Source organism: Aotus nancymaae, unplaced genomic scaffold (assembly GCF_030222135.1).
Source record: "Aotus nancymaae isolate 86718 unplaced genomic scaffold, 86718_ANA_hifiasm-v0.15.2.pri h1tg000004l, whole genome shotgun sequence".
Taxonomy (NCBI): Eukaryota; Metazoa; Chordata; class Mammalia; order Primates; family Aotidae; genus Aotus; species Aotus nancymaae.
The window spans coordinates 26,888,301-26,960,389 of record NW_026988415.1 but is presented as its reverse complement, the minus strand read 5'-3'; the positions used below and the strand labels follow the sequence as shown (position 1 = coordinate 26,960,389).

The window sequence follows — 72,089 nt, the reverse complement described above, 5'->3', positions numbered from 1 at the left end:
ATATCTGAGGCTGGGTAATTTAAAAAAAGTTTTATTTGGCTCACAGTTCTGCAGGCTATACACATATGGCACCGACATCTGCATCTATTCAGCTTCTGGTGAGGCCTTAGAAAGCCTTTACTCAGGGTGGAAGGTAAGAAAGGGAAAGAGAAAAAGGAGGAGATTCCAGGTTATTAGGAAACAGCTCTTATGTAAACTAATAGTGTGAGATCTCATGAAGACAGCACCAAACTATTCATGAGGGATCTACCCCCATGACCCAAACACCGCCCACTAGGTCCGCCTCCAACACTAGAAATCACATTTCAATGTAAGATTTGGAAGGGACACACCTTCAAACCATATCAGGGATTTTTTTTTTTAAACATCTCTTCATTTTTGAGTACATATGGTTTAAGTCTTTTGTACAATGGATCTAAATATGCATGTTCATTACTATAATTATTTTTTTTTTGGCCTATGGTCTCAATTTAAAACATTTAAGTAAAATATTTATAATTTTTATTTTACTATTTATTGTATTCTGAATTGACCAAATTATATTTTCTGATAATTTTAAAATGTGCAAACCTGTAATAATGACTTGAAGCAAATAGTCAGATTATGCATACTAAATGTCTTAAATGACATTTGAATTTCTTCAAGATTTTTGTTGGAAAAAATGCTACATTCGTATATTTTGCAGCAAGATGGATGGAACTGGAGGCCGTTATCCAAAGTGAAATGACTCAAAACAGAAAGTAATTAACAACATGTTCTCACTTATAAGTGGGAGCTAAACAATGGGTATATGTGGAAATAAAGATGGAAATAATAGACACTGGAGACTACAGAAGATGGGAGAGTGGGAGGGGGTGAGACACGAAATACTACCTATTGGTTACAATGTATACTATTCAGGTGTTGGGTACACTAACAGCCCAGACTTATGCCATCCATCTATATAACACACTTGTGCCCTTAAATCTATAAAAATAATGATAAAAGGAAATTATCAGAAAAAAGTGACATAAAATTCTAATGTTAATTTTTTTTAAAGTTAAGAAAAAACGGAAACAACGCTACATTCTATATGTCATTCTCTTCTTCAGTATGTACAGCCACTTGAATATTTCTATTTATTTCTGGAAATCAGCAGGGTGCTATCGACTTGAATTTTCTTATGACCTTGATCATAGTGTAAGTTGAGGGTTTAAGTTATTCAACAGAGTCCTTATTGATTTAGCCTTTCATCAAATCCTGTCATGAAACATGGTAGGATACCTACCCTTAGTAAAGAATGTTTTCCTTGTTTCTTTTAGTTTGTGGAAAAGCCTTATACATTTTTTTTTAATACATATAATCAGTGATTTGGTGGAGGAAGAAAGAAACTAAAATTAGTGAAATAATTTATGGAGTAATTTGTGTATGTGTGTGTGTTTTGGGATCAGCTCACAATACCATTTTTTTCTTATTCTTGATTGACAAACAATAGTTTTATATATTCATGGGGTACAATGTGATGTTTTGATCTCTGTATACATTATAAAAAGATTCAAGCAAATTAACATATTGATCACCTCACCAACTTATTTTCATGCAATCGATAAAGATAAAGTGGTTATTAAAGGAATATATTTTCCCATTTTCCATGAATATTGAGTATACCATATGTACCATATATCTACAAATTCCTTTCTTTTTAAGTATATACCTAGTACCAGTGGGTATCATGCCAGCCCATATTCTCATATTTACATATTCCTTAATAGTGCCTCTGAATTAATGAGAAGCTCTGCTTGTTTGTTTTGTATATACTATAAAATTTTAAAAAAATGTTTCCATTAGAATTCCATTTGCATGAAGAGAAAAATCAAGGTCCTATATGAAGCATACTTGTCTACTTAAGAATATGTTATAGCCTTTGACATTAGGAATTAGAACTTGGGTATTTGTAGATTAATTGATCTCTCCAAGGATTTTATTGGTATCTTATGTGGTATTTTGTCCTCTTACTTGAAAATAGTTACACTAAGTGACTTAAGTTTCTCAACAGGTCTTTCTAGTATTTTTCCCATTTATATGCAAACAATGCTGTTTGCTTATTTTGTGGGAGTATAACTGTCACAGGATGAAATTAAATATATGTTCAATGTGTTTGTGATCCATCACTCTATTATAATAACTATTTATTGAAAAAATGCTAATGAATCAGAGACCGAACCCAAAAATGGAAGCTACAGATTAGCTTCAAAAGTACAGTCTTTAGGTAACTGAGTCATTCAGAAACCAAGTTTAGATCCAATCCTCTTATTAACATACAGCTTTAAATAAATGGTGCAAAAGCTGAAAATGACTAATGGTTCTTGTCATTTTTTAAGTCTCCTTTAACTTAAGCCTTGGTATATAATTATATCAATGCTAAAAATCTCAGGTGGACATCATATTATTTGTTTATGTTTGTTGCCTGGAAAATGAAAATAGTTTTATTTTTTCACTTGTAAATGCAATATATTTTCAATTGAAAACAAAACAAATAATGACAGTCACATGAATAAATACAAATAATAACTTAATGTATAAATATCACCTATATTTCTACCATGCAAATAGAAATATGAAGACATTTTGATTGACATTCTTCCAGACAATTCTACTTTTTGCTTTGACCATTTTCATTTATTCAACAAATATTTATTGAAGATCAAATGGAATGCAAGGTAATAACATCTGCTTTTTTCTGTTGTTGTTTATATCTCAAGTACATAAAATTTAGTTGCTCATACTGCTCAATTCCTGTCATGTTGTCAGCATGAGCCTTGGCTATACTTCTATTTTATTTTATATTTATTTTTTATTTTTCTATTCTCCAAAAGTATGCCTCTTTCCTTCTCTCCATAATTGATACCTACTTTACTAGATTTAAATTATGTGATTCTAGTGTACATTTTATATAATTATTTGGATATATGTGTATTGTAAAAATTATACAGTGCTGCTTTATGTATGTCTTTTAATTTACGGAAAAGGTATTGTGCTTTAAATATATAAATCTATTTTTTTAACTTTTTACTACTGCATAGCATTTCATCATAATCCTATTACATTTTGCATAGCCATTTTCCTGGTGATGGACAATTTAATTTCCACTATTTTGCTTCCAAACAACACTGTGATTAACCTCTATTATATATCCCATGGTCCTATACTCAAGTTTATTTGGAATCTCTGGCTTATAAGTCATACACATAGTAAACATTATTAAATAATTACAGAATGCCTTCTTTTTTTTTTTAGTATAGACCAACATAACAGGACATGAGTGCTCCTACATCCCCACCAGGTCTTAATCTTATCTGACTTTCTAAATTTGCTAATCTGATTGATAAAAGGCAGTATTACATAGATTTTTCATTATGCATTTTTATGGTTATGTAAAAGGCTAAGCACTTATTAGTTTATTTACTAGACATTTGTTTTCTCACTCTAAACCTTGTCTTCCTATATTCCTTGTCCTTTTTTTCTACTTGACTTTCTGTCTTTGTCCTATAGGTTTGTAGGAATTCCTTGTGTATTCTAGATGTAAATCCATTTTTGGCTTATGATATTGCATATGTCTACTCCTAGTCTGTCACCTGCATGTTAACTTTTGGATGGTGTTAACTTTGGCTTCATTTGAACTGAAATTCTTATTTTGGGAGCCGGAGGCATATTCATGTTTCTTATGTTCCCATCATTATTTATTTATTTTTAAATTGTTTAAGAAGTTCTTTAAACCACCTCAGCATTAGGTGCTGGAATTGTGCTCTCCCCCATTGCAAGCCTGGGGCAAGAGGAGGGCTGCTACAGCAACAGTTTATCTTGGGTGATGAAACTTGCTTTCAGGGCTAACTTGATGACCTGGAACTCGTCTGCATATGCTATTGCTGCATGTCCCAGCTTGCTCCCCTAAGATGATCATGCAGCAGGGCTCTCTTTACTCCACCTCCAGGCAGAAACTTGCCTGGACCAGCAGCCTGAGCCACCGCACCCTTCATGGACATACATCATTGTGTATCATGGCCTTCTCTGCTCAATGCCTAAGCAGATCTGCAGACGTTCAGAACACCTGCTCACATGGATCAGCAGCTTTACCCACCACCACCATTCCTGTGCAGAGATCATGTTTCACTAAGGCCCTCTCCACTTCATGCCCAAGAACATCTCTAGGCATTCAGACAACCAACTCCCCTGGATCAGCAACCTGAGCCACCCACCCTTCCTGTGAAGAGATTCTGGTACAAGAATACCGTTTAAGCTATACACCCAGACATATCTCCAGGCATTCAGATCACCTGCTTGCCTTGTTTAGCAACCTGAACCCCACCCTTTCTATGCAGAGATTCTGGTGAAGGGGAACCCTTTCACCTACATACTGAGGTGGATGTTCAGTCATTCAGAACATCTGCTTGCCTGGCTCAGCAGGCAGAATCACTGCACTCTTCCTATGCGGAGATCATGGTGGAGAGTCTCTGATCCATGATTTAATGTAAAGTCTCCAGGAGCCAAGATTGCATCATTGCAATTGAACACCAGCCTGGACGACTGAGGGAGACTTCCTCTCAAAAAAAAAAAAAAAAAAAAAAAGGGATATTACAACATATCCCACAGGAATACAGAAGATTTTTAGAGACTATTATGAACACCTCTACACACAAAAACTAGAAAATCAGGAAGAAGTGAGTAAATTCATGGAAACACACAATCACCTAAGATTGAATCAGGAAGAAATTGAAACCCTGAACAGACCAATATAGAATTCACAAATTGATTAAGTAATTAAAAAATCTACCAACCATAAAAGCCACAGGTCAGATGGATTTACAGCTGATTCTATACTTTGAAATTCCTAAAGACTCCACTGAAGGGCTCCTGTAACTGATAAACAACTTCAGTAAAGTTTCAGGATACAAAATCAATGTAAAACATCAGTGGCATTTCTATACACCAATAATGTTTAAACTGAGAGCCATATCAAGAACTCAATTCCATTTAAAATAGCCACAAAAAATAACCTAGTAATACATCTACCCCTGAAGGGGAAGGATCTCTACAAGGAGAACTACAAAACACCGTTAGAAGAAATCATAGATGACACTAAAAAATGGGGAAAAAAAATTTCATGCTCATGGATTGGAAAAGTCAGTATCATTAAAATGGTCATGCTGCCTAAAACAATACACAGATTAAACACTATTCACATCATGCTACCAGCATCATTTTTCACCAAACTGGAAAAAAACTATTCTAAAATTGATATGGAACCAAAAAAGAGCCTGATAAGCCACAGAAATCCAAAACAAAAAGAACAAAACAAGAGGCATCACATTACCCAGCTTCAAACTGTACTGTAAGGCTACTGTTAAACACAAAAGCATAGTACTCATACAAAAATGACACATAGACCAGCGGAAGAGATTATAGAACACAGAAACAATGCCAAACACTTACAACCATCTGATCTTTGACTAAGTGAAGAAAAATAAGCAATAAAGAAAGGTCTCTCTATTCATTAAATTATGCTGGCTAGCCATATGCAGAATGGAACTGGACCCTTACCTTTTAACATGTGAAACATAAAAATTACCTCAAGATTAATTATAGTTTTAAATGTAAGAACTCAAACCATAAAATATTAGAAGAAAACCTAGGAAACACCATCTGGACACTGGCCTTAGGAGAGAATTTATGACTAAGTCCTCAAAAGCAATTGCAACTAACAAAGATTGAAAACTGGAACCAGATTAAAGTGCTTCCTCACAGCAAAAGAAACTATCAGCAGAGTAAACAGTCAGTCTATGGAATGGGAGAAAATATTTGCAATCTCTGCATCTGACAAAGATCTAATATACAGAATCTGTAAGGAACTTAAGCGAACAAGCAAGAAACAAGTAATTCCATTCAAAAGTGTGCAAAAGACATGAACAGACACTTCTCAAAAGAAGACATACATGCAGCCAACAAATACATGAAAATAAAGTTCCACATCACTTATCATCTTGATCTCACATTAGTCAGAATGGCTATTATAAAAAATTCATAAAAGAACATATGCTGGAGAGGCCGTGAAAAAAAGGTAACACTTATGCACTATTGGTGGGAGTGTAAATGAGTTCAGCCGCTGTGGAAAGCAGTATAGAGATTTCTCAAAGAACTCAAAACAGAACGACTGTTTAATTCAGCAGTCTCATTACTGTGTATATATCGAAAAGGAAGCAAATCAGTCTACCAAAAAGATACATTTACTCTCATGTTCGTTGCAGCAACATTTACAATTTCTAAGACATGGAATAAACCTAAGTGCCCAGAAATGGTGGATTGGATAAAGAAAATGTGGTACGTCTATACCATACAATACTACACGGCCATAAAAAATAATGAGATAATGTCCTTTGCAGAAACATGGATGCAGCTGGTGGCCCTTATCCTAAGTGAATTTATGCTGAAACAGAGAACCAAATATTACATGTTGTCACTTATAAGTGGAGGCTAAACATTTGGTATTCATGGACATAAAGATATATACATTAGAAACTGTGGACTACTTGAGGGGAGAAATACGATGGTAGAGGTTGAAAAACTAACTAGTGGGCACTATCCTCAGTATCTGAGTCACAAAACCATTCATACCCCAAACCTCAGCATAACACAATATACCCAGATCAAAAACCTGTACATGTACTGACTGAATCCAAAATACAAATGGGTAAAAAAGAAACCTGGGGGGAAAAAAAAAGAGCCAAGGATTTGGAAGGGCCATTCTCTCCCAAACCACAAATGATCTTTTCCTATTTTTCACAAGTTGGCAGGTATTCCTGACCTTATATGTAAGATGGTTTTATTTTTGGAAGAGATAGATGAGTTAGAGGCAGGAAAAAAAAGTAGTCTTTCCATTCACAGAGATACTCTTTTATTATTTTTCTTTACTGGGTTACAGTTCCATTTTTTTCTTGTCTTCTTGTTTCACCCCTTTACACTTTTTTATACCTTGTGAGGCAGAGATCACCCTCTTTTTTCTCCATAAACTACATTTGCTAAGACATTTACTAAATAATTCATTTTTTTGCTGATTTGTTATACAACCTCTGTTCTGCTGGTTTGTTAGTTACTAAAACAAAACACTGCTTTTATAATAAGTTCTTAATATTTATCAAAGAAAATACCTCACCCTACTTTTATTTTTTATTGTACATTTTCTTACTTGCAGACTTTCTCATTTCATATGATTTTAGATCAGATGATCAGCTTTTAAGTAAAATATTACTGGGATTTTCTTGAAATTAAACTAAGCTTACATGTTAATATGGAGAGCACCAATATTTTAATATTGCTATGTTATCACAGTTAGAAACATGGCAAATCTCTTGTTTTCTTCCAAGATTTTCTTCAGTGAAAATATATCAAAATTATTAATATTTTAAACTATTCTGTGTGTTTTGGCAGGAGTAAACTGGAGAAATAAGAGTGGAACTGAGAGAACTCTAAGAAATTTATTGCAGTATTCTTAGAAAGTGATGGTAATTAGTTCTTTGGACTAATGTGACAGTAGTAATGGAGTAAAAAGGACAGATTCAGGACATATTTTGGTGGTCAAAACAGTATAGTGTTTCAGTAATCAGTATGGGTGAACTAACTGTAATAAAAATTTCAGGCCGGGCGCAGTGGCTCATGCCTGTAATCCCAGCACTTTGGGAGGCTGAGACGGGTGGATCATAAAGTCAAGACATCGAGACCAGCCTGGTCAACATGGTGAAACCCCGTCTCTACTAAAAGTACAAAAATTAGCTGGGCGTGGTGTCGCATGCCTGTAGTCCCAGCTACTCGGGAGGCTGAGGCAGGAGAATTGCTTGAACCCAGGAGACGGAGGTTGTGTTGAGCCGAGATCGCGCCATTTCACTCCAGCCTGGGTAACGAGTGAAACTCCGTCTTAAAAAAAAAAAAAAAAATTCAAAACATTTCTAATTTGGGCAACTGATGCCATTACTAATTAGGGTCAACTTTGCAGGGGCTAGGGCTTATGGGAGGGATATCAAAAGTCTCATCCAGACTGATTTTTTGAAAGGTGGTGTGAGAAATCTGTGTTTACCATTACTAGACAAATGGCACCCATGTATATATATATGTATATAAAACTAGGACTGTTGTAACTTGTAAATTACAGGGCAATAACCCTGTGATTACTAATATGTCACTTCTTTTACACTGATGGACTTCATTTTATAAAATTGATATATAATGTGTATTTTTCCTAGATTCATTTTCAAATGTATTAAAAATATGGTAATTTTAAGGAATCCTATTATGAACCATCGTGTAAAATGAAACACCACTTGCACTTACTTTTTTCTTTTTCCCCAATTGTCATGTAGTTGTTATTTCATGAATGTAGTTTTTATTTTAAGTAACTCTCTTTATTTTAAAAGCTAAGTATAAGCAAACCAGAAACATACCTCAAAGCACACTATTCCTTATGGAAAAATAAAAAGTAAATACTAACACACAAAAGTTGAAGAAAGCACTGTTGTAGATTTTAATTTAGGACTTGTGGAGAAAGGAAGAATGTGTTTACTTATTATAGGTATTTATTGTGACAGATACCATCATACAGCAGCAGTGTTTTAAGTCGCTTATTCCATGCTGTGCTGTCAGCTGTGATAACTAGAAATGCATATTGCTCCATGACAATTTTTAAAAATGGACGACCATTATGTTGAGTGACAGTTGTTATCAAATTGTGTGTGAAGTTAAATCTCTAAGTGAGAATTTGTTGTAGTAAAAGAAGCTTATGGGAATAGAAAATGTCAAATGTAAGAGGATTATTTAAGAGCATTTTTTGTTTTGTAAAACTAACAAATTTTAGGAAGTTTTAGAAACTTTGGAAGTAGAAATATGCATAACAAATAAGACAAAACATAAGGAGTCAATATCAATTAATATTTTACTTGTTCTTGCACTTTTTCTATGAATTATGTAATTAAGATAATACTGTATATACATTTTTGCATCGTACTAGTTGTTTTTGAAGTTACATAAATGGTATTTATCTGAATTGTTAAAAACTCCTTTTAGATATTTCTTTTAATGGCATCAGCGATTCTGTTGAATATATGTATTCTAATTTAACAAATCAGGAGTTATTGGTCATTAGAGTTGGTTACAGTCTTTACAAATTTACAAGTTACCTATTATTGTTCTGTCTAGTATCTCTCACCTCTTCTCCTGAGATTGCTGACAAACCTACTCCAGCCACATCCTTCCTAAAGGTTCAGTCATGTTCTAGCAAGACCTTAAGCTTCAGGGCATAGTTGAAATGTCAAAGTGTTAGCATTTGACCCCAAACTTAACTATTTTCTCCCCTAGAAAGTTGTTGGACTTGCAATTCAAGAGAGCACCCTCCCTCTGTGGTTAAATGTATAATTACAGTCGCTGGAAGCTGTGGGAAGCTATAAATAGTGCCACATAGCTAGAGCTGATTTGTGGTGAAAGTCAATTAAACAGCTATTCAGAGAAAAATAGTTCTAAGAGAAAATATTTGAATTCCTCTTCCAGTTGCTCCTGAAGTGAAGTGGCCCCTGTAGATTGCACAACTCAGCTTTTCAATCCTTCTTTGAGTCAATGAAGTAATAATCTCTTCATATTAAAAGCTTGTTTTAGTTGAGTTTCTAAAACTTTCAACAAAAACAGCCTTATTTTAAACACTATTGAATATCTTTGAGCATAAACATGGTCTAAATTTGAAATTAATTTCTTACAATAGAGTATCCAAAAATTCTGGAAACTACTGTATATTTTAAAGTCTCTAAATGGGATTTGTATATCACAATGTTTAAGTAAACTGAAGGGGACATCTTGATGAGACATAGTTTTAGCTTATTCCTAAAGAAAAGTCATTGTGAGAAAGATGGACAAGGAATTACAATAAGGTAAAGAAGCAATTAAATCTCATGAAAAAAATCTGAAACATGGCCACGTGGTGGCTCACACCTGTAATCCCAGCACTTAGGGAGACTGAGGCGGGCAGATCACCTGAGGTCAGGAGTTTGAGACCAGCCTGGCCAACATGATGAAATCTCGTCTCTACTAAAAATACAAAAACATTAGTTGGGCGTAGTGGTGATTGCCTGTAATCCTAGCTACCTAGGAGGCTGAGGCAAGAGAATTGCTTGAACCTGGGAGTTGGAGGTTGCAGTGAGCTGAGGTTGCACCATTGCACTCCAGCCTGGGCGACAGAGCAGGACTCTCTGTCTCAGGAAAAAAAAAAATCTGGAACATTATTAAAGTTTCTATGGAAAAGGACATATATTATAAGGAATACACAGAACCAGCAGATATTCAGTATTTGGTATGTGTTCTATTAATATGAAGTGAAGCTAGATAACATTAATGAGTTTTGAGGAAAATAGATTATGTAATATTATGTTTTTAGAATGACATAAAAATAATGCAACAGTGTCTAGTATGGCCAAGTCTCTATTATTTAAGGATTTTTTCATCACTTAACCACAAAGTAGACATAAAGAAACTTGTTTTAAGTGTATAATCAATGACAATTTTTCATCAAAACTTTTAATAAGATTGTGTTCTATCAATATTATTGTGTAATAACTATCTGACAATGGATTAATAACCAGAATATATAAGGAGTTCAAACAACTCCATAGAAAAAAAATCTAATAATGCAATTAAAAATGGGCAAAATATTTAAATAGACATTTCTCCAAAACGGACATACAAATGGCAAACAGGCATATGAAAAGGTGCTCAACATCATTGGTCATTGGAGAAATGCAGGTGAAAACTGCAATGAGGTATCATCTCACTTCGATTAAAATGGTTTATATCCAAAAGACAGGCAACAACAAATGCTGGTGAGGATGTGGAGAAAAGAGAATGCTCATGCTCTGTTGGTGGGTATGTAAATTAGTATAACCAATATGGAGAACAGTTTGGAGGTTCCTCAAAAATCTAAAAATAGATCTACCATACAATCCAGCAATCCCACTGCTGGGTATATAATCAAAAGAAAGGAAATCAGTATATGAAAGAGATAGCTGCACTCTCAGGTTTGTTACAGCACTGTCCACAATAGCTGTGATTCAGAAGCCATCTAAATGTTCATCAACAAATGATTGAATAAAGAAAATGTGGTACATATACACAATGGAGTACTATGCAACCACACAATAGGATCCTGTCATTTGCAACAACATGAACAGAACTGGAGCTTATTAGGTTAAATAAGTCAGATACAGAAAGACAAAATTTGCATATTTTCATTCATTTGTGGGAGCTAAAAATTAAAGCAATTGAACTCATGGATTGAGAGAGTAGAAGGATGTTTACGAGAGGCTGGAAAGGTAGTAAGGGTTGGGAGGGAAGTAGGGATGGTTAATGGGTACAAAGATTCATATAATAAGAAAGAATGAAGAAGACCTAGTATTTGGTGGACTAGTAGAGTGATTATGGTCTATAATAATTTAATTGCACATTTTTAAAATAAATAAAAAGTTTGTAACACAAAGGATAAATCCTTGTGGGGATGGATACCCCATTTCCCATGATGTCATGATGTGGTTATTATTTGTTTCATGTCTGTATCAAAGTATCTAAAGAACCCCATAAATATATACACCTATGGACCCACAAAATTGGAGAAAAATAAATAAAAATATTAGTAGGATTTTTAGTCTTGTAACTGTTTTTCACCATTATATGCTCTGGCTCAGAGAATATCTTTGAAATGATGTAGATCAAAATAGATATTCATCAAATTGATCACTCATTTCCTTTACCATATGATGTTTTCTATAACTTTATAGTTTTTCCCAACAATGAAATCCATCTTCAAAGGATGAAGATTTGTTACATTTGAGTATAAATAAAGACTAAAATGTCTAAAGTTTCCAGAAACCTTTTCAAATATGTTTTTGAGTAGTAGTTGTGCTACTATAATAATTACATTACTTATGATAGTGACTAGTTTGAAGTGAATGTCACTTCTTTAGTTACCTGTGGAGAAAGGTGTGTCATTTCCTTGTGTTCATGTTTTTAAAGCAATTTATCCCATTCTGAAGTTACCTTATCAACCAAAGGCAAATCTTAATTGGTGGCAAAAGCTTCTGTGATAGCACAGTGCCTTGCTTGTAAAATGCCCTTTGCAAATATTTATTGAATAAATGGGAAGACTTCTCCAGTCTTACCCATCCCTCAGCCTTCAGACTACATACTTCATTCAGATGTCAAGGTATTGTTCTTTTTTCAGGCATGAAAACTTTTTAAAATTTAGTTAAATGGCCCCAAACTCCATATATTAATTAACATGTTTCTACCTCAGCAAAAGATTTTTTAAGAATTTAGTTCAGTGACATTGCAAACAATGTCAGAATTCCCTTACTAAGTAGAATAAAAAATATATAAATAGGCTAATCATCTGTGTATAAGGCTTCATTATTATCTACCATCCAGAGAGCTTTTCCCTGCCTACATCATGCAAAAATATAGAAAGTTTTTTTGTGGGAAAGAATCAAGTTGGATCAGCTGGTCACATTTGCTTCCATTACGTTCTTGGTAAGCCCTTTAATACTGGATCCTAGATTGAATGGAAGTGTCTGAGATGCTCTCTTCTCTTGGTAAGGTTCCCAAGCTTCATTCCATCTATTCTAGTTTCCTTTTCCACTCCAGCAAACTCTAATACTGGAAACCTAGGAAGTTTATGCTTGAACACACAGACTTACTGTATATAAGGGGTTTATGAGGTAGCTATCTGCTTGGAAGGTTGACTGAAAGATTTGTCTTGCAGCTGCATTCACATGGGACTCATATCATTTTTTGCTCATTCTTTCTATTTGAAATACCTTTAGGAGGCACTGACGGAGATTTTGGAATACTTAACACTTATCCCCAACCACTCCTTGGCTTTACCACTGTATAAAACCATCAAATTTTAATAGCTATAAAATATATATTTAATCTTCTTATTAGAACTAATGAAAATCTCTTGGTAATAGAGATGAATTTCTAAGTCCAGATTGTGTATGCAATTAGAGTAGACCTTCATCAGATTGAGTTCCAATAAACTAAAAATATCAGGCACTCTGGAAAGAGTAGGAAGGAAAGAGAGAGCAACTCTGCCAGGAATAGTGAGGGAAACCCACTAAGGGAACAGTGAATCTAAGGATCATAAATTCTGGTTTTTAAAATTTTGATAGGAAAGATAACTTGTATAATTTTTATTTTGCTATAGTCACATATATTCAATATTAGAGTTAAAGCAACAAAGAGATATGTTAAGGCATGATAGAGAACTTTGAGGACTTTGAACACATATTAGAATATGCCTAAATTTATTTTCTTTTTAGCTGGAACTAGTTTATAAAATTAATACATATCCTTCAAAATATGAGGGAATAGAAGAAAGAATAAGTAAATTTGGATTTTGAAAAATGGCAAATATTTCTTGAAGCCCTTGAACACCTGCATTTTCTAACATGGGTAGAAAGATATTTAAATCAGTAGTAGACTATTTTCTAGCAGAAAAATTTTATGTAGAGATATTGCATGACTCTGGAACAGAGTTTGTTTCCTGTTATTAATGAAACCTGAAAGAAAAAGGCTCATTGAAGGAGAAAGGTTTCCAGAGAGGCTCACAAAAAGCAGTGGGAAACAAGACTAGGGAGGGCCATTTAATATATAATGACTGACTAAGACTGTCCTAGGTTGCTCAACTAAGGTCTTTCCTCACCATCAACTTCTGTCCTCCTCCCTGTCTAACAGCACTAAGTACTCAGTAAGATGACTGGCTAAACCCTAGCCAACACATTGGCTTACTGTGATCTCTTATTCCTATGTTTGTTTATCTGTGAACTTGTAGTTGACCCTACTACACACCCTCACTTTTCGTATCAAAGAAATTCCCTTTATATTTGCTGCATGCTGGAATTGGGGGCAGGATTCAGCAGGACAGAGTACCCACCCTATGCCCAACCATGGCATTGTAAATGAAGTATGTTATAAACTAGAAAAGAAATTTTCATATAAATTCAGCTTTTTGAGTTCAGTAATCTCTTGTATCAGCTGTAATTTCCTAAAAATCTTTCAGACAATATCTCTGCGTTATTGATGTAGAATTTCTTATCCACTGCAAAAAATACTCAAAGTTAGTCTATCCATGTTACATCTGCTCAGAACTACTGCAACTGAGTCCTAAGTATTGCCCTTCTCTCTCTTCTTAATTTTGTTTTATTAGTCTCTATATCGCCTTGTGCAGAAATTTCACAGTTAAAATGGAGGGACAGGGGTAGAAATCATACATACACTCACCAAGGAAAGACTGAAAATATTTTTCTGAGTCACTGCAGCACAGCTGAAACAGATAGATGGCATCTCTGCCTTTTTTCCCTCAGGAGTTTCCTTTGCTCCAGGGAATGTCAACTCCTCTGTGATTGAATGGCTCACCTCTAATGTTCTCTGCCATCAGCAGAAAGCTATGCCCCATTGCTTGGCACAGAGTCTCCCTCTGTTCTTTAGGCACTTCTTCCCAGCAGCTGGGAAGGCATCTTGCTTTTGTCAGCTGTTTCTTTGAAACTTGTCAAGTGGAGCTCAGCTGCCTATTAGAGCAGTAGTGATGTCATTTTGTATTCTTTCAAGAGTCTCTAGTTTGCGTTTGGGAGGTGGGAAGTGGCTGAGTATTATTTGGATACTTGTAGCTATGCCAAAGAAGAACAGGTAAAGACCAGGCAGAATCTTTCTTCAATAGAGATAACAATAAATAACTCCACTCTGATGGCAACTGCAACATGAGAATTTCTTTCCTTGTTCTCATAACAATTTATTCTCTTTTGCTGTATAGAACCAAAGAAAAGTCTTGTAGACAATAATTTTTAAATATTTTTTATCTGATGTGTAGTGATACAGTTTATATTTCAACACATATATAAACATATAACTGAAAATATTTTAATATCAGGCTTTCTGATAATTTATATTCTATCTTATTCTATTAAAACTCTGCTTGTGACCGAACTTATTTTATTTTATAGCTGTATAAGGGGGTTCCACCTACAAATGAAATAAATTGATCTAGTCCAATAATGACTTGATTGATGATTTTTTCTTTTGTTTGTATTTATCATCTTGTTTTTCTTGATTTAAAACTGAATTACTTCAATCCCTGTGAAGACAACTAGGCTCTACATTTTACAGTTTAAAATCCAGGAACAAAAAAGAGAATCGCCTATTATTGGTATTTGCTACATGTATGATCCGTAGTATAGTAAAACAAAAAGAGCACCAGATTGGGAGTGTCAGTCCTGGATCTGACATTATTTATCTTAAAGAACTTTGGCCAGGCGCGGTGGCTCATGCTTATAATCCCAGCACTTTGGGAGGCCGAGGTGGGCAAATCACGAGGTCAAGAGATCGAGATCATCCTGGCCAACGTGGTGAAACTCCATCTCTACTAAAAGTACAAAAAATTAGCCGGGCAGGGTGGTGCGTGCCTGATGTCCCAGCTACTCGGGAGGCTGAGGCAGGAGAATTGCTTGAAAACCAGAAAACGGAAGTTGCAGTGAGCCAGGATAGTGCCACCGCACTCCAGCCTGGCGACAGAGTGAGACTCTGTTTCAAAAAAAAAAAAAAAAAAAAAAAAAAATTAAGAAATCTCTTTCCTTTCTTAGATCTGAATTTCCTCAAGTGTACTATGAGAAGACTGGATTATAATTGACTTATAAGGCGTATTTCAGAGACAGTGATTTTATGTCATTTCTTTTAAGGAATTGCTACTGTGATGATGAGAGATAATCTGAGTAATAACACTCTGCAAGATTTTTTACCCCTCATTTGCTTATAACAAGTGGTGTATTTTATAACTACATCATGCCCCAGTACTGTGCCAAATAGGTGCAGGACAAGGAAAATATAGTGAGCTAATATGCTTCCAGAAATAACAGCATCTGAGCTCATAGAACTCTGCTATATTAATCTAAGTTGGAAGGACCCATCTTTGAGTATCACGTTTCTTAGTAATAAAAAATCGTTTGGGAGGCCGAAGCAGGTGGATCACTTGAGGTTAAAAGTTCGAGAGCAGTCGGGCCAACATGGTGATTTTGCATACCCACCAGGAGTGAATAAGAATTTCTGTTGTGTTCACAACTAGTCAGTTTTTGTTTGTAGTGTTCTCAGTTTTTTGCCATTCTATTTAATAGGTGTGTTCTAGTATCTCATTGCTGTCTTGACTGTCAATTCTCCAATGGCATATATTGGTGAATTTCTTTTCATATGCTTTTTTGGTCATCATTATATTGTAACTAGATTAGATGAAACTGGATTCTCCAGAACTCAGGTTCTTGGCCTCTCCAACCCCAATGAATGGGGAAGGGGGACTCAGTGTCGCAGTGAGTATTACTACTCAAATAGAACTCATGGACTCAAAGAGTGTGAGTTTGTGCAGTTTATTAGGCAGAGCGAAAGGACAGCTTTCATGCCGTGGAAGGGGACCTGGAGGGGGTGCCACTGCAGGCTTGGGCGGCTCGAGATTATACACCTGAGTTATTCCCTCCCTATTTTTTTTCTCATCAAATGAGAGGGTTTTTTTTTTCAAACTTTCTCTGGATCAGTTGATCTTTGAATCCTTCACGGGAAGCCCCTTCAGGCAGAGGCTCAGTGACTCAGGGTTTTAAAACAGTAACCAATCTGGTAAAGAAGTCAAAGATCAATTAATCTAGAGAAAGGTTGAAAGGTTTTAAGACCCTGAGTCACTGAGCCTCTGCCTGCAGTGGCCAGAGGCGGGAAAAGTCCCTGCCCTTGAACAAAGCCCCTAGGTGCCAGAGGTGGGAAAAGTCCTGCACTGGAAACAAAGGCCTAGCCAGCCAGAGGTGGGAAAATTTCTGCGCTTCAAACAAAGCCTCTAGCTGACCAGGGAAGTTCCTCTAACACAGTCTCTCAATATCTTCTTTGGTAGGGGTCTCTTAAGGTTTTTTGTTTTGCCAGTTTTAATTGGACTGCTTGAGTTTTTATTATGGTTGTAAGTGTCTTTTGTATATTTCAGATAAAAGTTCTTTATCATATATGTGTTTTCCAAATATTTTCTTGTAGTCGGTGGCTTGTCTTTTTCATTCTCTTAAGAGTGTCTTTCACAGAACAGATTTTTAAATTTTTTAATATTAATGAAGCTCAAATTGTCAACATTTTTATGGATTTTGCTTATAATGTTTTATTTAAGAAGTCATGTTTAAACCCAGGATCACCTGGATTTTCCCCTACCTTATCTTCTAGAAGCTTTGCAGTTTTTCATCTTACATTTAGGTCACTAACATATGTTGAGTTAATTTTGTGAAAAGTTTAAGGTCTGTGTCTATATTCATTTTTTAAAATGTGGATGTTCACTTGTTCTAGTACTTTGAGAACAAGGTCCACTCTTCTTCCTCCAGAATCACAAACCCACACTGGGAACACTAACTGCTTCTTTAGGCCAGCCACAATACTAGGGGCTGAGGTGTGAGGTAAAGTAAGATAAAGTTTTACAAAGCTCTTCTGAGTTTCAGTCTTATTTTTCTTGATTAAGCATTTACTTGGTTTTTGTAAGCCTTTGATTATTTTTCAGAGTTCTAACAGTTTCTTGTGACAGTTTTGCTAGATGTTTTAGTGTTCCTTTGAAACAACGGACCCTTGGAATTCCCTAGTCTGACATTTTCATGCCTTCTGGTACCTGCTGACTATTTCGTAAATAATGTTTTATTGTCCCACTTATTTGTTTACATATTGTCTATGGCTACTTTTGCACTACAGTGGCAGAGTTGAGTAGTTGTAAGAGAAACCTTATGACTACAAAGCCAAAAGTAATGTTTTCCTTTCCCACTGAATTAGAATACCACTTTAATTTCAGTTAAATACAGACTCTGGTTTCTGTGCCTTCTATTTTTTTTTTTATGGTCAGTGAGTCTATTCTAGTAAGATTAGCACAATGCTTTAATTATTCCACTTTTATAGGTAATATCAGTAAAATCTCATTTCACTAATTTTTAAAATAATTTTTCATTATAGTTTCTTGTCTCTGCTTTATATGATTGTTAGAATTATTTTATCGAGACTTGTGGAGACTTTTCCTACTCTCCACAATCCCTATGAAAATTTGAATAGCATGTATTACATAATCTTTGCATTTTTCTTTCTAAGAAAATAAGGGATGTCAATTTCTTTATTTCTTATACTATATGTTTCTCATTTAAATTGAACTGGTATATTTTTATTCTATTCAGTCCACAGAATTTAATATTTTAGCATGATTTTGTATGGGTTAATTAATTCATTGTTCAATAACATTTGTGATATACAAGCACCATTTTGCTCCATATTTTGTTAGGAATGCTTTTGGTGCTCTGATAGATGAAATACATTTCATCTCGTGTGGCAAATGTTGTATACTGGTTATATCTATTTAACATACTAAATTTAGAGGAATTTTTAGGCCTGTTGTAACTCAGCTGTAAAGGTAAATTTGTTAGTTGAATTAAGTTAGTAAATGTGCATAGAAAATGGCAACACATGTCTGAATTTTGCATACCTGTTCTTCCATTTTACCACTGTGACAAATAGCTACTAATTTCACTTATACATTCTTAACATGATAAAGAAGTTTTCTCCAATTTTCACTTCACTAGGGATATTTTTTTGTCAGAAATTGTTGAAGTTTATCAAATGTCCTTTAGCAACTGTCAAGACTCATATGGCTCTTTATTAAAATACAGTAATATAAAGAGTAGGTTAAAGATTTTCTAATTATCTCTCATCTATTATTTCCTGTGATAAAATCAGTTTGGCTAAGATGTTTGATTTTTTGTTGTTGTTGTTAATATGTGGCTTGATTGATTTGTTAGATATTTGGGATTTTCATGTTATATTTATTAGTGAAATTTATCAGTATTTTGATTCTTTTTGTGACAGTGTACATCAAATATACCAACTTGTTAAAAATAATTTTAAGCCCTCTTTTTGTCCTATACTCTGTAACATTTTGGATGAAATAAGAGTGTCTCTTAGTTTGAGGTTTGAAACAGCCTGTTTAACACTGTTGTAATCTAGTGTCATTCTTAGAGGTAATTCTTTGGGAAAACATTCAATTGCTTTCATGGATCCTTGTGTAATTTTATACTTTTTTAAGGTTAATTTAGTCATATATATTTCCCAGTAAAATAATTTATTAAATCAGTTGTTTTTATTAGAATGGAGTTGAGCACTTCTATTTTCTCCCCTAATTTTATTAATTAGCATTCATTTTGTTGTAATAATACATAAATATTGATTTTTTTAAAATTACATGACACTAAAAGGGTTTCAGGTAATAACAACAGTAGCCTGCATCAAACCTCCCCACTCCTCAACTCTGTTCTCTAGATATAACAACTTCAAATTGTTTCAGACTTTTCTCCTAGTATTACTTTTATATTCCAAAGTAATATGTTTATATTATTTTTATTTCATAACTTTAGAAATTATATATACTTGCTTCCTTGTGATAGTATAGAAACATTTAACTCTATAATACAATTCAAATATTTTTTTTCTTCCATCTTCCAAATACGATTATAATTTTGAATAAAATTTGTGTTTATATTATGTCTATGTCAATATCATTAACTGCTAATCCAGCCAGTATGTTATAAATGTTTTTCTTTTATACAGCTTTTAAATTTTCATGCAACTAATAATTCCTTGTTTTCTCACCAATGAATTTTCACTAATTGTTCCAACAGGTATGTGAAATGCATATCAATATTATCTTCTTAAAAATCAAATAAATAGTTTAATGTGGCATTTCCATTTTTTTCCCTGGAGACCATTATTTTCCTCTTAAATTCTGCATTCTTCTACACTATTCCACAATCATTTATCTTGGGGTATACTGAAGACTCATCATTCTAGCAGTACTTTCATTCACCTCCTATGTTGTACCTCAAGTTTTCTGAATCTCAGGCCTATTCTGTTGTTATTCCCTCATTTTCTTGGAGCAAATTTAACAGTAGATTTCTGTGAAAGGACATAGAGAAGGTAAAGTTTAGAGTCATTGCACATTTGAAAATCTCCTTATACTATTCTGAAACTTGAACTAGAGGAATGGTACTCTCAGAAGTTTAATGGCAATATTTCATTTTCTTCTAGTTTGTAATATTACACTTGAGAACTTTGATGTATTGTGCCTCCCATTCCTTTTAGGATAGTCTTTTTCTATCTAGTGTTCTGAAATTTTACAATATTGAGATTTTGGTGTAGACCTCTTCCCAGTCGTTTTGTTAGATATTTCCTTTAGGTGACTAATGTCTTTTAAGTATATGAAATATTTTCATGTTATTTATTTGATAATTTTCAACCATTTTCTTAGTTTTTAAAAAATATGAGGTAATTCTAATAGGATGTTGTACTTCCTGAATTAATCTTTTAACTTAAAAGAATTTGATATTGCTTATTGTCCAATTTTTATTGTTTTTGTTTTCATTGGTATTTAAACTTCTAGGAAATATCCTTGACTTTTCTTCTAACATATTTAACTTTTAAGATTGTGAGTTTATTTTTAAATTCCAGGAACTCTATTTTTCCATGAGTTTTTTTTTCCATTTTGTAACACCCTATTCTGATTTCAAAGACAAAGTATATTTTCTGAAGATAGTGATTGACTTTTCTGAAGTTTGATGTGCTTACTGTATTTTCTGTTTTCACCATGCTTCCTTTTCTCTTATTGTTTTTTTTGGGGGCAGTATTTCATATTGGAGAATTTCCTGAACTTCTTAGTGTCTTTCACTGTCTGTTTATATGTATGGGTGAAACATTAAAGAATTTCTTGAAAGTTTTGTCTGAACAGGGCTTTTCAAACAGCAAACTCCAATGTCCAGTGATTGTACAGCAGTGTAGCTCTTTGGATGAGAGAACTCGCAAATGTCTTTTTTCTAATTCTCTTAAATTCTTCCATACATAAATAACTGCCTTGCATGTATAAGCGTAGCTGCTGAAATTCTAGATCACAAAGTGAGCCTGGAATTTCAAAAGTTCAATATGTGTATTTTATTTGATACTGCATATGGACCTTTGTTCTCCATCCTCTCCTCTGTTGTGCCTGATCATGCACACATAGAAAGGCAAATCCTTTACTCATTTGTGATGGTGTTGTTGTTTTTGTGTTTGCTATTGTGATGGTTACTAGTGAGTGTCAACTTGATTGGATTGAAGAATGCAAATAATTGATTCTGGGTGTTTCTTTGAGGGTGTTTCCAAGGGAGATTAAATTTGAGTCAGTGGACTGGGAGAGGCAGATCTACTTTGAATCTGGGTGGGCACCATCTAATCAGCTGCCAGCATGACTAGAATAAAACAGGCAGAAAAAGTTGGAAGGACTAGACTGCCTGAGTCTTCCAGTCTTCATCTTTCTCCCATGCTGGATGCTTCCTGCCCTTGAGCATTGGACTCCCAACTTCTTCAGCTTTTGGACTCTTGGACTTACGCCAGTGGTTTGCCAGAGTCTCTTGGGCCTTCGGCCACACACTGAAGGCTGTGCTATCTGCTTTTCTACTTTTGCAGTTTTGGGACTCAGACTGGCTCCCTTGCTCTTCAGCTTGCAGATGGCCTATTGTGGGACTTCACCTTGTGATTGTGTGAGTCAAAACTTCCTAATAACTTCCCTATCATATATACATCTATTCTGTTCGTCCTGTCCCTCTAGAGAACCCTGACTAATACAGCTATTTAATGTCATTCCATGTAAAGTAGAATTACAATCTTATTACCATAAATATTAATGGTTATCTTTATATTGCAAAATACCAGTTTTAAATGCAAATATAAGCATTTAAACCATATGTGAAATCACTAAAATTATACAATGTATATTTTTTAGCTCATTCCTGCATATCCCAATAGTGAAAATGCTCCACAAACTAACTGAACTATTTTTGTTTCAGGTTTTTGACATATGAACTTTCTACAGACACTCTCTACCCGTGACTTACTGATTAGTAGAAAGGAATAAGTGAAAAATAATATGTTGCTTTATATTTTCCTTTCTTTCTTTCATAATGTTCAGTGTATTTGGCTCACACAAAGAAGTAACACAAGCAGGATCCTTTGGCTATTTTTTGTTTTCAGAATTCCATTTTTTTTTTTCTGCAATTGGAGTAAGTTCTGGTTGACACCAAAATCCTGGCCTCTGGGGACTATTAGCTCCTGTGTTTACTTAGTCACAGGTGTGACACACTTAGCTTATACTCACTTGGAGGCTTGCTGAAATGTCATACATCATGGATTCACTGGATTTCTGTACTCATAGATCAATCATTATAAATACTGTGAGGTGGCAGGAAATAGTAGGGGAAATGCATATTGCATATCTCATGCATATACTCCATTGTCACACAGGGTTTCAGGTATCAAATCCAGGTTCACAGGTATAATTAAGAACATCCAGATAGCAGCAGCAGAAACTTAAAATGTTTTGCGCATAAGTCTCTGTGCAATTGGACAAGTCACATACCTATGCCTGTCCTGATTGCATGGGATCTTACACTTTTTGCTGTGTTCTTTCAATTGAATGTCTAATTTAATTATTTTTATTCCTGTTTATTTGACAAGAACATATTTCAGTCTATAGATTTTGAGTACATTAGCTGTACCTCATACATTTTGATGTCTAACAGTCACTATTTTTCTGCTCTATAATTTTTATTTCCTATTTAACCTAAGAGTTACTTAGCAGTATAACTTTGGGTTCTATAATGACATGTCTTATTCTATAAATATAAGTCTTCAGAAAAGTCACATAATTTATTTCCCTTAAATAAAATTTAAATCAAAGTATATTGTTGATTGAATTGTATTCTCTAAATATATGTGTTTAAATCTTAACTCCTAATATCTGTGATTGTAACCTTATTTGGTCTTTGTATGTGTAATCAAATTAAGACGGGGCATAATGGATTAGGATGGGCCCTTATCCAGTGATTGGTATGTTATGAAATAAAGAAGGAGGAGATTTGCACAGGAAGACACAGGAAGGAAGGGCATGGAAAGATGGAAGTAGAGATGGAATTTATGCTACCACCAGCTAAGGAATGCTATAGATTGCTAGCAACCACCGGAAGCTAGATGAGGCAAGTAAGGTATCTCCGCTAGGACCCTCAGAGGAAATATGGCCCTGAAACGACTTGATATCAGACTTCTAATCTCTAGAACTAGAAAAAGACTGATTTCTGTTGTTTTAAGCCAACCTTTTTTTGCTGATTTGTTATGGAAGCTCTAAGAAACTAACATAGATTTTGGTACCAAGAAATGGAGTGCTGCTATGACAAATACTTAAAAATGCAGAAGTGGCTTTGGATTTGGGTAAAGAGTAGAGACTGGAAAAAATTTGAGGCACGTAATAGAAATGCCTCTATATTTGTTGAAAATGTGGAGGTTGAAAAGTTTCTCGTTAAGTTTTCAAATGGAAATGAGAAACATGCGATTAGACATTGGAGAAAAGGTAATCCTTGTTATAAAAAGGCACAAAACGTGACTGAATTATCTTCTTCTGTTGGATGGAAAGTAAAACTTGTAATTGATAAACTTGAATATTTACCTGAGGAAATTTCCAAGTAGAAGGTAGAAGGTAGGGTGTGTTTTCTTCTTGCTGCTTGTAGTAAAATCTCAGAGGAAAGAAAAAATTGAGGAAAAAAGCAAGTAGAATTTGAGGATTTAAACAATTTTCAGCCATTTATATTGCAAAAGCTTTTAAGACATGCTCTTTTGAGAACAACAGTGTGGTGTGATAACTTTCTACTGGAGAGATTAGGCATGTGACACCTAGATCCAATTAACCACCTCTGCAGAAAGCCAAGAAAAGAAATTGGGTTATCCGGGAAAGATATGTGGAGAATGCTCATGTCTAATGGCATGGGATCTTTTGACATACATGAAAGATGTACATGGAATATTAGAATGTTATACCACTACATACACTGCCAGCTTGGACTGAAGGGAACAGAGATGCATTAAATAAAGGAAGGTTGTGGGACCTCTGAAATCCTGCATGACGGAAACAGACTGATAAAGCTACTTGGCTCCAAACATTTCTCATCTTTCAAGAAAAGGGATGAATGATTCCAAGTGTGGTTCAGAGATCAATGAATCTTATCCCCATTGACCTCTGCTTAAGGGGATGGATACTCCATTCACCATGATGTGTTTATTTCACTTAACATGCCTATATCCAAACTTATCATGTACCCCATAAATATATGCACCAATTATGTACACTCAAAAAATATAAATTAATAAAAAGAAACTTTAAAAAAGGTCAGTGGGGAGAATGGGGCATCTGTAGGCCCAGAGTATGGAGATTCAAACCACAGAGGATTATTCTCAGATTGGAAAACCTATTGGAGTTTGCCTTACTTAGATTTATATTTCATAGGACCCATAATCACTTTATTCCTTTTGGATTTCTCCCTTTTTTAGTGGGGACATTTATTATATTTTTTCCCGCTATTGTATTTTGGAAGCAGATAACTTGTTTACACAGCTGCACAGAAAAAGAGGAAATTTACCCTAGCATGTATCACACCGAGTGTATTACTAATACCTGATTTAGAAAATGAGATTTAAGTCTTTCTGAGTTGATAATATTTAGATGAGATTTTGGAATTAGGGTTATACTGGAATGGTTTAAGGCATTTAAGAAAGATAAAAATTTGTGTGGGGGTTTAAGGGTTGACTGTTAGGTGTTGAATTTTGCCCCTCCCTAAAAGGGATATGCTGAAAGTTCTATTTTCCAGTTTTCTGTGAATGTGACCTTCTTTGGAAATAAAGTCTTTTGTAGATGTTATCCAGTTATGATTACATCCCCCAGATGCACATCCAGTGAATAGTATCTTTATAAGATACTAGAGAGGAATATTTGGACACTGAGACACAGAGGAGACATAAGGGAAAGAAAGCAATTAGAAGATGGAGGCAGAGACTGGAGTTACACTACCACAAGCAAGGAATGCCAAGGATTGCAGGCAACTATCAAAAGCTAGAAGAGACAATGAAGAAATCTTCCCTGGAGTTTTTAGAGGGAGCATGGTTATGCTGATACCTTGATTTCAGATTCCTGGAATGGTGAAATAACATATTCCTGCTGTTTTAAGCTATCTAGTTTGCAGTACTTTGATATGACAGCCCTAGGGAACTGATATAAAATCCAAACCTAAATTTTGTTGAATTTAAGAGAGATTACAAAATCAGTCTTAATCAGGGCTAATACTCCCAAATCCATCCTGAGTTATGAAAGGTGCCAGCGATACATCAAATGAGACATTTGTGAAGGCCCTTCTGGAGTTTGGCTCATGCTACTTAATTGTTGAAATCTCTATGATTCCATGTATACTCGTGGCTTTCTTGATTCAGTGCACTTTTTAAAAACAAGATTCTTTTCCATGTCTAAAAACCATTGCTTTAGATGTCTTGCAATCTTCATAGGTGCTAATGATTCATAAAACCAAAAACTTCTCAGTCCTTCTGAGTCTAGGAAAATCTTCACTCTCTCTAGCACTTATCATGTCTTTTTTTAAAATCAGGTTTGTGCGCGCGCGCGCTCTCTCTCTCTCTCACCCCTCTACCACCTCTTTCTTCTCTCCTTGCCTCCTCCTCCTCTTCTTCTCCTTCTTCTCCTTCTTCTTCTCCTCTTCCTCCTCCTCCTCTTTCTCTTCTCTTTCTCACTCTCCCTAGTACCTTCTCCTAAAGGATATTTAGAAAAATCTATAATCTAAACTGTCTTTAAGTGACTTATATTTTGGATGCATCAAACGTATGAGAAAAGGGAGCCAAGGCTTTACTAGCTTCTTAGAGGAAGAAAAAATCTACCAAACTAGAATTCTTTTACTTTTTTAACAGCTACAAATATAAAATGGAGATTAACATAATAATAGACTACCCTGTCATAGTTCCATTTATTTTTAAATTTAAAAACAATACCCCTACTTCCACAGTTTTATTGCACCGTCGTTAAATAATGTAACACATATGATTTTTTGCCCAATGGGAATTTATTTGTATTTCTTAGCATCTTTGTGTGTTTTGGTGTCAGTGATGTGATTGACAGAAAAATGTTAACAGATACTCTAATGGATATAGAACATATTTGAAGAAAAAGGGTCCACAAGCTTACCAAGACACTTACACAAATAAGAAAATCCAACGTTTTGTGAAACAGAGCTAAAGGATTTTAATGTCCCTGAGTCACCATGAGAATTTACAGCTGCAAATGATACAGTCATCTATTCCAAGTGCAAGAATCTTTTGCCTTATCCCACTAACTTTCTAACTGGTTGGACTGTTGCTCCTTCCCAATTCACTTTCCATACTAGAGTTATCTTCTTAAAAGGAAAATATACTTATGCCACCCTTATATATAGATATTTTCCGTTCTTTTCCATTACCCTTAGGATAAAGTCTGAAATTCTAAACATTGTTTACCAATACCTCCACTTTCTCTCCAGTTTCATTTCTTGCCACAGTTCCTCCAGAATTCTTATTCATTATACTATAAACTCCTTCCTTTTTGATGGAATACACGGTGTTTCTCTCTTTGAATATTTCATATTGGCTGATTCTTCTACTGGTGTTCTTTTCATAATCTACTATCTTGATAATTTTTACCTTTTTGCCTTTTGGGAAATTCTTCTGGATTCTTAGACTAGATTATATTATTTATATATTTATTTTCTCCCACCCCAATAGTTTATTGCATGTTATCATAACACTTTCATTTATTTTTCTCCTTGTTCTGAATATATGCATTAATTACTCTTTAAAATTAATGGATTTTATTTTTTGAGCAGCTTTAGGTTTACAGAAAAAATCAGTGGAAGATACAGAATTTCTCCCTATGCCTCTCAACTTTCATCTTTCCCGATTTTACCTGTCATTAACAGCTTGCATTAGTATAGTAAATTTGTCAAAACTGATGAGACAATACAGATAAATTATTACTAACTAAAGTCCATGGGTTACATTAGAGTTTACTCTTCAAGTTGTACATTCTATAGGTTTTGATAAATGTATGAGATGTCATGTATTCACCATTATGGTATCATACAGAATAGTTTCACTGTCCTAGAAGTCTCCTCTGTTCCACTTATTTATTCCTCCCCCCTTCCCTCCCCACAAATGCCTGGTAACACCTGTTCTTTTTACTCTCTCTATAGTCTTGCAGTTTTCTGAGTATCATGTAGTTGAAATAATATAGCATGTTTGCTTTTCCGATTGGCTTATTTCCTTTTTTAATATCCATTTAAGTTTCCTTCATGTCTTTTTGTGGCTTGTTAGCCCTTTTTATCACTGAATAATTATTTATTTTATGGATATACCAGTTTATTTATCCATTTGACGATAGAAAGGCATCTTACTGCTTCTAAGTTTTGGCAATTATGAATAAAGTGGCTGTAAATATGCTAGTGCAGAGCTTTATGTGGGCATAATCTTTTCAACTCATTTGGATATTTACCAAGGAACATGATTGATTTGGTAAAGATATGTTTACTTTTTTTTTTTTTTTTTTTTTGAGACAGATTCTTATTTTGTTGCCAGACTGGAGTGTGCAGTGACACAATCTCAGCTCATTGCAACCTCCACCTCCTGGGTTCAAGTGATTCTCCTGCCTCAGCCTTCTGAGTAGCTGGGACTACAGGTACACACCACCATGCCCAGCTAACTTTTGTATATTTAATAGAGACGGGGTTTCATCATGTTGGCCAGGATGGTCTCGATCTCTTGACCTTGTGATCCACCTGCCTCGGCCTCCCAGAGTGCTAGGATTACAGGCGTGCGCCACCGTGCCCAGCCAATATGTTTACTTTTTAAAGAAACTTTCAAGCTGTCTTGCAAAATGACTTTACAATTTTGCATTCCCACCAGTAATAAATGCTACTTCATGTTGTACCACATCGTTATCAGCATTTGGTGTTGCCAGTGCATTTTATTGCAGCCATTCTAACAGGTATGTCATTACTAAATTTTCTGTTCTATGGATAATACTTTTTTATCTTCTTGTCTTCAGCTTCTATATTTATTAATTTTTCAGCTGGATCCATGTTCATTTCTCCGTTCTCTTTCTAGTTTTATATTCCAATACTTAATTCATTATTTTTAATATTTATATTCCAATACATTACCTTCTTAATATTACATTGACTACATCAGACAGGAAGAGTTTTTGTTGTTTACTTCTAAATGAATTTTTAAAATAAATCTTCTTCAATTTATCTTTGATGAAAGAATATTTTAGAAGTGCCTTCTTTTAGTTTTTAAGTTGTATGGAATTTACGGACCACCTTTTTTAAAATGATTGCTAAATTTATTGAATTGTGAGTGGATATGGTTGGTACAATGTGATTATTTCTAATTTATCAAGACATCTTATGTGAATTTCTGCAAGTGTTCCAAATATGTTTTTACTTTACCTTCAAATCAAGGATATGTTTTATTTTAAATGCATTCATTCAATTACTCAAACTCTCTATAAATTTATTTGATTAATTTATTGGTTTCTAAGAAAGATCTTAGAAACATCTCAAGTACCTTATTATATTGCATACTTTTTCAAATTCGCCATGAGAATCAATCAATATTTGCTTTCTTTCATATAAATATTTTGATAATGTAAATAAATGTTCATGACTTTTACATATTTTATTTTAATTTTCTTTACCAATATATAATATCAAATTTTGTTTCTCTTAATGCTTTCTATTATAAAAACTATTTGGTCTGCACCTACTTTTATTTTTATCTTTTACCTGGTATTTTTAAAAATTCATTTATTTTTGACATTTTTGTGTCATTTTAGTTAGTGCCACACTCACAGGAAGCCATTCTTGAACTTTTTAGAAAACCAATTTGAAGATCTTTGACTTTTAATAGATGAGATGAACCATGTATCATTTATCTGAATACTGACTAATTTGGCTTTATTTCTTCCATCTTATTTTGTACTTCCCTTTAATAATTTTAATCTATTTTTATGTTGGGTTATCAAATTTATTTGTATTATTTATGCCTTAAGGAGGTTCTATTTTGGTGTATTTTGAGGATTTGTTTCAAGATTTAGAATTCCTTTTAGTAGTTCTTATAGTGCTAGCTTGAGATTGGTAAATTCTCTCAGCATTTTTTTGGGAGGGAGGGCATCTGGAAATACTTTATCTTTCTTTCATTTATGAAGCTTAGTTTTGCCGGATAGAAAATTCTTGGTGAATAATTGTTTTGTTTCAGGATGTGAAAAATAGGACCTCAATCTCTTCTAGCTTGTAGGGTTTCTGCTGAGAAATCTGTTAATCTGATAGGTTTTCCTTTATAGGTTACCTGATGCATTAGCTTCACAGCTCTTAAGATTCTTTCCTTCCTCTTGACTTTGAATAACTTGATGACTGTGTGCCCAGGTGATGATCTTTTTGTGATGAATTTCTCAGGGGTTCTTTGAGCTTCTTGTGTTTTGATGTCTAAATCTCAAACAAGGCCAGGGAAGTTTTCCTCAATTCTTCCCTCAAATATGTTTTCCAAACTTTTGGATTTCTCTTCTTCCTCAGGAATACCAATTACTCTTAAGTTTGAACATTTAACATAGTCCCAAACTTCTTGGAGGCTTTGTTAATTTTTGAAAATTCTTTATTCTTTGTCTTGATGGATTTGGTTAATTTGAAAGCCTTGTCTTTGAGCTATGAAGTTCTTTGTTCTGTTTGTTCTATTTTACTTCTGAGTTTCCAGTGCATTTTGCATTTCTCTAAGTGTATCCTTGATTTCCAGAAGTTGTGGTTATTTTTTATTTATGCTCACTATTTCACTAAAGAGTTTTCCTCATATCCTGTATCATGTTAACTTCATGCTTCTCTGGTGCCTTCTTGATTAGCTTAATAATTGACCCCTTGAATTCTTTTTCTGGCAATTCAGAGATTTCATCTTGGTTTGGATCCATTGCTGACGAGCTGGTATGATCTTTTGGGGGTGGTAAAAAACCTTGTTTTGTCATATTACCAGAATTGTTTTTCTGGTTTCTTTTAATTTGAGTAGACTATGTTAGAAGGAAGATCTGGAATTCAAGAGCTGCTGTTCAGATTCTTTTGTTCCATGGGGTGCTCCCTTGATGTGTATTCTCCTTTTTCCCCTATAAATGGGGCTTTCTTGGAGCTATACTGTAGTAATTGTTTTTGGTCTTCTAGGTCTAGCCATCCAGTGGAGCTACTGGGCTCCAGGTTAGTACTGAGGAGTGTCTGCAAAGGGTCCTGTGATGTAATCCATCTTCAGGTCTTGTAGCCATGGATACCAGCACCTGCTCCAGTGGAAGTAGCAAGGGAGTGAAGTGGACTCTGTGAGGGTGCTTGGCTATGTTTTTGTTTAGTGTGCTGGTTTGCGTTGGTTGGCCTCCAGCCAGCAGATGGCACTTTTCAAGAACACATCAGCTGCGGTTCTTTAGGGAGCATACAAATTTGCCCTATGGATACCTGGTTAAGTGTTCAGGTTTCTCAGGTGGTGGGCAGGGCCATACAGCTCCCAAGAAATTAGGACCTTTGTCTTCAGCTACCAGAGCAGGTAGAGAAAGACCACTGGGTGTGGGTAGGGATGGGTGTGTCTGAACTCAGCCTCTCCTTGGGACGGGTTCACTGCAGCTGCTGTGGGCATGGGAGTGTGGATCCCAGTCCAATGGAGATATATTCCCAGGAGCATTATGGCTGACTCTTCTGAGTCATACAGGTTGCCATGGAAGTGGGAGAAAGCTTGCAGTCACAGGCTTCACCCTGCTCCCACACAGCTCACAATCCCAAAGGCCCGTCTCACTCCCACTATCCCCTATCAACAGCACCAAGTCTATTTCCAGGTAGCCAGTGACCAGGGTTGAGAACTTAGACCCTAAGTTCTTAGAACCCCAGACCATAAGCCTCCCAGTTGAGAAAGCAAACAGACTCAGAGATTTCCAGCATCTCAGGGAGCTTACAGGGGTGATCCAGTTCCTTCAAATAGTCTGTGGATTCTCTTAGCTTTCCTGGTATGTTCTTGGGGTAGTTCTTGGAACAAAAATCCACAGTCTGAATCTCCACATGCTGCTCTGTCCATCCAAGCAGATGCTGCAAGCTAGTCCTGCCTCCTATTTGCCATCTTAATCTCTCTAAATCATAAGCTTGAGAATAATCATCTATGACTTATGTCCTCATATTTGGATATGCTAGGGGTGGAAGCTGAGCTTCCAAGGCTCTGAGAAGCCCCAGGTTTTGCTGAGTGTAACCCATGCAGTAGTTGTTATGCTTGGAGGTGTATGCTTGTGGCTCTCTCAGGATGAAACTGCACACTGGTGACTTTACTGATTTGAGGCCTTTGAGGTGACTCTCTTTTCATGGCTCCTCTAGACATTGCCCTAATGGAGGCTCTCTGCAGTGATGCAGCCCCAGTGGCCTGTATTCCAAGGCTCTTAAGGCATGCTTTGAAATGTAGGTGGAGGCAGTAATATCCCCATAGCTCATGCACTGTGTGCCCCCATGGAGATGGCACTGTGCCAGTGTTATGGTTAACCATGAGTGCCTTCTCCAGGGGCAGCATGAGCCACACCCGGCTTGCTTGAGCCACAGCTGGAATGGCCAAGGAGTGCTGTACTGGAATAAGAGGAGCAGAGACTTGAAATCATTCTGTTCCTAAGACCCTGCCATTCTGGGCCTGTAATAGGTGGGGCAGTCCCAAAGATCTCTGAAATGTTTTCAGGGTTATTCTTTCATTGTCTTGATGAATAGTATCTGCTATTAATCTAATACTAATCTTATCAAACTAATCTACTTATTAAATAGTTGCTTAGCCATAGTCTTGGTAGGCTCTCCTGAACACACTTTTTAATTATATGGCCAGGCTGATAATTTTCCAAATTTTTATATTGTGTTTCTCTTTTGATTATAAAGTCTATCTTTAACTTTTTTTCTTTCTTCTTGCATTTTACTATAATCAGTTAAGAAAAGTCATGCAGCACCCTCAACACTTTGCTTAGATATTTCTTCTGTCAAATATCCTAGTTCATCATTCTTAAATTCCACCTTACACAAAAGTGGTAGGATAGCAATACAATTCAGCCAAGTTTTTTTTTTTTTTCACTTTGTAACAAGGATGGCCTTTCCCACAGTTTTCAATAAGATATTCCTCATTTTCATCTAAGGCTTCATCAGAATGGCCTTTATTATCCATGTTTTTACCAACATTTTGTTCATAACCACTTTGATAATTTATAAGACTGAGGCATTTTGTTTAGCTCTCTTCTTCTTATGAGCTTTCACCAGAATTGTCCTTAATTCTCCATTTATGGCAATATAAGCTTTTTCCAGCATTAATTTCGCAAGTGTTTCTGCCCCTACCCATTACCCACTTCCAAGGCTGCTTTCACATCTTTAGGTATTTGTGACAGCAGTGCCTCTACTTCTTAGTACCCATATCTGTCTTTGTGCTACTATAAGATGGTAACACAAACTGGGTTATTTATAAAGAACATACATCTATTTCTCACAGTTCTAGAGGCTAGGAATTCCAAGATCAAGGTGCCAACAGGTTTATTGTCTGAAGAGAGCCTGTTCTTGGCTTCCAAGATGGCATCTTATTGCCACATCTTCCACTGGGGATGAACACTGTCCTTACATGCTGAAAGGGGAGAAGGGAGTGAAGCCACTCCCAGAAGTCCTTTTATAAGGGCCACAATCCATTCATAAGGGTGGAGCCTTCATGATTTAATAACTTTTCCATAGCTCTTGCCTTTTAATACCATCACTTTAGGGGGCAGGTTTCAACACATGAATTTTGAGGCCACATACATTCAGAAAAACATTTGTAAAAGAAATACCAATTATCCACAAACACTTAAAGATAAAGGAACATTTCCAAGTTCATTCTGTAATGCCAGCAGTGCCTTTGTATCAATCCAGATAATGAAATCACAAGAAAATAAATCTATAGACCAATATCCCCTTTAAATATAGATGCAAAATCCTCAACAAAATACTAACAAGCTGAAACCAATAATATATAAAAAGTATTAAACATCATAGGCAAGTGGTATTTATCCCGTAACTGCAAGTTTAGTTTAACATCCACAAATAATGTAATATTCCTTATCAATATAATAAAGGAAGGAAAATTTATTATCTCCATAGATGATGGAGAAAGGGCTTTTGAAAAATTCAACACTGCTTAATGATTTAAAAAAACCACACACACACCTTTAAACATATGAAAGAGAAGGAGCTTCCTCTGCCTGGTAAGGAACATCTATAAAAGCACCCATTACTACCATCATCATTATACTTAATAGCGAAAGTCTGGATGCTCTCCCTGTAATATCAGGAATAAGATGAAGATTTTGGCTCTAACTACTTGGATTTATCATTGTACTGGAGGTGCCAGCCGGGGCAACTAGGCAGGAAATGAAATTGAAAGCATCCATATTAGAAAGGAAAAGGTAGAACTACCACTGTTTAGAATTAATAAAATAGTTCAGCAAGGTTGAAGGATACAAGACCAATATACAAAAATTCATCACATTTCTGTACATTTGCAATGAACACCCAAAACTGTAGTTAAGAAAATCATTCCATTTATAATAACATGAAAATAAATAAAATATCTAAGAATAAATTTAAACAACTTGTGGGTTTATTTTTTTTAGCAGCATACTCTGGAAATGACAACATGCATTCTTAGTTTAGTAAACTTAATATAAATTCGAATTTTTCAACTTCCTGGACCATTAAAAAGTTTAGAAAATGTTAATTTAACACCCTGTGTATTTTGTTCTATTTTTGTCACATATTTTAATCATAACCTGCAAATATTTTATATTCCATAGGATATAATTATTATTCCCTTTAATGATGGCCTACTGATAATGAATTTTCTGGTTTTTTGCTTTAGAAAGTTATTAGGTTGACATAATTTTAGAAACTGGCTGGGTGTGGTGGCTTACAATTGTAATCTCAGCACTTTGAGAGGGTGAGGCAGGAGGATTGCTTGAGCCAAAGAGTTTGAGAACAGCCTGGGCTACAGAGTGAGACCCCATCTCTACAAAAAGTTTAGAAAAAGAAATTAGCTGGGCATGGTGGATCACTACTGTAGTCCCAGCTTCTCAGGAGGTTCAGGCAGGAGGAGTGCTTGAGTCCAGTAGTTCCAGACTGTAGTGAGCCATGATCATACCACTGTACACTAGACTTGATGACAGAGTGAGATTCTGTGTCTACAAAAAAAACAAAAACAAAACAATTTGGTTTTCAAAATTGACAATACATTTAATAAGATGCAAAAAATTAAATGTACAATTTGATGGGTTTTAACAAATACACCCATGTAACCACTACTAAATCAAGATGTGAAACATTTCTAGGACTCAAGAAAATGATCTCATGCCCCTTTGTAGCAATCACCCCAATCTTCCAGAGTAACCTCTACTCTTTTTTTTCAACTGAATTCATCTCTTTTTATTCTTTTAATTCATCTCTTTTCATTCCATCATCTACAATGGAAGTAGTTAATTCTTCCAAAGTTAACTACTTCCATTGTAGGTGATGAAATGTATAGGACCTCATTTCAAATGTTGGCACTGCTATAAGCATGATCTTTCCTTTTACTGCAACTCAAAACTTTAGATTCTTGTTTTTTTTCATATTCCAGTCCTAGAAGTAATTTCCACTGAAGAAGTTATCTGATGATAGTCTTTCTTTTTTTAGTAGTGCCTTACAACCAGGCTCTGGCTTCTCCAGGAACACTACAGGATGTATTTAGCTTAAATATATATATTAAACTAAAAGGTATTCTCTGAAATGAGATTAAATGCATTTTATTTTTAGACAACCTACATGACATGTTTTTCCTAAAAATGCCTCCACTCCAAATAAGTCACAAAGTAAAGGAAGAGCTCAAGATGACATCAGTTCCATTTGTCTTAAGTCCTGGTGTTGAGTGGATGACAAAAAGCAGCTAGTTTTGATGACAGTTGATAAATGTAAAATAATAGCCAAATTTGCTAATATTTTTTCATTGCTAAACCATCCTTAAAGAAAAGCATCTGTAGGGTCACAGTGTCCTCACGGTAGTCCAGTAGAGCAACTATGCTGTCAAGATTCTTGTTTTCACCAATAAAGAACTAGTAGTTTTTGAAATTAGCAAGGATGTGCTTGATTTGTTCAGCAACCCCTATCATGAAAGGTTTTACTCTTTCTGATCTCTGTTCAAGTTTGCCTTTGATTGATTTCAGGTAATATTTTATGTACTTCTTACAGGCTTCTTTTGTGAAGCTTGTTTCCTGTAAGTGATAGTGCATGACATCAACACTAGTTACAACTGTGCTTTGGGTTTCTTCACCCTGGGAGACTTCAGTGGAGGTGTTTCTACCAATGAGGGAGCCATCAATGTTTCCCTCTGTCCTCCACCTTCCCCTCCACCTCCAGGCATGGCCCTTCGGTGATCTCCCCATTCTCCTAAATCTAATCATGGCTGATGAGGTCTGGATAGATAATCACAATGGTGGCTGAAGGGAGAAAATGGTGGCGCCAGCTTAGCAGTGGCCTGGAGCTCAGAGCTAATGCAAAGCAGTAGAGCAGTGCTGAGGTAAGTAGGGGAGTGGGGGAAAAGTCCTGGTAACCAGTGTTTTGATGTGTATCCACAGCTAATTTTTGTCTATTTTAATCATTTATATGCATGGGAACATGCAGTAACTAGTCTTTTGTGTCTGGCTTTCTTAACATAAAATATTTTTGTTACTCATCCATGTTGAATGTTCGAATAGTTTGTGATTTTCATTAATGAGTGGTCTTCAAGCATATAAATACATACAGTTCATACATTATCTTCTTAATGGGTATTTGTATTAGTTTCAGATTTTAGCTATCATAATAGAAAAGTGTACAATTTTTATCTAAGTCTTTCTTTAGACATATGTTTTTATTTCTTTTGGAGAAACAACTGAGTGGGATTGCTGGGTAATAGGTTAGGTATATGTTTAACTTATATGAAAAATTGCTAGATCTGTTTTCCAAAGTGGTTTATACATTTTACACTCACACTAGAAATGTATGTGACTTCAAGCTACATTGCATTTCACTCATACTTGGGATTGCCATTCATTTTAACTTTTTCTGTCCTAGGGTGAAGGACTGTTTTGTGGTTTAATATGCAATTCCCAGATGACTAGTGAGGCTGAGAATGCTTTTATGTTTTAATTGGGCATTATTATCTATTCTGCTAGGTTTCTAATAACATATGCTTTGTATTTTTTAATTAAGGTTCTGTTTATTTTATTACTGAGTTGTAGTAATTCTTCATATATACTGGTTGCAACTTCTTGGTAAGGTTTATGTATCATAAATATTATCTCCAAGTCTATGGACTGCCTTTTCGTTTATGTAATAATGCCTTCTGAACAGCAAGATGTTTTAACTTTTATAGATAATTTCAAGTTTTGCTTTAATGATTACTGCCTTTGTGTTCTGTTTAGAAATCATTGCCTACCCCAAAATCATAATGGTATTGTCTTTTTCTTTCTTGTACAATGGTCATATTTTTAGTTTTTACATTTCTGGCTGTGATCCCTCTCAATTTAATATTTGTGTATGGTGTGAAGGCTTGGGTTCAGTTTTTAAAAATAAAGCCAGGCTGATCATCTGTCAACATTTGTTGAAAAAATACTCCTTGCATTATTTTGGCATTATTCTCATTTCTGTATAATGAACAGCTGCTAGTTGTATTATTACTCTTTTTCTTTTTTCTTTTAATTTTTCTTTTCTTTTTTATTAAAAAGTCTCTCTCTCTCTCCCTCACGCTGGAGTGCAGTGGCACAATCCCAGCTCACTGCAACCTCTGCCTCCCAGATTTAAGCAATTCTCCTGCCTCATCCTCCTGAGTAGCCGGGATTACAGGCACGTACCATGACACCCAGCTAATTTTTGTATTTTTAGTAGAAACAAGGTTTCACCATGTTGGCCAGGCTGGTCTTGACCTCTTGACTTCAAGTAATCCACCCACCTAGGTCTCCCAAAGTGCTAAGATTACATGCATGAGCCACCGCGCCTGGCTGTATTATTACTATCTTTCTGATCATGTTTTTTATCCTTGATTGTTTTTGTTTTAGAAGTTTTGCTGTGATCTTCCAAGATCTGATTTTCCTTGTATTTATTCTATTTTGGGTTCATAATACTCTTGAATTATGCTTTCTGTTTTTCCTTCTTTGAGAAATTTTTTTTATTGCGTTTTAGGTTTGGGGGTACATGTGAAGAACATGCAAGATTGTTGCATAGGTGCATACGTGGCAGTGTGATTTGCTGCCTTCCTCCCCTTCACCTATATCTGGCATTTTTCCCCATGCTATCTCTCCCCAACTCCCCACCCCCCACTGTCCCTCCCCTATTTCCCCCCAACAGACCGCAGTGTATAGTGCTTCCCTCCCTGTGTCCATGTGTTCTCATTGTTCAACACCCACCTATGAGTGAGAACATGTGGTGCTTGATTTTCTGTTCTTGTGTCAGTTTGCTGAGAATGATGTTTTCCAGGTTTATCCCTACAAAGGACACAAACTCATCGTTTTTGAAATATTTTTGAATATCATTTACTGAAATATTGCTTCCTCTCTGTTATTTTTTCACATATCTTTGTAGGTTGCCAATTAAATATATGTCAAGAAGACATTCCCTGTTTCTCCTATACTCTTTTCTAAATGTTCCACCTGTTTTTTTCCTCTTTGTCACTGCTTATATTTTACTCACTTATCAATTTGATTGTCCTCACTTGAACTGTGTTTAACATGCCATTTTACAGATCTATTGAATTAACTGCAGTTGTATTTTTCTCTAATTCTAGAGTTTCCATGTATTTTTATAAATTTAAAATGTATATTCAATTTCGTCATATTTTTCTTATATTTTTTAACATGCTATTTTATTTAATTAGTATTGTATTACAAAAACTCAAAATAGAAAACAAATGCAAGTTTATTACACAGATGTTCTTACAACCTTCACATAAATCCATCAATGATTTACATTTTGCCACTTTTGCTTTGGTGCTCTGTGTGTGTGTGTGTGTGATTATTATTATTTATTTTGCTGAACCTTTTAAGAGTGTGTTGTATGTATGACCCTCTATAGTGGATTGAATAGTGGATCTCCTTAATATATGTTCACTTAGAACCTCAGAATTATGACTTTATTTGGAATTAGTTATTTGCCGATACAATTAAGGTAAGGAGCTTTAAGTGAGTTTATCTTTGATCAGGGTGGGCCCTTAAAGTAAATGAAGGATGTACTTATAAGAAACAGAAAAGGAGAAAATACAAAAACACAGAAGGAAACCATGGTGTGATGGAGGTAGAGATTGTAATTATGCTGCAACAAACCAAAGGACACCAGGATACACCAGAAGCTGGAAGAGGCAAGGAAGAATTCTTCCATAGGGACTCCAGGAGGATCATGGTCCTGTTGACATCTTGATTTCAGGCGTCTGGCCTCCAAAACTGAGAGAATAAATTTCTGTTGTCTTAAGCTGCCACCATATTTGTATAGTAGTCCTCCTTGCCTGTGGTTTCATTTTCTGTGGTGTCAGTTACCTCCTGCAGTCAACTGTGGCTTGAAAAAATTAGAAATGACAGAAATAAAAAACTCGTAAGTTTTAAATTGAATGTCATACAGAGTATTGTGATGAAATCTGATCATCCCACCACATGTTGCACTGGAATCATCCATTTGTCTAGTGTATCTGCAGTGTATAAGCTACCCAGCTTTCAGTCATTTAATAGCCAACTCAGTTATCAGATCGACTGTGGCAATATTGCATTGCTTCTTTTCAAGTAACCCTTATTTTACTTACTAATGCCCCTCAAATGCAAGGGTAGCGAGGCTGGCATATTATAATTGTTTAATTTTATTATTATAGTTGTTAGTCTTTTACTGTGCTGAATTTACAAATTAAACTTTATTATAGGCATGTATGTATAAGAAAAAAATATTGTATATATAATATTTGATACTATCTGCAGTTTTGGGCATCCACTGGCAGTCTTGGAACATATACCTCATGTAGAATAGGGGACTACTTTAATAATTTCTTACAGCAGTCATAGGAAACTAATTCAATGCCTAAATATTTTGCCATGTATATCCTGGAGCAAAGATATTCTTTAATATACATACAGTATCATTATCGAATAAGAGCAGTTAACATTGTTATGGCATTGTTATCTAATATACATTTCTTATCTAGTTTCTCCATTTTCCTGAATAATATGATTTGTAGAATTTAATTTACTCCATTCAGGATCTAATTCAGAATTAAACGTTGTATTTACATGTCTTTAGGCTACTTGAATCTGAAATAGCACCTCAGTTTTTGTTTTTCAAACATTGATAATTTTTAAGAATATAGATCAATTGTTTTGTAAAATGTCCTGCAATGCTAGTCTGCTCATTTGCAGTTTCAAAATATGTGTTAGAAGAAATATTACATGAATGATACTATTTTTTTTTCAGTGAATCACATCAAGAAGCACATGATGTTAAGCTGTCTCATCATTGGTGGTGGTAACTTGGATCACTTGATTAAGCTGATGCCTTCCATATTTATATAATACAAAGTTACCCCTTTTAAATCAATAAATAATCTATTGAGAGATAAATGAGAACTGCATAAATATCTTGGTAACAAACAAGTTTCACCCGGTTGTGTTTTCATCCATTGATGAATCTTGCCTTAATCAGTTATTATTACCATGACTGTAGCAAAATAGTGATATTTTAGTTATCATTTCATGTACATTTATTAGTTTTACAGAGTAAACGAAAGCTTTTCCTCCTCTCAGTTTCTCTTTCTCTGCTGTCTTTCCATCTGCTCTTCCTTCCTTTCTATTTCTGTCTTTGTCTCTGTCTCCTTTCCCCTTCTCATTGTCTGTTTTTATTAATGTGTGGATTCATAAATTATTCTTTCAACTGCATTATAATCTGATACTGATATTTTTCATTTTTTATTGAACCAGATTTAGCCAGTATGAGCTAGCAGTTTCTAATTTTAATCCAACATTTAAGATCACATGGTCTTCTTTATCTTCTCTGCTTACATATTTGTATCTACTTTTTTTCATGATCATAATCTTGCCTCCCTCCCACAAAAGAATATATCTTCTATGGGACAACAAAGATAATAGATAGAGAATAGTTTCACCCATACCACTACCATAAGCAAACCTACTGAATGAAGTAGATTTCATTCCATTTCTTTCCATGTTTAACCTGAAAGTGCATGTCTAAAATTTGCTTGTGTTCTTCTCCTTGTGCCATTATTCTATGCATTTGATATAAGAATAAATACATATTTTATATTTTAATTTAGTTTTAGAGTTTCCAAAATGTTTGTGATTTAATTTTATTTTTGATTATGTATTAATTCAATATGCTTCTAGTTTTCAAAATTATATAAAATGGCATATATAGAGAATTGCCACTCAGTCTTCTCTTTTCCCATATTATTCTCACTTCTTGCCTGTGGTTAACCAATTTCACTGGATTCTGGTTATCCTTATGTTTATTTTTAGAAACTATATAAGTTATGTAAGTTATATATTATAAGAATAACTTGAGTTTTCCTTTTAAAATTTTTCCTGATAATCCATATTGGGCCATAGAGATCACCTTTATTACTTCCTGCATAGTAATTCATTGTGTATATATATTAGGTTGGTGCAAAAGTTATTGCAGTTTTTGCAATTACTTTTAATGGCAAAACAGCAATTACTTTTGCACCAACATACATAGTTTAACCCAGGAACTACTCACTTTGGGCCTCCTCTCCACTGAGGGCTTCACACTCAACAGGACAACCTGCCTGCAGGGAGGAGATACCCACTTCAGGTCTCCTCTCAGCTGAGGGCTCCACAGATGCCAGGATGACCTGCTTGTGGAAAGCAGCTACCACTTCAGCTCTCCTGAGAGCTATAGGTAAGTTAGTTTTGCATAGTTTATTCAAGCAGTTTTCTATGTATGGACTTTTACATGGTATCCAATAATTTGTTATAACATAATATCCCAATGCATGAAGGCACAAATATGTATTTTCTTGCCGTTGGTGGTATAGCTTGGAGCTGAATTCCTAAAGTGATATTGTTTGGTCAAAAGTTGAATGTATATGTAGTTTGGGGTTAATATTGGTAACTTTCCTTCTATAGGTGTTGTACCATTTTGCTTTCCCATTAGCAATGTGCAAGAATGCCAGTTTCCCTGTAGCCTCCACAACAGCTTGTGTTACCAAGATTTTGGATATTTAACAAACTTGAAGGTGAGAAATTACATTTCTTAATTTATATCTTATTTTCAGTAATGTTTAATAATTTATATGCTTCAGATGATTTTATATCTGTGATTTACCTATTAATGATTCTTGCCCCATTTTCTATCAATTTTTGGTCTTAATGTATTTTTCTTTTCATAATGTGATTTTCCTTGATTATGTGTTACAAATATGTTTGTGTTTTTTATTGACATTGTTTACAGTTGCCATTGCTTTCATTTTTACTATGAAGGTTTGCTAAATTAATTCATTTTTATTTTAGAGTTAAAATTTTCAATGTTTTCTTTTATTGTGTTGCAATTTTGGATCATTATTATAAAACATTGCTTTTTAGACCCAGATTACAAATTATCCCACATTTTCTTCTAGTGCATGTGATGGCAGCAGTGGCCATCTGGAACAGCTGCTGCAAAGGTGGTAGCTGCAGTGGGGTATGCACGACTGGGGCTGCTAACTCCACAAGGAGCTGGCAGGAGCTGGGAACAGGTGGGAGCCCCATCCCCTTCCATGTGGGTTGGGCATGAGCTCTGCTCTCCTGGGTACAACTGCTGCTGCAGACCCAGGCATCCCTGTGATCTTGGGGGCCCAGGAAGTTCCCCTGACCCTGCAGGCTCAGAAGTGCCTGCTCCTGCTGCCTGGCCTCTCTCCACTCCCAGTGTTCACTCTGATTTTGGAGCAAAGCTGTGGCCATGCTCAGGCTCTGCCATGACCTGGCTGGGTGTGCACACACTGAAGACAGCACTAACACACCAGCCCCCTGCCATCTCAGACCCGCTCCATAATTTGGGCACTGACGAACGTTGAAGGGAGGTCAAGAGGGGGCTGAGGGTGGCTTGGTATGGTCCTGCAGGCACTCCTTGGCATGAACATCCTGGGCTCCATGAATGGCAGCAGGAGGCAGACAGGCTCCTGGGCAGAAAGGGGCATGTCCCTGGTGAAACCCCACATTCAAGCCAGGGAGGGCCTGAAGCCTGGGGTCTGGGCTGCTAGTTCCACAGACCAGAGTAAGAACTTACAGTGCCTTTTCTGGGCCCACCCATGGCCGCCCATAGACCAATCAGCACACTCGTCTTCCCCTATGAAATTGAACAGATGACAAGACAACCTGACTGCAAAGAGGAGCTACCCATTCTTGGTTTCATCCAGGATTGAGCAGATGACAAGACAACCTGACTGCAGAGAGGAGCTACCCATTCTAAGTCTCCTCTCCAGTAAGAGTTGCACAGATGTTGGGGCAACTTGCCTGCAGATGGGAGCTACCCATGTGGGATCTCCTGTCCGCTGAGAACTACACACTTGATTGGATGACCTGCTTGTAGAGAAGAGCTACCCACTGTGGGTGTCCTGTCAGCTGAGAGCTGGGCAGATGTTGGATGACGTGCCTGCAGAGAGAAGCTACCCACTCTGGGTCTCCTCTCAGCTGAGGGTTGCACAGATGCTGGGTCCACCAACCTGTGGAAAGAAGATACCCACTTTGGGTCTCCTGAGAGCAGTACTGTCACTCAATAAAGCACTGCTTCACCTTGCTAACCTTCCAGTTGTCTGCATACCTCATGTTTCCTGGATATAAGACAAGAACTTGGGACCAGCCAAATGGCAGGACTAAGAGAGCTGTAACACAGACAAGGTTGTAACATGCTCCACCCCCCAACACCACTTCATACATTGTGGGAGAGGAGGAGAGAAGTAGAGAAAAGCTGCAGCCCTTTGGGGACTGCAAACCTAGGAACTCCTTGAATCAGGGCTGTGAAACCTTCTTTGGGACTCTGAAGTTCCTGAACATCTCCAAGCTTCCAAATGCGACCGTGTTCCCCAGTGCCTGAGTTGGAAGCCACTTGCAATATGCTTGGTCCAGCTACAGCCTCACAGGGAGCCAGTGCCTAGAGCTGCCCACACCACCACAGTCAGTGTGCCTGGCTGTGCACAGTGGCCAGACCCCACATTTGCTTGTTCACACACCCCTCACCACTCTGAACTTGGCTCATCCTTGGCAGGCATGGGTTCCGGGCTGGTAGCAAAAGCCCAGCACAGTCTACCAGGCCCAGTGGGCAAAACAGACTGAGCAGGCCCAAGCAAAACTTGGGCAAAGGCACCACTGGCCACAGATGATGTTACTGGCTGGTGAAGCAACACCCTAAGGAACCTGCGACATGTGTGGCTACATTTATATTTACACTCAGAATTCTAATTGATTTGTATTTTTTTCAGTGTATAGGGAAAAGTGTGGATCCATTTTTATCATTATCTAAATGACTGTTCTGTTGTTCCAACATGCTTTGAAAAAATGTCCATATTTGTCTCTGTGATTTGAAATGACTACCTTTATTGTGTAGTAAATTTTACTATGTTCTTGGCTGCTGTATTTTCTATTATATTCTACTGGTCTCACTATTATTTATTTACCATACAACATGGTTTCAGTTGTAGAAACTTTATAGTATGCTTTTAAATCTGGTGGCACTATTCCTTTCCTATTGCTTTTATTTTTCTGGGTTGTCCTAAGTGTTCATGCATATTATTTTTTAACTTTAACTCCACAAATGACTTATTTAGTTGGAGAAAAAAATATCTTCTCTGTGTTTTATTAGGGTTGAATTAAATTTACACATAAACTGAGATAAGAGAGAACATAACATCTTGTTGACATTGACATATAATCAAGAACAAGCAATGTCATTTCATTTTTGAACATCTTCCTTTTTGTCTGTCTTCCATGAGATGCTAACAATTTTCCTTATAAGTTTTTAAAATAGTCTTCCCTTAGTATTATTTAGATGGTCATTATTTAAAGGCTAATTCTGGCAGCTTCATAATTGGACTTCCTTGTGGATATCTTTGTATTGTGCATATTTTTTAAATTTATTTTAGTTCATTTGATCTTGAGTCCTAGTATGCCAGTTATCTTTAAAATTTAATGCAAATTATTATGTGTGATAAAATATAAAGATAACTTGAAGCTTTTGCATCTGGCTTATAATCTAGGGACAGATCCCTTTAATTCAACCACAGACTGGGGTTACTAGAAGCTTAATTTCAGTCTTTCTTTCAGATGGCTGGTCTATCTTTGGTGCATTCCTACGATCCTATAAAGATTACCCACCTGCAAAGTAGATTATTTTACCAAGGCCAAACATCTTGACTAGTTCTAAGCTCCCATTTCTGTCTCCTTTGCTTCATAAGAATGTTTAAAGCTATGTGCAGATTCTTAGCTTTCTGGCCATCACTTATGAACTTATAAATGTGTATGGAGGAATAGTAGGGCCAAATGTTGGGCTAATTTCTCTGTGTTTCCCTTTTCTCTGGGATTTTGATCCTTCAAATTCTAACTAACTTTATTTATGACTTTCAGATGCTTTCAAAAAGATTGTTTTCAAAGCACCTTTTCTTTTTGAAATAGGTGTAGTTTCAAAGGAAGTTACCAAAATAGTACAGAGAGGTACAGTATGCCCTTCACCCAATTTTCTACAATATTTATATTTTACATAAATAACAAAAAATCAGGATATGAATGCTGGTAAAATAAGTGTCCATAGTTCTTATGCCATTATGTCCAGTGTGTATATGCATGAAAATACCATTGCAATCAAAATACAGAATTCCATATTTTAAAAAATGACCTTAAATACTTTATTCAGCTTTTCCATTGGTTCTTAGAAGTAAGGTTGATCTAATCCCAGCTAGTTTATCATGGTCCAAAGCAGATCTTCCAAAATTTGCTTTATAATATTTATTTTTCATATTTTCTATTAGGAACTGTTGTGACATTTTTCTAACTCTAAGATGATGTATATTGTGTGAAAGTTTAAGATGGAGTTTGCAGAATTCTTTTTTTCTTCCCTATAGTTCCTATTGGCGAGCTGGATAAGCAGTAGGAAGGTAAAACATAATTATTTAATGTTATTTAACAGTAAGCTTATTTTTGTAGTCATAGCTACAAAAAATGTCTTTATGGCAGTGCATTTAAGCTGTAATCATCATTTCTTGTTTACCTGCATCGCAGAGATGTAGTTGAATTTTATGTGTTGGTAGATTCAAGCCAGCTGAATCATAATTGACTTGTTCTTGAACAATTTTATATCTCCATATACACACACCTAAAGGGTTTCAAAATGTTTCTAAAATGATGACATTTAAGTCACATTATGGACTAGGCTCCTGTTTCACTGTGGAAAAACTTAAATTTCATGTTAAATCATATGAGCATTTAGTGGTGAATACATATTAGCGGCTACTCAGCAGAGCAGTGCTGCTTGTTGAAACATACTTTAGGAAAAGATGCTGTTGTAAGGGCACGCAATGACTAAAATGTGAAAAGGGAATATTTCAGATGGAAAATGTCACCAGTAGCCATGTGGTTAGTCCAGGGAACCAGTTTGTTCGAATTGTATAGCTATAAGAATATTAGAGTTTAAGTCCATGACTTTGTATAATGGAAGGGAAAATAGGAGGAGGGGGAAGGCAGAAAGAAATTAGAAAAAAAAAAAAGCACAGGGTAAGAAAATCAGTTCAAGTGCATATTATCTAATATACCAAGTTTTGGGCTTTCACATATTTTAAAAGGGGATTGTCAAATAAAGAGAAATCTGGACTTCTTAGATAAGAAGAAGCTTTATTCAGAAGAAAGACTATTACACTAGGAAGAATATTCTGAGCTTAGAAATCTGCAAGTGTCCCCAAAGCAAATAGAAAATGATTTTCTTTTATAGAGAGGAGTAAGCAATAATTATGGGGAAAAATTTAGGCAAATGAGAGGAAATAATCAGAGGGGTCTGACAGTAAGTGTGTTCTACGGTGGTCAACTGCTCTGAGGATAATCTGTTTAAGGGAATATTTTCAGCCTTTTAGAGTTTTCTCAGTCTGAGAGCAAGTAGAGTTCAGGAGCATGTAAGGAAAACAGAAGCCTCACTAAAGTTTGGTCAAGACAAAGCAGAAGGTAAGCAATTGAAAATTGTGACCACCTGGTCAAGAGCCAACAATATACAAGGATGCTCTGTTACTAAGGCTTTCTAGTGGACAATAAATGGCCTCTAATTCAGTATGCTATAGAATAAAGTTATTTATTTTTAATATAGTGATAATTTTACCTGGGTGACTTCAAAAATTTATTCTAACTTGAAGAACAATTTGTTTTATAATTCAGTAAGGGTTAGTATTTCTACAAAAAAAGACAGAGGTTGCCTTAATGTACATTCCTAGACAATAAGAGCTGCTGCATCATCTAATGAATTTATATAGTACCTTTCAATAAAATTTAGTAAAATTCTTTAAAAGCAAGCTTTGCAACCATCATTTTGTAGATTTTGTACATAAATTATTCAGAATTAGGTATTTCAGAATATTTATTATTTCAGACTGAACAGAATTGCTGTCTATAGGATATATACTTCTTTCCAAGGAATGCAATAATAGTGTAGAAAAGATGTGCAGTATTAACATTTAGATAGGTATCATGGGAAAAGTGAAGCTTAAAATTTACCTAGAGTGAAGAAAAAAGAGAAAAGGTTTTGGTTAAATCTTATCAGACTCACCACTAGTCCATCAATTCAAAGTCAGCTTGGGAATGATGTTACTTTTCAAGCTCTCATGAAAAGACTTCCTGATTTGTAAAGGAGGCAAATTTATTTATGTAAATTGACTATTTGGCAGTACTTCTGCTTCTTTTAGTGTTTAGTCCCACCTCTGATAAGAAAGGTTTAATTTCATTTCCATTAAAATGCAATGAAAGCACATTTATGAATTTAATAATTTCTTGCCTGAGTTTGATAGAAGAATTAAAGTTGTTAGCTATGGACTGTTGTTAATAAATATTGCTTTTTTAATTAAAATAGACTAAGAAGAGTCACTGGCCAATAATTTTTTTCTATAGATTATGAAAAAAAAAAGAATCAGTAAAAGAAATAGCAATTTGCCCAAGAGTTTGTTTAATTGGACATTCCTGCTTATCTCATTGTGAAATTATTTTTAAACTTAAGCCTTTCTATGTAATTTAAATGTTGCTTTACTTTGTTTTGCAGTTTTGCATAGCTTATTCATCTTCCTGAAAGGAACATGAAGAAAAGATGAATTTAGGCCTTATAGCATGGAAAGAGAAAACTGACATTATGATTTTTTCTTTTAATTTTTCTTTGAAAAGGCTTTCTTAAACATTTATTTATTTATTTATTTTTGCTCATACTTTTTACACTTTTCTATGAACTGCCTATGTTAAATAACATTGTTTCTGATAACTAAGTGTGCCTCCTGGGTCCATAGCCTTCCTGATGAAGTAGTAGTTAGATAAAGCTTTTTTGCATAATCTGCATAGTAAACGACTATTTGCTCTTTAACAAAACAAGGAAAATATGTGCAGAAATTAGGAAAAAAATAAAGAAACACAAAAGGATTTAAAGATTATAAGAATCACTGTAAACAGATCTGATTTTGATTTCCTGCCTAATTTAAGTCTCTGACTTATCCTTGTTCTGCAAAAAAATGAATTTACCTTTTTTATCACTTAAAATTACTTGATTAAACTGATAGATCCGATGAGATAAACAAGTTTTGTGATATAAAGGGATGTATCCATTGGGACAAAATACTGAGAAAATTTATATACAAACCAGAAACAGTGGGTTGCTAAAACAATATGGCTACAACTTAGAGTTTCTTAAGTATAATTACTTAAAATATATAAATCCTGAACTTACAGTTTCTTAATTTTCTTGAGAGAATACTGCCACACCTCTTAGTTAAGTTCAGCACATACTATATTACATGTTCAATAATGAAGTGTGGACTGCATGTAACAAACCTGTACATGTAACCCTGGAATCCAAATTAGAATAAAATCAAATCAAAAAATAACAATACACCAATTAAAAATAATACGAATTTCAAAAACAATATAGTATACCAACTATTTACATAACATTTATATTTAATAAGTATTAGGATTTAAAGTGCTGTGCATAGGAGGATGTAGCTCGGTTATGTGAAATTAAATAAATCAGATTTAAAGTTGTTTGAACTTTAAATTATTTTGAGCCTTGAGAGGAATGTGGCAGTATAGCCTGAGTCACTTGGCATGCACTGCAACTTCTGTAAATAATTAGGAAGACCAAGTGGCCCAATCAAATCATTGTAACTCGTCTTGTATGAAAAATGTAATCCTGCTAAAACTTTTCTATCTCTGTCTGTATAACTAATACCTTAACCTCTACTTGTAACACTGACCTCATTCATTTGGAGTCTGTGTTTCCTGGGTGTTTGTACTCAGGCTTTGCACTCAAATAAACTATATGCATAAAATTTAAAAAAATGTAAAAAGGAAGAAATATTAATTCAAATATAAAATATTATTTGGTATCAAAGAATTCTGAATGCCTAAGTATGACTGGAACTTCTTCAAGGTTAATTGAAATATTTTGAATCTATTAAACTTGTATGAACTTGCTTTCCTTTTTATTATTTGATATATTTAATTTTAATTTAAAGGGATATTCTAACCTATTTCTAAATACAATCTAAATTTAACATGCTTTTCAAAATTCCTATCAGTGTTATGTGCAGACCTGGGCTATATTTTGCATTTGGGATAGAAATCTATTTTAACCAAAATATATTTTACTGTGATTACAGTCATAAAATGAAATAAATTCAATAGCTAACAGAAAACATTTGAAATATACATCCTTGTGTATGTTAAAATTCATAACAAATTAAGAGAGAAGAAAACATCATTAATTTGATAAATGTATCAAAACCATAGCTCTAGAACAAAAATTATACTTATAAATATTAATAATTTATCTAAAATCAGAAATAACACAATCAGTGTTATTATTTTACCAGAAGATCTAAATGTTTCATTAAGAAAGGAAGAGATCGAAATATTGAAAAGATTGATACAAAACTGAGAATGCTTTCCAATGATTTGATTGATCTGATAAAAATTTGCTATCATATTAGAATTTTTCAGTACAATTAGTAATATCTAATACACTGTAATGAAAAAAAGATGTATATTAAAATATATTCAAGAACTATAATTTCATTTTGGATTAAACTTAACAAGAAATTTTGGACACCTGTACAAACAAAGCTGTAAAATTTATTTGATAGATTTAAACTAAGTTCTAAAGACCAAACACTATCCTTTCAATCTAAAAATTCATGAGTTTATTCAAGTTCTGAAAGTTTATTTATACTGATGATTCAATAATTTTGTCTTTTTCATTTTTTTCTTCAGTCTTCTTTAATTCCTAATAGACATTGTGCCTACAGGATTGAACTATGTTACTTACTGTTGCTTTCATATTTTCCCTCTTTTTTTCCTCTCAAGATAAACATATGTATTTCTTCAGTGTTATTTTCTAGCCATTTTATTGATTTACTTTTGTACAATTATTATGCTGTATTGTCTGATGCTTTTAAATAACAATTTCATTTTCTTGTGTGTTTTTTTGAGACAGTGTCTCATTCTGTCACCCAGGCTGAAGTACAGTGGCACCATCTTGGCTCACTGCAACCTCTGACTCCTGAGTTCAACCAATTCTGCTGCCTCAGCCTCTTGAGTAGCTAAGATTACAGATGCCCACCCCCACACCTAGCTAACTTTTGTATTTTTAGTAGAGCTAGTGTTTCACCATGTTGGCAAGGTTGGTCGTGAACTCCTGACCTCAAATGATCTGCCCTCCTGGGCCTCCCAAAGTACTGGAATTACAGGTATGAGCCACCACATCCAGCCACAATGTTACTTTCTAATTAAGGTTTTTATTTTGAGATAATTGTAGATTCCCATGGCAGCTGTAAGAAATAATAGAAATACCATGGACATCATACCGAATTATGCCACTGATAAAATCTTACAAAACTATAATATAAATTATAACTGAGATGCTGAAATTAGTACAGTCAAGATATAGAACCTTTCCATCACCACAAACGTCTCTCATGTTATCCCTATTGAGTCATACTCAGTTTCCTCCCACTCCACTTTTTCCCTAACCCCTAGTAACCGTTAACTATTCTCCATGTCTACAATTTTGTATTTCAAGAATTTCATACAAATGGAATTATACAGCATGTATTTGGTTTGCTTCCTCTGCATAGTTTCTGGAGATTCATACAGGTGGTTGCATGTATCATTGGTTCATTCGTTTTTATGGCTAAGCAGTATCCCATTGTATAGATAAGATATGCCATGGTTTGTTTATTCATTCATTGAAAGATACCTGAGTTGTACCTAATTTGCAGCTACTATTACAAACATTTATGTTCTAGTGTTTGTTTGTGTAAATTTTTCCCCCTCTTATATAAATGCCTGAGAGTTCAATTGCTGAATTTTATGGTACTTGAATACTTAATTTTTTGAGAAATGATGAAACTGTTTTCTAGAATGGCTGCACCATTTTATGTTCCCACCAGCAATTTCTCTGAGAATATTAATTACATTATTTAAAATTTCTATTTTCTAAGCTATATTTATTCTGGGCTCAATATTCTGTTGTTTCAAAACTTACTGTTTTATTCTGCTCTTTTCTATCTTATGTGTTAAATCATGGTTGCTTGTTTTATACCTCAGAAGGAAATATTTGATTGGTTATTGTTGATGTGTTAGAATTGATTTTCTCTGTAATTGTATAGACAAGTGTATTTTTTGATAAACCAGATGAGGAAGACTAAATGGAAGCTTTGTTTCTGAGGATAAAGCTAGACATTTCAAATGACAAGCTTTATTTTAAGATGACTATATGAAGAGTTAAAATATTAGGACTGAGGTCCCCAAAGGCCAGACTGGGGAATGCTTTCCTTCAGATATCAAACAATATATGAAAGCATAACTCAACCCATGGAGATCATCACTGTAATTTCGGTGCGTATCTCTGTATTTATGTTGGTGACTGCGTGCCTGTGTTTCGATTGTGTGGCAGGAGGCAGAAAAATTGTCTTCCCATCTCTCTGCCCACAGGGGAGGATAGGATAATGGTGAAAACTGGGCCAGTTTTTCTATAAATAGTCATTAAAATTAACACTATCATAACCTTACTTCTCACTATGTTACTGTGTGGAGGAGTTGGGCCGAATGGGATGACAGTGAAAACTAGCACAGTTTTTAGATAGATAGTCATTCAGATTAGCTCCTCTATAGTCCCCTATTCATGCTGTCTTCAGAAATAGACATTCTCTAGGGTCTTCCCAAGTGGATCAGCTCCTACTTCTACTCTAGCTAACACAGTTACTATGAATAGAGCAGGGTAAGAAAGAAACCAGCCTCATGCTGCATGCTTTAGATGTTCCCATATCACAAACACACCAATAGTTAAATTTATATAGCAACTTCTGTCATTTTGCATGTGCCACTGAGACCCAAAACCCTAATCAAGATCTCTTGTGGCTAACATTTAGCTCCAAGAAAAACACTTTTCTACCTATATTGTCCTATGTCTAAATATGTCCAAATGCCAAAGAGTTTTGCTTGCTGCAGACAGACGCTGCTTCAGGGGTTGAGAAACATTTGAGTGCATTATGTAACAGGAAACACAAATTAACTTCTTTTTTCGCAAATAGCATGAATCCAATAGATTTTTGCTTAAGGAACTATTATTTCTCTGTAATGTCACACATTCCTTTCCTTACTTCTCTTTATATTTCAAATCTTGTTTATGGAAAGACAAATCTACATAGTTTGTGTAACCATTGCACAATGCAGATGAGAAAGATGTGGCTATATTAATGTAACTGGATTAGCTGCAACCAGATTCTCTGGAACTTAGGTTCTTGGCCTCCCCAACCCCAAAGAATGAGGAAGGGGGCCTGGATGTCACAGTGAGTGTTACAGGTCTAACAGAACTTGTGGCCCCAAAGAGTGTGTGGTAGTGTGGTTTATTAGGCAGAGCGAAAGGACAGCTTCCACATCGTGGAAGGGGACCCGGAGGCAGGGTGCCGCTGCAGGCTTGGGCAGCTGGAGTTTTTACCCCTGAGTTATTCTTTCCCCATTCTTGTTCTCATCCAATGATGAGATGGATTTTTTTCAACCTTTCTCTAAACTAATTGAACTTTGACTTCTTTACCGGATTGGTTACTGTTTTAAAACCCTGAGTCAGTGAGCCTCCACTTCAAGGGGTCAGAGACAGGAAAAGTCCCTGACCTTGAACAAAGCCCCTAAGAGCCAGAGAAGGGAAAACTGGAAACAAAGCCACTAGCCAACCAGAGGGGAAAAGTCTTGCCCTTCAAATAAAGCCCCTAGCCGACCGGGAAAGTTTCTCTAACACAGTCCCTCATTAATAATGTTTATTTCTTTTACATTTGTGTATATGTAGATGTAGCATACATTGTATTATACTAGTTCTTTGCATTGCCAATTGGATTCATGTTATAGGGTACAAATGCAAGTAGTTTTATATTTATAATATTTTATAAAATTTGATTAAATTTTCAAAAAATTCTAAAAAGTTTAGCTTTAAGTTTTAACCAATATTTTAATATTTATTAACATTTGTATTTGTCCTTTTAATTTCATAATTTTTAATATGGAAGAGAATAACTTTTGAAAGCATATATAAAAACTGTTTTAATATAGTATATTAATTTATGAACATAAGTTCAAGATTTGTCCATTTTGAGAATTATTGTGTTTTATATTTTAATCTTTTATAGCTCACTATCAATATCACAAGCCTTATATGAATATATTAATGATAACAACATGGAATACAAAGGAAAATAAATGATATGGAAGGAATATTCATACCTTAAGAAATGAGTATATTTTATTTTTCACCCGAATATCTCTGACTAATAATAGAAAGCCAAGAAGCAAACATTAATAATTAAATTTATTTATAATATTTTTCAAAATTCAGTCATATAAAGACATAATTCAACCATGCTTTTAAACTTTTTTCAAGGTAGAACAATATATATGTTTTATATGACAAATTGTTAGCTTGATGTGGAACTCTTATTCTCTTGCCAGTCCCCACAATTGTTAAGGGTGTGTCCTGGATTCGATTTGATTTCTGGTTCCAAAAATGTGTTCAAATCTATTTGCTATTTTTCTCTTCCTTAGTCTTTGTAGTCTAGGTATTTCTTCCTTGATATTTTTAGACATGGCTTATAAAAATAATTCTGTTCTGTCTTCAGTAAAATACTTATACCTCAAAATAAATGTTTTTTTTAACCTTTGTTGAATTTTTCCTGATCTTCAATTTCTTTATGATCTTTGGAACCAATGTGTCCTCTGTGTTAAACCTAGGGCCTAAAGTAACAAAGCCATATCATTGAGGGATAGAAGCTAGAAGTAGAGATAGCTGCTAAAGTATGGCAGGATGAGAAGTAGCCTGCCTGAGATATCAAGAAAGAATTAACACAGTCAGGTAAGTAGTGAGTCTTTGTCAAAAGAATTTGAGGGCTTGTCAAGCAGATGGTTAATGGGAAAGAAATTTAAATGCTATCTATGGTCATGTTGGATAAAAACCAAGATGATCTACTGCCATAAAAAAACTCACATTTCCAGTAAAGAACTCTCCAGTATTTATAGGAACCCATGAAATTAGTCCTATTGAAACTAGGTACTGTATTGCCATGCCATTCACAGTACCAAGAGAGGGACTTGATACAGGAGGGTATAATAATGCTTTTTACCTAATCGATGGAGCAATAACATTATAACAACCAACAAACCTCCAAAACATAAACAAGAAAATAAGGCAAAACCCTACTTTATAAGACTTAAACAATAGCATATAAGAAAAATGTCTCCTCTTACATTTGTATTTTGTCTCTAGCTCCTCATAAACACTGAAGAGTAAAAGAGGATAGATAACTTGTATTTTATCTGTGGAATGTCCTGCTGTCCTGATTCAAATGCCAACATTACCAGCCAGTAATTGTCATTTCTCTTTGGTGTAGGCAACTCATGGTAAACGTCCTCTTTAAGCCTTCTTAGCATTTGGGTTATGCTGATGTCACCATGCTTTTTGCTTTTTCACTAATGGACTACAAGCTTCATGAAGGACTGGAGCATATCTCATTTGTTTCTTGTCATTCTTTTCCCGTATGTATATTTGCATATATTTGAATGAATGAATGCTTATCAGGTCACTGGCTATGTAGAATTGTAGCTCAGGGCTACTTAAAGGGACAGATAATTTAATGTTCAAAATTATTTGTTAGAGCAAATTTATTTTGGGAGACTATTATAGCCACAGTGTTCTAGTAACAAACAATATGTAAAAACAGTAAAAAAAAATTTAATATCTGTAAGAACAGTTAAAAAAATATAGATTTTAATATCTGTTAAGAGATGAACAAACCATTCAATCCCAGTCACTGCAAGTAAGAAAAGCATAGTAGTTATTTTTTATGATTTTTATTTACTAAATAAAACTGCATCTTAATTTGCTTTGAGTTTCTGAATCTTCAACTGCTGTAGTTTGATTTAGGATCCAGAATTTTAATAGCAAAAGTGGCTTATCTGCACAGACATGTTCAGAGAACCAAAGAGAAGGATCAGACACTTTGAAGTCATAGCATCCTTTTACACTTAATTGTACACTAGTGTGTACTAATCTACAATTTCTTCTCCTTCTTAAAGAACAAAGAAGCTGACAGAAACAGCTCTCTAGGATTAGTTCACAATTACCTTATTTCTCAGATGTTTTTTTAAAAAACAGAGTAAAACATACATTTCTAAAACACAGATGGCAAAAAAAAAAAAAGAAGATAAATCTGTAGAAGTGTAGAATAAGGAATTGGCATTTATTCCTGTCTTCCATAGCATGATTTCAGGAAAAGCCAAGCAAATCATTCAAGGTCTCTTCTGAAGGCCATTATATTTTAAATAACTGATTAGGGCCAAAACTCAGTGCTTTTAAAAATCATGAGATTCTCGAAATATTTTTAAATGGGTGTGTATATCCAGTAAGAGATAATGTTAAAATTATCCAGACACCAGGTTCTATCAGTCAAGGTAGTGCATAGGGCTAGCAGGCCACTTCCAAGAGATAGGAGATTAATGATGGTTAGTAACTGTAAGTTTTGATGGTTGAGTAAAAAGGCCAAGTTATCTGAAAATCACAATCAAGCCTGGGGTTCTGAGTTTTTGGTTGGGTTTTAGAAACTAAAGTGGCAATAGGCAAAAGATTCAGAAGTAAATTATGTATACAGAGGTTGTGTATTTATGTATGAAACCCAGAAGGTGGCTGGAAGAAGGAATAGGGTGGGGTGTGCATGGCTGATACTGTTTGGCTCTGTGTCCCCACCCAAATCTCACCTTGAATTGTGCTCTCATAATTCCTATGTGTTGTGGGAGGGACTTGGTGGGATAAAATTTGAATCATGGGGACGGTTTCCCCCATTCTGTTTTTGTGGTAGTGAATAAGTCTCACAAGATCTGATGGTTTCATCAGGGGTTTCCGATTTTGCATCTTCCTCATTTTCTCTTGTTGCCACCATGTAAAAAGTACCTTTTGCCTCTTTCCATGATTTTGAGGTCTCCCCAGCCATGTGGAACTGTAAGTCCAATTAAACATTTTTTTTTTTTCCATGTCTCGGGTATGTCTTTATCAGCAGCATGAAAATGGACTAATACTGTGGCATTAGTTACAGAATATTGAGTTTGCAGCTAAGCAGAAATTCAGTTAAATCATAAGTGGTATCAGAATTCACAGTTGTTACCCGGGCAAGTATAGAGTTAAGATAGGAATTTTGATTAAAATTGGGCATAAAGAAATACGTGAGAGCAGCTTCAGATCAAGTGACTCAGAGACCAAGGAAGGAGTATGTTTCCTGGTCCTTATAAACCCACAAAGTGAATTCTTTCAAACCAGAACAGAGACCATATAGTTCCTCATATTTTGGATGAAATAAGCTGACTGAAAAAGGATTAAAGCTGCACATGGGACTTTTAAAGGAGTCTGGATATTATTCCAATTATCACAGTGGTAATAACCTAATACTCAAAGTCATGAATTTCCCTAACAATTTTGGGATAATTGCTTTCACCACATAAAAGACTTTTTTTGTCATTCTTTTACAAAATTTATCATAGAATTCATTTTAATTATATATATGTATATATTTTTGCTTTAAAGTTTGATTAAATAACTTTTTAGCAATAACCTATTCTTGTGAACCTTGATAGATTTTTGTGACTTTTTGAAATACTGTCATTATGACGTGTAGTAAAATTACTTGTTTATCAATTTTTGGTATTGTTGTAATTCTTGGAAAGTCTTCTGTATGCCAGTTATTGGAAGATTTCACTTAAATTATATTTACATATTTCCTGGTTTTATTTTTTTATTTATTAATAACATTTGAAATGTGTGTTAATTTATGATATGAATGAGAGATTTAGATTTTTTTTTTTACAAGTGACTCTCCAGTTAGTTTTCTTAATTTACCAAACAATTATTTTATCTACTGACTTGAAATCATGCTTTCATCAGAGACTAAAATAGGTTCAAAATAACTTTAATCTTATATAGTTCTTCAATAGAAGAGTTAAAAAAAGGAAATATTATCCAACTTATTTTTTGAGGCTAGTAAAATCTTAATACTGTAGAAGTGAAAACCGCAGGCCACTCTCACTCTAGTGAAAACATTCTAAGTGAAATATTAATAAAATGAAACTGTTTAAAAAGATATTGTATCTTTATCAACTCGGGTTCACTATAAGAATATAATATTTATTCAAGATTAACTAAAAGCATTCCCTGAAGTCAGAGATAAGATCATTAAACTGAGAGCCCTAGCCAATAAAACAAGGAAATAACATATATTAGTATTACAAAGGAAACAATACTTATTTGCAGATGATAAGATTGTCTATAGTAAAAACCCAAATCAATCATCTACAAATAATATTAGGTTTAATGAAAAATATAATCAGTTCCTTAAATTCAAGATCATATAAAAATGTCAGTTGCATTTCTTTTTAGGTATACCTTAAAGATATTGCAGGTTCTGTTCCAGACCACCACATTTAAGTGAATATCACAATAAAGTAAGTCACAAAAACTTTTGGTTTACCAGTGCATATAAAAGTTATGTTTACATTATCTTGTAGTCTATTAAGTCTGCAATAGTAATGTATCTATAAAATACCTTAATACCTTAATTACAAAACACTTTATTTCTTAAAAAAAAAAAATGCTGACACAGAGATACCAAGTAAGTGCATGCTGTTGGAAAAATGGTGCTGATAGATATGTTCCATGCAAGGTTGCCAGAAACCTTCAAGTAGTAAAAACTGCAAGATCTGCAAAGTGCAACAGAGTGAAGCACAATAAAATGAGGTATGCCTGCATATCTGTAACCTCTTTAATGTAACCTCTTTGGAAAACTGCCAATATTCACTGGTACTAAAAAGACCTATGAGTGTGTGTGATGCTTAATGCTGAGTGTCAACTTGATTGGATTAAATGATGTAAAGTATTGTTCCTGGGTGCATCTGTGAGGGTGTTGCCAAAGGAATACCAGCAATGAATGGGAGTTTCTGTCAGTACTACTAGTTTGATTGGATATTAGCCATTCTGATAGAGTGTAATAGTATCTCATCATTGTTTCAATTTGCAATCCCCATTAGCAAATTGAAAAGATGTTCAGCATCTTTTCATATTTTTGTATCTATATATCTTCATTTGTGAGGTGTCTGTTTTTAGGTTTTGCACACATTTTGAGTTGTTTATAATTGTTCAGTTTAAAGAGTCTTTTGTATAATTAGAATATCAGTTTATCAGGTATGTGTTTTATAAATATATTCTGCATGTCTGTGGCTAATCTTTTCACTTTCTTAACAGTGTTTTTTGAAGAGCAGACACTTTAGATTTTAATAAAATCCAAATTTGCAATGTTTTTGTTTTTCATGGATCATGTTGTATCTAAAAATGTATCAGTAAATGCAAGGTAATTGAAAATTTTTGTATATTTTCTTGTGCAAATTTTATAATTTTGCATTATATTTTAGATCAATAATTTGAGTTAATCTTAGTAAAGGTAACTATAATTTCTGTGTCTAAATTCATTTTGCTTATAGTTGACCAATCTTCCTAGCACCATTTACTGAAAAGAGTATCTTTTCTTCATTGACTTCCCTTTGCTCCTTTGTCGAAGATCAGTTAACTCTAGGTGTGAGGGTCAATTTCTAGGCTCACTATACTATTCCACTGATTAAGTTGTTTATTATTATGCCAATAACGCTGTCTTGATTATTGTCTTAATTTATGGTAAAAGTCTTGAAATAAGATTAAGTTTAGTCTTCCAACTTTGCTCCCCTTTCATAGTGTCATCTATTCTAGGACTTCTGCCTTTTCATATAAACTTTATAATCAGTTTGCTAAAACTTATGAAATAGTATTTTGAATGTGAATTCATTGAACCTATAAATCAAGTTAGGGAGAATTGGCATTGTAATAACTACTGAAATAGGGACGTTGAAGTCACCAACAATATTGAGAATTTGTCTATTTCTGTTTTTCATACTGATACTTTTTGCCTCATTTACTTTGTGTCTTTCAACTCTTTATCTGTAATTCACTATTCTTATACTGGAGCCCTTTCGGTGTGGTGGTAAATTGAGAGAGGAGGGAAGTCTTCTGTAATCTGATTAAATCTGTCTCTTATAGGCCTGTGTCTCTGGGCTTTAACTTTTACAAGTAATTTCTCTACTGATACTGTTATTTTTCCTTATAGCTAAACTGGCAAGCTAGAGAGGGCTGAAGTGGTGGAATATCTATTCCTCACCTGAGATAAGGTTCTGGCATAGACTTTTCTCCTGATTGTAGGCATTTGTTATGGACAAAGATTTGGGAGTATTTCACAATGATTACATTTATCCTCCTCCTGACAGAACTACCAGGATGTCTTTCTGGTATCTTTCTGGGATTTCACCATGGGAATGTGGTGGGATTGCTGAAAGTAAAACTAATGAAAGTTTGGGGCACCAACTCATGCTGTGGCCACCAGGAATTTCTCACAGTCACCCTGGGGTTGGAATTCAACCTCAAACACTTTGCCAAAATTACTATGTAAGTGTTCCAAGTTATATAGTTTTGGCTTCAGCAGCTTCTGTGTCATGTAGTGTATTTTGGTTGTGACTCTCTGGGTTGGTATGCTTCTCCAGATTTCAGGGTAGAGGTTTCTCATACCTTTTCAGTTTTATGATAGGTCCAAGAAAAGTTGATTTTAAGATTTTCAGCCTTTTATTCATTGTAAGAATGGGAAGACAACTTCCAAACTGCATATGTTTGAGTTGAAACTAGGCTTTACATTTCACTTTTAATATAAACTAAATTGAAATTTTACATAATTTCTGGCTTTTAATTTTACTGCTTGTGTGTTTTATTAATTCATTGCATTGTGGATATACATATGGATATATGTTACATAATCTTTACCTTTTTAACTATTTTATGTGTGCAATTCGGTGACATTAATTATATTGACAGTGTTGTGCAAACATTCGGAAAATGTTTCCAAAATATTTGCATCAACTCAGAGGAACGTTTTCCTTGTTAAGTAAAAACTCCACCTTCCCACTTCTCCCAGCTTGTGAAAACTTTTATTATAATGTCTTATCACCATAATTTGCCTATTCTAAATATTTCATAAAGGTAGAATCATACATTTCTCCTTTTGCATCTGCTTTATTTTATTTAGCATGCTTTCAAGAATCATTTTGGTGTGGCACATTCTGAGAGAGACAGGAGGCAGCCAAGGGTTCCCCAGCAAAACTCCGCTTTCAAGCCTAAAACAGCCTGAAGGCTGAAAAACCAGACTGCTGGGTCCCGGATGAAGCCCACCCTTTCCCAACTGATTCTTTCTGAATAATGTACACCTGCACACTGGGAGGATGGGGTGGAGCCATGGGAAGTTCGTGCTATTTGCAGCAGGGAGGAGCCTGGCCTCCTGTTCCTGTGTGGTAACCTGGGATTCAATCGGTGAGATGGGGGTCTGTTAAAAGAAACTCTTCTTGCTTTGCTGAGAGATTTTTTTCCTTTCTGTTCACTAAATTCCATTCCCCCTTATCCTTCAAAGTGTCTGCGTGCCTAACTTTTCTTGGTCATGTGACAGGAACCTACCCTTTTTTTCCTACAACATTCTTTGGTACCCAGTGTAGGACTTGACAAAGGGTGAGTATTACACAAACCAATAACTCTTTTTTTTATTTCACTTCTAAGCCTCTTTCTTTTTGGGCATCTTCTGACATAGAGGAAACTGCATACTACCCTGTGCCAATGGCTGCAGGAGCATGCAGAAAGGACTGGCAAGTGGTGGCTTCCCTTCTCCTATCCTGGCCAGGGCTGGGGTGCATGGCCTGAGGGTGCCCATAGGCAGGCTGGCCAGTGATTCATGCCACCCATCTATAGACCTCTTACCCAGCCAAGGGGTCCCACTTGGTTGGACAGCAATTAAGTTTATGTTCCTGGTGGAGGAACCATTTGCATAAGAATAAGAGATTCTTCCCCAGGCATCCTTTTCTTTTCTCCACCCTGTAAGCAGCTAAACAGCACTGCATTTAAGCTGTCTTTTGCTTTTCTCCACTGAGTCAAGTGAACTTTTAAGTGAGTTTTTGTTTTTTTAAAAAATTTTACTGGACAGAACCCCAATTATCACTGTTTGTATTCTCTGTAAATCTTTATTTATGAAAAAGGATTTGTGAAGTTGGTCTTAAGCTGTAGCCAATCTGGTATGCTTTGCATAACTTTCTGTGTGTCCAGTAACAAACTTTGTTGCAGGTCTCCCTCTTGTTTTACATTCTTAGAAGCATGACCTGTAACCATGTGGCAATGTTATATTTAGCCTCTGCCATTTTACAATAATGGCCGGATTCAATCTCAGTTCAGGAAATAAGTTTGTTTTTTTTTTTTTTTTTTTTTCTGGCTTGATTATCTGTGTGACCTTTACTATTTGTTGATTCTCTTCCCCTCCATGAACTGCCTTGAATTTTTCTTTCTCTGAGGCTTTAGTAAAGTTTGAAATCCAGAAATATTAGCCACTTGTTTTGGCTAAAGTTGGATAATAGGGGATTTAAAAGGATTTTCTTAAAGAGTGATCAGCTTAATTAAAAGTGGTTATTCAAGTTACAGGTATATTTAAAGGCCTTTATATTTTTCTTTTCTTGGACCTTGTTTTGCTGGAAAAGTGTTTTTTGTTGTTGTTTTTTCAGTTGACTGAATTATTTTTTTTTTTCCATTTTGCTTTGCTATTTTTAATGCACACATGAGAGGGAAGATACCTCTTATGGAACCTCAGTAATTAAAAATGAATGGATCCCTCTCAAAATCTTTTTTTGCCTTCCAGTTATGGCTGTTTATTAGGCCTTAAAAGCTGCATGTTTTCCTAGATCTGTCTCATAAAGAGTTCCCCTGGGAGTCCAATAATCCAAATGGGAGACTGGCATATGAAAGATCTTTACAGTGACTGGGTTTTCTTCTGCCTGTCTGTGTAGTTATATATGTGTTGCATGTGTGATGTTTATGAAAAAGACCTCTAATTAATTGGCTTAAAGGAAGACAAGCACTTGGATCAAATTGTTTTAAGGGAAGATAAAAGCTGTGATACCTTTTAGTTCACATGACTGTAATATTTGAGAAATAAAAACAATCCTTTTTTTCTTCAATTAAAAAAGAAGTCTACAATGGCTCATGCCATTCTTACTGGTTTAATTATTATACTTTAAGTTACGGGGTACATGTGCAGAACGTGCAGGTTTGTTTCATCAGTATACATGTGCCATGGTGGTTTGATGTATCCATCACCCCGTCATCTACATTAGGTATTTCTCCTAATGCTATCCCTCCGCTAGCCCCCCACCCCCGACTATCCTTCCCCTTGATCCTCAACTCCCGAAAGGCCCCAGTATGTGATGTTCCCCTCCCTGCATCCATGTGTTCTCACTGTTCAACACTCACTTATGAGTGAAAACATGCAGTGTTTAGTTTTCTGTTCTTGTGTCAGTTTGCTGAGAATGATGGTTTCCAGCTTCACCCATGTCCCTGCAAAGGACATGAACTCTTTTTTATGGCTGCATAGTATTCCATGGTGTATATGTGCCCCATTTTCCTTATCCAGTCTATCATGGATGGGTATTTGGGTTGGCTCCAAGTCTTTGCTATTGTAAACAGTGCCAAAATGAACATACATGTACATGTGTCTTTATAATAGAATGATTTATAATTCTTTGGGTATATACTAAGTAATGAGATTGTTGGGTCAAATGGGATTTCTATTTCTAGATCCTTGAGGATTGGCCACACTGTCTTCCACAATGGTTGAACTAATAATTTACACTTTCACCAACAGTGTAAAAGCGTTCCTATTACGCCACATCTTCTACATCATCTGTTGTTTCCAGATTTTTTAATGATTGCCATTCTAACTGGTGTGAGATGGTATCTCAATGTGGTTCTGATTTGCATTTCTCTAATGACCAGTGATGAGCTTTTTTTCATATATATCTGTTGGGTGCATAAATGTCTTCTTTTGAGAAGCATCTGTTCATATCCTTAGCCCACTTTTTGATGGGCTTTTTTTTGTCTTGTAAATTTTTTTAAGTTCCTTGTAGATTCTGGATATTAGCCCTTTGTCAGATGGTAGATTGCAAAATTTTTTTCCCATTCCGTTGGTTGCCAGTTCACTCTAATGACAGTTTCTTTTGCTGTGCAGAAGCTCTTTAGTAATTAGATCCCATTTGTGTATATTGGCTTTTGTTGCTATTGCTTTTGGTGTTTAGTCATGAATTCCTTGCCCATGCCTATGTCCTGAATGGCACTGCCTAGGTTTTTTTCTAGGGTTTTTATGGTGTTAGGTCTTATGTTTAAATATCTTCAATCCATCTGGAGTTAATTTTTGTATAAAGTGTAAGGAAGGGATCCAGTTTCAGCTTTCTGCATATGGCTACCCTATTTTCCCAACACCATTTACTGAATAGGGAATCCTTTCCCAGTTGCTTGTTTTTGTCAGGTTTGTCAAAGATCAGATGGTTGTAGATGTGTGGTGTTACTTCTGATGAAGAATATGTAAAGATTATTGGTAAAATGCAGATGTTATCAAAATGTAAATAGGTGAATTAAATTATGCAGGTCAGATACTAGGTTTTCTAAGTGATTTAAGATTATAAAATGATTTTGGGGTTTTGATAATTATTTGACTTGCCAACTCTACAATTGGTAAAGCCTGGGGACACACAGAATTAACCATGCCCTTAATTATGCTGGAAGGAGTCAAACCTTGGCTACAACTAGCCCATAATTAAAACAACTCACTGGGTTTTAAATTAAAGTTAAAATTACTAGGAGTTACCATTATAACATGTAATTAAAACCATTGGAAATAGATTTACATGCAAGGTGTGTAAGAACAGTAAGATGTGCAATTTACATGGAAATGTAAATTATTCCTTAGGGTGAAAGGATTGTTTTGAATTAGATAAAATAAAGCTGAAGGTTTAAACAAATAATGGAAGGACTGTAAAAATTAATCTTGCAATAGAATTTCCATTTTTGCATATTGACTAAATTCAAAAGGGTATTATATGGTTTTTCTGTAAATTGAACATTGAAATGAAAACACAACAAGATACTCTTGAAGCTCTAATATGCTCTTTAGCAAAATTTGTAAAAGGTTACAATAAGGTTACAATAGGTTTTTGCTTTTTTACACATCTAAGTAATCATTTTGTCAAAATAAATAAGTTATGGTAATCTGGAATTCTATTTCATAACATCAAGTGTTTTAAGCCTCTAATGTAGGTAACAGGCTTCCCAAAAATCAAACTTTGGTTTCAAAGTTGTCTTTCAAGTTGCCTTTCATGATGTCTAGCTTTTGGATGCTACAGAGGGCCCCTGGAGTATCTAATAGAGAGGTAAATGGGATTATTTAACATATTTAGGTATATGAGATTGCCAAAATGCTGTTCAATATTCTTATGTCATAGTTTGGTGAATAATACTAAATATGTTTCAAAACTGTGTGGGATTTCTAAAATTCTAATGTCTAAAGTATATGTTATCAATTATAATTAAGGTTATGTTATGATAAGCAATGAAACTTGTCAATTGTGTTTCTACCTGTAATGACCCTAGACATTTTGTTATTCACAGATAATTGTCTTGTTTTGATCCATTTCAATAGATGGTTTATGATAGGCAATGAGACTCTGACAGGTGCTTTCAAATACAGATTTTTTTTTGTAGCTTTTGAGATTGTAACATTGGAATAAAGGAAAAATATACAGGACTCATAAAGAGATAAAATGTTCCTGAATATCAAGCAAAATAAGAGTTAACTAAATAGATTGAACCCATAGAAAACTGTAGCAATCTTTTTGACTTTTGCTTGGAATATTGTTGATCCTTGGTTTTTCAGAGTCAAGGAAACTTATTTTGAACTATTTATAGCCTTTAATAATTGAGTATCTTATACTCTTGTGAAAAAAATTGAAGTATATTTGTCTGTCTCTCTCTGCCTGGCTTCTCCAGAATTTCAAAACTAGTCATGAGTATTTTTACCTTATGGCAATCTAGCTGTTTGCATCAATGCAATATGAATTCAGTTTCTTTTGCAACAGGATGCAATTGGAGAAACTCATGATTTACCAAGGCTTTGACTGGAAAGTATGTGTTTCCCTTTAAGAAGTCAAGCTTGACTTGCAGAGCCAATAAAAGCCCCTTGGGAAAAGTGGCCTCATACCCTTGTCTATGCAGTCATTATACAGTTTCTGAGTTATGGTAAGTAGAGAATGTTACTTTCTGACAGGCCCAGGAGCCCCATGTTTATCTTGGGACCTTAAGAAGAGAGGATTACCTAGATCTCAGGTATTTGAGCTTTAAAAGGTCTTATCTGAGATTCCTGTGGAACATAGTTCCATCAAAGCCAATCTAAAAGGCCTAGGTAGAAATAATTATTCTTGCTGTACTTTATGCAAATAATCAGGCCAAGTATAAGCCTGAAGACTATTTTGCAAACAACTTATATCATGGTTTGTTTTTTTAACAAAAATGAAGACTGGAGAAAGACAAATTATGTTTCAAAACTTATCATACATGTGTCATTAAATTCTAGACTCATCATTCATTGTTTTTAAGCTTTTGCCACATTTTAAACTAACCCTGCTTGTCCCTGTTAACCAACCAGCAATCTCTGGCTGCAGCTCAGAAACAACAAAAGGGAGGGGTGATGTAAAAATCTGGATCAGTATTCTACTTCTGGGTAATTATACTGGAAATACTGCTGGGTGATAGGAATAAATAGGATGCCCATAACCAAGTGCTTTCTTTTTTGGGAAAGTAAGGTCAAGGGAGCTAACAAAAGCCAAGGCCAATTCACCCAAATCTTAGCAAGCATAACTGTAGCCACCAGTTATCTTGGCATATCACAAGCCATCCTTGTCTCAACCTTGTTGAAGGAGGATGCAATTCTACAACTTCACCTTAGCATTCAGCTCATGATATGTTGCCCATGCAACTCCCTTGAGACACATTTTTGTCTCAAACTCAATTCCAAGCTTCAGGTCAAAGCCCTAGGAAAGAAAACTAGATCTGAAGGATCCACAGGCAGGTGATAACTGAAGATAAAAGGCACACTGCAGTTGAGTGTGACTGATTCCTGCCGATTAAGCCAAGCTTTCTGTATCATGGAGAAAGACCATACTAGTATCCATTGCATAAATGAGGTCTAGGGCTACTGAGAGCAGGGGAAATAAATAGGGTATATGTGGCTAAGAGTGGATATTCCCAACTCCTAGGCCCCTCTGTTAATATGGGTAAAGACACTGTGACACCCATCACTGTGACACAGTGCATCCTGTCACAGTCACTGAGACTCAGGGATACAAGGAAAGAAAGAGTGTCACCTTGCTTTCTCTCCCTCATGTACTCCTGGTATTTGCTAGAAAGAGAAGGGAACTGGGGATGCCTCACTCCCCTATTTCTTGATGAGTAGTCATTTATTTTCAGTCTTTACCCCCTTTCAAATACATCCCGGACCTCTGGGACTCCTTTGAAAAAAATGCCTGTTTTTTTTTCTTTCTCATCATCTGTCCTCTCTTCACTAATAGGTAATTATGTATCTTTACTATTGTATACTCCCCTCAGATGTATCCCCAAACCAGGAAAAGTTAATTTTCCAAACCTTAAACTGATTGGCTTAGGATTTGGCTCAGGGGAATGGAATCCAGAAGGCTTACATGCTGGCAAAAGGTTAAAAGTTTTTTTGTTTTACCAGTTGGGCTTTTGGCGCCCCTCTCTCTGTAAAAACTGGTAAAAGGCCTCAAGATTTTTGAGCTGTTCTCCCCTCTGTCTGTCTTTTTCCATTTTGATACATGTTTTCTAATAATCTTATTTGTTTCTTCTCACCTTCAGGCCATCAAACTCCAAATGGTCATGGAACTGGGTCTCAGACAATGGCCCCTTTTGCTGGGAACCCTCAGATTGGCCTCTGAGGGAAACTGAACTACCATTTTCCCAAAACAGCACCCCTTGTCAACAGGAATCAGTTAAAATCAGTGTTCATCCTTATCCTTATCCTTATTCTAATGGCAGTTAGATGTACTTCTTTAGAGGGGAAAATGGTAGAGACAGGAGGCAGCCAAGGGTCCACCAGTGAAACCCTGCCTTCAAGCCTAAAACATCATGAAGGCTGAAAAATTGGATTGCAGTTTCCAGATTAAGGCCATGCTTTTCCAACTGATGTTTTTTCTAAATAATAACCACCTAACCATGGGAGGGGATAGGGTAGAGCATTGGGAAGTTCACATCATTTGCAGTGAGGAGGAGCCTGATCTCTCCTTTTCCTGTGTGGTAACTTGAGATTCAATCAATCAGTGAGATAGGGGCCTGTTAACAGGAACCACTCTAGCTTTAATGAGTACTTTTTTTGGTCTTAGTTCAATACATTCCATTTCCCCTCACCCTTCAAAGTCTCTGCTTGCCTAACTAACTTTTCCTGGTCTTGTGACAAGAACTCACTTTTTCCTGCAATATCAGATGTTCATTCCTTTATATGGCTGAGTAATATTCCATTGTATGTATATATAACAGTTTGTTTTTCCATTGGTGGACATGGCTTATTTCCACCTTTTAGCCATTGTAAATTGTGCTGCAATGAACATTGAGGCAGAATTCTTTTGGGTTTATAACTAGCAGTAGAATTAATAAGCTATATGGCAAGTATATATTTACATTTTTGAAAAAATTCCAAATTATTTCCACAGTTGCTGAACCACTTTGTATTCCAACCAGCAACACAAGAGGATTCCAATTTCTATACATGCTCATGAATACTTGTTATTTCCTGTTTTATTTTATCATATTCATCTTAATGTGTGCTAAGTGATGTCTTCTTGTGATTTTGTTTGTTTTACATGGCTCTAGTGCAGTAATGAATGGAACTAATGATGTTTAGAATCTTTCCATATGCTTATCACCATTTTCATATGCTCATCTCCAAAAAGGGTGGGATATCTTGTTTGACAAATATCTGTTCAAGTCTTTTACTAGTATTATATGGATTGTTTTTATTTTTGTTGCTGAGTTTGTAGTCCTTTATATATTCTGAATAATCCTTAAAAGATAGATGATTTGGAAATATTTCCTTCCATTTTGTAGGTTGCCCTTTTAAGTTCTTGATAATATACTTTGATGCCCACTTTTGTTATGTTTCATTATAGTTCAACTTGTCCGTTTTTTCTTCCATTGCTCATGATTTTTGGTCTCATATCTAAGAATCCATGTGAAACACAAGGGCATGAAGATTTATTCTATTTTTATTTTGCATTTTCTGTTTTTAATTTTTACATTTATATTGTTGATTTACTTGTGTTAAATTTATGTATTATTTGAAATAGGGTTCCAAGTCCTTTCTTTTGCTTATAAAAATTTAGTTGTCCCAGTATTCATTAATGAGACAATTCTTTTCCCACACATTCTGAAGAGATCCTGATGAAATGCACCCTAGGTAGTCAGATTACAGTTTGGTTTTATACATTTCAGGGAGACAGAAATTGCAGGTAAAATCATAAATCACATAAGAGGTATACATTGGTTTGGCCTCAAAAGGCAGGGCATGTTGAAATGAGGGCTTACAAGTCATAGGTGGGTTTAGGGAGTCTTTAGTTTGAGATTGGTTGAAAGAATTAATCTTTTATATATATAAAAGATTGGTTGAAGGAGTTCAATCTGTAACTGACTGTGAATAATCAATTGAGATAACTCAGTACTTTCGGACCAGCCAAAAGAATTAATTTTTGTGTAAACACTTGGAGTTAGTAGAAATGAATACTTAAGAGGGTCTGTTATTTGTTGTGTGATGCCATGCTAAAGTCAGGTTGGAAAGCAAGCCACAATATACTGGGGCAAAAAGACAGGTTTAATAAAATATTTATGACTCATAAGGTGTGACGTTCCATGCCCCTTAGAAAGGAACTTGAGAAAGAAAATAAAAGGTCACAGTTTGGTCCTCACCTTGTTAAAAATCAAATGGTCTCAGATACATGAATTATTCTTAGATCTGAATTATGTCACATTTGTCTACATAACTATCTTTATGTTGGTATCTTGCTATTTTGATAGTGTAGCTTTCTAGTAAGGTTAAAAGTGGAAAGTGTTGTTCCTCCAACCTTGTTCCTTTTCAAGATTTTCTTGGCTATTTGGGGTCCCTTGAAATTCCATATGAGTATGAGGATCAGCTTTGCTATTACTGCCAAAAAACGTGTGTTGGAATTTTTATAGGAGTGCCCATCTCAGATTGTTCATTACTGGTGTATAGAAAAAAAATCTCCCAAATTATGCAAATTGATTTTGTACCCTTTAATTTTGTTGCATTCACTTTCAGCTCTAGTAGCTTTCTTACGGATTTGTTGGCATTTTGTATACATAATGAAAAAGACTCTCTTTGACCAAACTCCAATCTGCTATATATAAATTGAAGTCTTCAACTGTTACTGTAGAACTCTATTTTTAGTAGCTTTCTTATGGATTTGTTTCGTATACATAGTGACAGAGACTGTCTTTGACCAAACCTGAAGTTTCCAACTGTTACTGTAGAACTCTATTTCTCTCTTCAATTTTGGCAATGTTTCCTTCATATATTTTGGGGCAGTGTTGTTTGGTACATATATGCTTATAATTATTATATCTTCTTAGGGAATCTTCTGTACAAGTTTTTTATTTAAAGTCTATTTAGTCTGATATAAGTGTAAGCATTACTGCTCTCTTGATTGCTGTTTGCTTGGAATATCTTTTTCCATCCTTTTAATTTCAGTCTATATTTTTGTATTTAAGGGGAGTTACTTGTGGATAGTATATAGTTAGACAATGTTTTATTTTATCAGTCTTTTCATTTGCTGCATTTTGTTTGGTGACTTTTATCAATATACATTTAAAATAATTACTAATGAGGAAGAAATTATTTCTGCCAATTTATGCATGTTTTCTGCATGTCTTATACCATTTTTTCCCTCATTTCCTCCATTAAAAAGTCTTTTGTGTATGATTTTTCTCATGAATGACTTTGATTCCATTTTCATTTCTAATTTTTCAATAATCTAGTTTTAGTTAATACAAACTTCAAGAGCATACAGAATGTCTACCCTTAAACATTTCTGTCCTTTTCCTATATGTTATTTACCTAAATTACATGTTTATATATGTGTCTAATAACATAGGTATATAATAATTTTTATGAATTTGTCTTTGAATCCTGTACAAATTAACAAGTAGAATTAAAACCCAAAATACAATAATACTGGCTTTTATCTTTTCTCATGTATTCACTTTTACTGGAAATCTTTATATTTTATGCAGTATAGAGTTACTGTCCAGCATATTTTCATTTCAACTTGAAATATTTTCTTTTGCATTTCTTGTAGGGCAGCTCTCATGATAACAAACTACTATAACTAACTTTTGTTTACATGGGAATGTCTTAATATTTCCCATTTTTTGGAAGTCACAGTTTCCAAATATAAAATTCTTTGTTGCTAGGCACAGTGGCTCACACCTGTAATCCCAGCACTTTGCAAGGTGAGGCAGGCAGATCATGAGATCAGGAGTTTGAGACCAGCCTGACCAACATGGTGAAACCCCATCTCTATTAAAAACACAAAAAAGTTAGCTGGGCATGGTGGTGCATGCCTGTAATCCCAGCTACTCAGGAGGCTGAGGTAGGAGAATATCAATCACTTGAACCCAGGAGGCAGAGGTTGCAGTGAGTCAAGATTGTGCCACCGCCATCCAGCCTGGGCAACAGAATGAGACTCTGTCTCAAAAAAAAAAAAAAAAATCTTTGTTGACAGCCCTTTTTCTTTTTTCCTGAAACACTTTAAATATGCCATTCCACTTTTTATTTATTTCCCTCCAGGTTTCTAATGAAAATACAGCTGTTTCTCTTGTTGAAGTTCTCTTATACATAATGAGTTGTTTCTCTCCTGGGGCTTTCAATATTCTTTTTTGGTTTTTGTTTGGCATTTATGACAGTTTTGATTGTGTTTCTCACAGTGGATCTCTGAGCTTATCTTTTAAGGTTTCCTGAGCTTCTTGAATGTGTAGATTTACATCTATCAAATTTGGGAAGTTTTAAACCATTATATTTTGAGAAGTATTCTTATTTCCCTTTCTCTTTTTTTGAATGGAACTCCAGAAATGTATATGTATATCATACTCCATTTGTTGGTGTTTCACAGTTCTCTTAAGCTCTTTTAACGTTCCTTTATTATTTTTCTTTCTTCTCTTCAGACTAAATAATTTCAGTGGGACTGTATTCAAAGTTGCATATTTTTTTCTTCTGACTACAGAAATCTGTTGTTGAATTCCTCTTATACTTTTAAAATTTTTAATAATTTTGCTTTTCTCCTCCAGAGTTTCTGTTTAGGTAATTTTTATAATTTAAATGTCTTTGTGGATATTATAATTTCTCATACTTATTTTTCTGATTTCCTTGATTATTGTCTTTGCTTTCATTTAGTTACTTGAGCATATATTCAAAGTTGTCCTACAATCTTTCTCTAGTAATTTCAATATGTGGGCTTCCTCTAGATGGTTTCTCTCAGCTTATTTTGTTCCTTTAAATGTTCCGTACTTTTCTGGTACTTTGTATGCCTTGTTTGTCTATTGCAAACTGAATATTTGAATATTATAGTAATTCTGGAAATAAAATTCCTGCCAATTTTCCAGGTTTGCTGGGTTCATTAAATGTTGCAGGTGGTTAGATTAAATGTTGGAGTCTTTTGATTGATGAGTTTTTTAAAGTATTTTAAAAGGTAGGTATTTTTGTGTGTGTGGTTACTGAGATGTCTATTCACTTAGCTGTTTTCAGCTGATTTTTTTTTTTTAGTTCATAGCTTTTTATTTATTTTTTAGTATACTTTAAGTTCTGGGGTACATGTGCAGATTGTGCAGTAATGATACATAGGTATACACATGCCATGGTGGTTTGCTGCATCCATCACCCTGTCATCTACATTAGATATTTCTCCTAATGTTATTACTCCCCAATTCCCCCACCCTCTTCTATCCCTCCCCTAGCTTTCCCAACCCCCAATATGCCCCAGTGTGTGATGCTACCCTCCCTGTATCAATGTGTTCTCATTGTTCAACACCCACTTATGAGTCAGAATATGTGGTATTGGTTTTCTGTTCTTGTGTCAGTTTGCTGAGAATGATGGTTTCCAGCTTCACCCATGTCCCTGCAAAGGAGATGAACTCATCCTTTTTTATGGCTGCGTAATATTCCATGGTGTGTATGTGCCACATTTT

General features: G+C 35.0%; 1 pseudogene; it reads right to left on the bottom strand.

Moving 5' to 3' along the window:
- Positions 1-35,050: 35,050 nt before the first annotated feature.
- LOC105733688 (uncharacterized) lies at positions 35,051-42,043 on the bottom strand (annotated as a pseudogene).
- Positions 42,044-72,089: the final 30,046 nt, after the last annotated feature.